Source organism: Rhyacophila brunnea, unplaced genomic scaffold, assembly GCF_057557595.1.
Source record: "Rhyacophila brunnea isolate RB1 unplaced genomic scaffold, BYU_Rbru_1.0 scaffold_44, whole genome shotgun sequence".
Taxonomy (NCBI): domain Eukaryota; kingdom Metazoa; phylum Arthropoda; class Insecta; order Trichoptera; family Rhyacophilidae; genus Rhyacophila; species Rhyacophila brunnea.
The window spans coordinates 1,028,251-1,100,339 of record NW_028233109.1 but is presented as its reverse complement, the minus strand read 5'-3'; positions in this window follow the sequence as shown (position 1 = coordinate 1,100,339).

The window sequence follows — 72,089 nt, the reverse complement described above, 5'->3', positions numbered from 1 at the left end:
AAGGGTACATTTTCCAGTTTATAAGCTCTTGTTTAACGCTTTTAGAGCCGACCAATGGAATCATTACCCTAAATAGGTATTTCAGAAAAATTCCTATTAACCGGGTCGAATGAATTATAGAAAACTTTATTATCACTAATATTTATAGTATTCTATTCGTTTGAAATAGTCTTATCACTAGGATTGGGGTTCTTTGTAGCAATAGAAATAGGTTGGGTCGAATGCTCCTCATTATGATTATCCGAAATGTTATACACGAGAAAATCAAAGCTGATGTCCAAATCTTCTGAATATCGTGATCCAAGAAGAACAAGGTAATTTTTAAAAGCTGAATTAATGATGCCAGAAGTCGAGAATGAAGACCCAAGAAAGGGAACATTATTGAACATATACATACGAACGTTTGTATTCAAACTATTTGTATCAATATAATTGTGTTTATTGTTTTGTAAATTTCTTTCTACTTTGATTTTTGAATTTTTATCTTTTATATCAAAATCTTTACACTATTTATTATCAATAAAGCTTTTTTCATTAAAAGAATTGTAATTAAACTTCATATAATTTTGATTGTCATTTTTACTAGTATAAGATATGGTATCGATATAATTATTGTCATTGGCAAATGAACTATATCATCGTCTATTAATTTCCCGTTCTGATGCATCAGATTATTTCCTGTATTTCCACAACAAAATGTTTGGTATATATAATCTACACTAACGATTGGGATTCCTTATTTCGAAGCTTGTATGTACTTATCAGTAAATACACGTCTAAAGGTGACTAAGTATGATATCGTTGTTAAGAAAATATCTTCGATAGAAATATATGATGAAAGAAGTGATTGTAAGAGTTGACGTTCCGATGATGATATTGCTGTTGTGGTTATTGTGGTTATTGTGAAACGACAAGTCATTTTCTTTTTAGTTGGGGATTAATAAATTATTGCTCTAAAATTTCATGGCTTATATTTGGCTCTTATATTCAAGCTTAAAAATAATCAATTTTCGATCTTTAGTATTTCTAAAAGTTAATAATATAAATAATTGATGACTTTTATGTTGATATTGTGCTAATTTGATATTCAAGCACAATAATTATTAGAGTTTTGAAGTGTTATTTTTCATAGAGTCATTCATTTTTTTAAATTCGATTAAGTTTATGATAATATTAAAGTATTTTTACAAAGAATATAAGTAATCAAATTTTGGAGCTCTTTTTCAACAATATAATCGTTATATAAATATGATGTCACTAATGTATAATTGTTACAATTAATCATGAATTTAAAATAGTGTACTTATTATGTAAAATATAATAGAAACAGCTTTTCCATAATGTACATCGCCTGCACTTTCTATAATCGTGAATATATAATTTGGCACTTAAAAATTAGAAGTCTTCAAGAAATACATTTAATTTTGTTTTTATAACTATTAAGGAGTTTCATTTTAATAAAAATTTTGTGGTTATCCTTTACACTACATTTTCAAAATCAAAAAATACAAATTAAGACCTTTTGAATATTTGAAATAGATTTTATGGCTAGATGAAAGTTTTAAACATAATAGGCTACTTTGATTTCCCAATGCAATAAACATATAAAAAACAAAAGCTTTTATGAATTTCAGTCTTATGTATTTTCGTAAAAATGATTATAGAAGAAAATAATATTCTTCTTATAATTAAGATAAAGTACGAAACTCATGTTTGTTAAATTTTATGTATTAAGCGTGGTGTTTCTTCCTTTCTATATGTTTAAATCCACTGAATAAAACTATACAGGCAATAAAATAACTTACTGACCATTTATATGACGACGCAAGAATTTACTACGCTGTATATTATGACAAATATTGATAAGAGATGTATGAAGTAAAATTTTGTAATTAATATCATAAAAAGTAACATCTTTTTGATGAAGTTTTTTTGTGATATTATTTTTAGAGCATACATTAGTCGCAATATTTGGTGTTATAAAACTTTGTTCATTATATTAAAACAAAGATTATTTAAATCAAAGTTTATAGCTATTGTTAAAAAATTTTAATAAAATTATATGACAGTAATAATGTATCTTTTTATGCATCAATTTGGTAATTTAATTTTTATATTTTTTATTCGAAATATCTTGATTGATTTTATGTGTGCCATTTTATCTATACTTTTGGCTCTTTCCTGATGTTAATAAAATAAATTAGTATAATATCACAAATTATTTATAGGAAAAACAATATTGACACGCTAATTGGGTCATCGATACTAAGAATATCTCTATGATACTAAATACCTGGCTTATTTACTTGCACTTGCATTCTGTAATGAATTCAAGTAGTTATCTACTATAATTAAGTTTAGGTCAAATTCTTAAAGCTCTAATTTTGCTGTGGGTGCCTAACAAGGCTTTTAGCACCCCTTCAGCTAGGCGGCATTAATTACAATATTATAACTTATCAATGCACTTATGTATAGTAGATTCGAAGCTTACATCTTTCTATTGTGGATTCCGAGTCAAATATTTACACCACTTAACTATCGCCTCTCTCTCAAATGTTTTTATAATAGATTCAAAAATTCAAGTTTTCATATGCTACAAAGGAGGCTGTATTTATCTTATAAAAAAATATATGGATGTATGCAGGTCTTATCGGTTTATATTACACATGTTTAATTATAAATTTATATTAATCCGAAATCTATGGGATAACCCATTGAATTATACAGGAGTCGCTTGATGCTTTTTATTAGGATATAAAAAACTGAGATCTCACATTCTGCTTATTTGAACACGATGAAACGATATCATATTTTATAGATATTACTTATATGTGATATTTACGGAAGACACTTGAACTCATCTCATTTGAGAGAAGAAAAACAGTTGATGAAGATAGATCGTAGGGGTCTCAAAAGATGTATCAAAGAGTCGTGCAATATTTTCAATGGGATGCCTCCATCTCAAATGATGTTGTTTAGATAGAAGAGACTTAACCCATAAATAAAAAATTATTTACACATCATATAATATAAGCCAAATACATAGCTGTGATTCATTTTGATCGTCAATATAACATATTATTCGTATAAATAAAAAAAAACACCAAAATCAATAAAAAATATATAAAAATTTAAAAAACAGTTTTGTATATAAAAAATAGTATTTTTTTATCATCGTAAACGAAAATAATTCTGCAACAATGATAAAAATAATATGTTGGTGATATTATACGTAATTAAACCGTGAAAAATTCTTTGGTGTTTTCAAGTATCTTCTAATACTAATTTTTTTTTAATGCTGTATATTTAAAAAAACAAGAATACCTTTTTATAATGCTTTAACTTGTAATATATATAGATAATAACCGTTATCATATCATGGGAGACTATCTGAATAATATCCTTTAAGTACATAAATGGTGAATCGAAAAAGATCAAATGATTAAATAAGTAAACAATTGATAATGAAATCCATAAAAAATTTTGAATAAAAAAACTTTAAATATTCGATTGATAATTTCAAAAGTTTAATGATGAAAAAGTAAAATAGTATAAATGGATGTTTAAGGGGCAAAATAAAGTCTAATAGACACTTAAAATAGTATAAAAAATCACTTTGGTTGTACAAATCTGATATATATAACATATATAGATCTATTAAGTTTCAATATAACAAAACAAGTTCTTTATGTCATAAGAAATTGTGTAGCATTAAGGAATAAATTAATGACATGTTCATGTAATATATGATATTTAAATTTTATTATGAAATATATAATATACTTATATATAAAAAAACTTACTGTTTATTTCACTCGCTATGTTAGTTAGAAAAATAAGAGAAGATGTTGTTCTCTTGCAAACTTAATCACGTTTTCATCTTTATCTTCTTGTTTTTTACGTAATTACTTTATGAAAATAGAGGCAGTGCCCTTTATTGTAATTCTATAACACAAAAGTTAATCGATATAATATATCACATGCAATAATCAATATTTGTTATTAGATATTGCAATTTTAGAGGATTATCTGTTTCAATATTTGAAAGAATCGTGACAGTGTCTATACGCATTCTATGTGATATTATTATATTCAATTCAATTGAATGTTCAAAAAAATATTCTTCACATCACAGCATAAAAATAATAAGAGAATTTTATTTATTTATCATTAATATTACTGAAATTTGTTTTTATTCGTAAATTTTCTAGGTATAGTAGACGTTATTCGCAAATTGGGATTCAAAACAATCCCATTATCAGATTTATGCGAATCTTATTTCTTAATCAAATAAAGGACTAAAAAAATATAAAAATGATTTATTTATAATATTGGGATATGCTAAAATCAAGATATTAAATAAAACAGGTGAATTTTATTGATTTACGAAGGTTTTGCCTACATCTTCAGAATTTGTGCAAATTAGCATTGTAACTATTGTTTAACAAAACGTTTTCTCTGCGAAAAACCTAGATACTTATTATCTTCGCATCAACCGTAGATTTAGCATATTCTCAAAGAAACAGTCAATATATAGAAGGAATGAAATTATTATGACCTATTGACGTAGAAAGTATATGCTACAACCAAACACTATGTTTATGTATATCCTTGCCCAAGAGTGTAGGCTATTTTTCAAATACGAAGGCATTTAAGATAAAATATATAGCATTTTTCTAGTGTCTTAGCATACATATGAGTGTGCATTTTTTCCGTATTTTATTAACTACACCCTCCCGGATGAATTTCTTTTTTGTAAATTCTAATTTTTAAGGGGTGTTGGATGCGCAAATTACAACCAATTATCAAAACGATGCATTTAAAAACTCTTTAACATACCGACTCTGAGATTAGCGATGTATTTCATTTTAATAAATGTGAATATACCATCTGAATATACAAAAATTAACTATTTATGGGACTAAAAGGAATATCGATAAAAAATCGTATGTGTAGGCTTAGAAACAAATAAAATCATATCAAGGAATTTATTATTATAATGTACACAGAAATAAATTCCACAGTATTATCATGTATGTTTTTATATAATATTTACATTATAATTTATGGCGATTTATACATTTGGATTACCTAACATTTCTTATCCCCTCTGTCAATATTTCATACGTAATTTAGTAAAATCCCTAAATTTACCCCGAAATTTTTGTCTTTTTCACCTTATAAATATATATTTTTTTATAAAAATTTATAATATTTGAACTTTTTTTTTAAAGCATCACGCATAAAAATTATACAATGCATTAATAAAGCAGTAATAAAATATAAAATACAATTTATGAATATGCTGACTTATTTAAAGTATAATACGGTAAAAGTATCGAATTACAAATTTTTCGTATTTCTTCATAAGATACAACTTTTAATATGAAAAGATCGAACATGCGTATCTCTACTTTCTAAACCATTAAATTATATTCTCTACATAATTCAAAAATATCTAAATTTGCGTTCGATCATAAGATTTAAAGCGAATATTTTCATTACTTTTAAATTAAGTAATTTGCCTTTTTCTATATTAAATGAAAGGGATACCAAGTTGAATCAACAAGAGCACTCTTATATCTAGCCTTCTCATCTCTGCAGTAAAAATTTTTTACGGGTGTAAATACATAACCTTTTATTCAAGGATTTATTTTCTAGCAATATTATTATATCTTCATGGATATATTTTTATTTCTGTTGTTTATAAGCAGACTATAACGATTCAAGCTATTTTTTGAAGCTAAAAAGAGCAATTCACGGTATAAATTTACAGTTGAAAATATATATGATATATAAGACACAAAAATCAAAGTAAAACAGTTAAAAATATTAAAATATTTGCTGTTTACTTTATTTTTTTGGCTATTTAATCTTATTCAAGTAAAACTTTTCTAAGGTGTTAGAAATCGCGGACGAAGTAGAAGCATACATGCAAGTACTCACACTCCGCAAGACGCTTTAACTCATCTCATTTATGAGAAGAAGAGCAGTTGATATTGATAGATCTGGCAAAGGTGTCAAAAGATGCATCAAGGAGTTGGGCAATATTCCCAATGGGCTGACTTAGTCTAAATAGAAGAAATTGATAAAAAGAAACTTAACCCATAAATAAAAAATCTAAATTCAAGCAAAACTTCAGAATTATCTTTAGAAGGAATTTAGTTGATGATTCTTAATCCTCGTCATCTTAACAATCAGTCCCATGCACCTTCCTTTTTCTTGACTTATTGTTTCAAGTGTCTTCTTCAATACTATTGTTGTGCGTATGCTTCAGTTGGTATTCATAGCACCTAAATATAGGACTTACGGTATTTTTAATCATTACAATCCAAGTTATGACTTATGATAGCGATCAAAAATTAGATAATTTATTAAATGTGTTAATTTTGTAATTTTATACTTTGTTCTTTGTACTACCTTCAAGCATAACAAGATTGATTTACCATGGGCGAAACATATCTATACTCTTGGCTATATTCTTCTCTTACATTTTCTTCGATACCTTTCCTCTTTTAAATACCTATTAGTTCAAGGATTTTATTAAATCCTATGGTTTGAATATATGCTTCCAGATTCATAATTATGTGTTTATTTCATTTTAGATATATAAAGCCTAAAAACTACAAATTAGCCATTGATGTTTTGTTATGGTATTAACCTTGTCGATTTATTCTTTAATATGTTTTTTAAAATCTAACCTTTATATTTAGATCGGTGATTTAAAATAATTTTGCGTTTTCAAGTACATATACCCCGCATGTGGACTTTGATAATTCATATTTTTTATCGGGTGGTAAATGGGATTTTTAATTTCCCTCCTTTTATTAGATATATCATAAATATTTTGACAATTATAAAGCAGAATAACTAAGCTAAACAAATTTAGACCAATAAAAGATCCGAATTCTTTTTAATAATATGAAAAATCAATAAACCCTATTTCATCTAAACTGAGATTAGTACAACAGAAAATAAACATATTTGTTGCGCATACTAAAACAAAAAAGCCAATTGGGGAAAACAATGATTTTCCTTGGAAAAGGTCACTCAGAGGAGATTTGATGTTTTTAAACGCAATGACAGCCAGACCCAATGTTGCTGTAACAATGAACGAAATACATTTGAAAGTTTACCAAGACCACTTGAAAACAGACATAACATTATCCTATCAAGACAGGATAATTATATCATAAGGACCAAGCACGCTGATAATCCATTAGTAAAGTGTTTTACTACTTTGAATATAGCAATATAATATGCACAGGCAAGTAACTATGAAATTGTTATCTTTGGTGGAACAAATGTTTACAAGGAAGCTCTCGAGCTCGACTTCCAAATATTTTGTGCTATTGTTGAAGATAAAGAATTTGATGGTAATACTTTTTATCGTGAATGTGATATTCAGCTTGTCAATATTTCGGATTTGGTGAATGAATTTTTAAAAAACAAAGGAGTAAAATTTTCTTGGGAGCTTCGTGATTTTACTTTTATTGAAAACAATATTAGCTTTCTTTTTTTTTTGGGCGAAAAAGGTAATTAAAGTAACTATAACTGAAATATAAAATATCAGATTATAAACAAAATTAATTATAAGCCTATAATGGGCTTTAAATAATTCACGGCGACTTTGTTTATATATTTACTAACAAAATTACAAAATATAAATTTTATTCAATGTTTAAAACAATTCAGGAACAACTTTTCATTATAAATTATCTATCAAAATTCACAAATTTAAAGTTTAATCAATGTTTAAAATAATTATAAATAAATTATGTCTGTTAATTTATTTTCTGTATAAATATAATTTTTTAATATCATAAACGCGCTAATTCTCACTTCCATTCAATTTTTAAACGTTTACTATGGTTCACATGATAAATACAGCACACTAATTATGAAATTCATAATTATAGTAATTTCTGGATTATTTTCTAATAAGAATTTTTCAGTATTAAATTTCTGCTTAAAAGAATTAAACATTTAATGCCATTGGATTCAGCATTAAAATTCGGATTTAATTATTATTTTTTACATAAATATTGAGATAATTTTCTCGTCATTAAAGTAATGAACTTAATGATTTATTTTTGAATTTTTTTATGCAAGTAATAAGTCTTTACTGTGAGATCATTAGATATGATTATTTAATAAATTAATAAGCATCACCACATTTTGAAAGAAAGTTCTAAATGTAACCACATTCTAGAAAAATGGAATTTAGAGGATAGATATAACAAATATTTCTTTCGTCACAAAACCTAAACTATTTTTATAAAAAACACCGAAAATTCCCATTCAGAAAATGTTTTGAACAATCCGCTTATTCCGAATATGCCTTAAATTTTATGTGTCTAATTTAAAATAAATGAATTTACTTCTATTTTCTTTTGTTATATCTAAACAAAAAATTTGATTTCCGCCTTAAATAATTCTTATACTTTCTAATCATAGAAATATACCGCAAAAATACAGAAAAATCCAAAAATGATAATTTGATGCGATATATATTGATTCTGGTGAAATTTTTGTTTTTATGTAGGTTTTCTAAAATGTACATTAAAAAAAAATATGAAAGTCCGAAAATATTTGAAAAAATGCTTAAACTAAATCATTCTATGTTTTTTTTGCATAGTAACACATATTTTGAATAATGTTTCCTTTCTTGGCATATGTATACATTTTTATGACTAACCGCGAGTGAAATAAAAGACGATAAAGTATGTACGCATAAATATGGTCCTAATATATTCAATCACGAGTTATTACATGTAATTTTATTTATATATTTAAATTAATTAATTTATCATATAAAATTTTTTGTCAATGAAGGATTAGCAAAATTTCTTAAATCCTCAACCTACAAGTATTTCGCTTGTACTCCTAAAAAAGAAACCCGAAATTGTCATGTCAAAAAGAATAAATTATGATTTACTTGTGTTTAAATCCTATAGAATTATTGATAAAACCGTGCTCTGTCGTTTACGTATTTCTAGTAGTGTAAAATTTATATTATTTTGATCATGTTTATCTTACTTTATATGTAAACAAAATGAAAATTTGCGGATATACATTTAAAATCGCATTTTTGGTTTTTAAAATTAATCAATTTCATTGAAAAACAATTTTTTCGTCATCTAAATCGCGTAAAAAAGATCTTCGTAGCTATACATAATTTTTTTGGTATATTTTTTTCTTGTATACTTTTATAAAAAGATACTGGCATATTAATATGTTTCTAGGTGCCTAAAATGGGATACGATCTGGTTTAAAATAGATTCAGCTAAAAAATATATTAAAAAATACATAAATTATATTCCTGAAAACTTTAAAAATAATTTTTTGTGATTTAAATCTAAAATTTCGTTATGTACAGACTTAGTAGCATTTATATATCCCCAAAATATATCGCATATATCTTTAACTATTATGCTTATAACATGGATACTTTAAAATTAACAAAAATTTCAATTTACAGCTCTAGCATTTGAAAGATATTGTTTTACTTTTAATCTTATATTATAAATTCTGTTAATTAATTCTTGTGTAGCTCATTATGTTCTTATACGTTCTCATAGTAAAAAACTGGATTTTTGTAATTTATTTATTTTTAACCTAAATACTTATGTATTCACCTTGAAGATTTTTTTCTTGTGTTAAAGGTGATATAATCTTTTCTAATGATTATCTGATGTCTCTTTATTTAAGTAAAGGAATAAAAGGCATTATTAACTTGTTTTTATCATGATTTTGTCTTCATAAGCTCTGAAATGTTTAATTGGAAAAATCTGAATTTATATGATATAACTATTATTTTAAGTTTTCATTGCTAATATATTTTTGACTTTATATAACTAGTATCTAACTTGTTATTTTACATTGCTTATATGATGAGAATTTTTATATTGTTGATTAAAATAAAATTTCTGAATAAAACCCACCTATTATATACCGCGTTTGTTACTGCTATGGAAAATCCCGACAGAACATTATTAAGATATGTGCTTCTTTATTCTGAATACATGCTTGCAAAGTTTTAAAAAACATTTTTTATTTTATATTTTTAAATTTCTACTGTAAAATTTCTATTATCGAAATAAAAGAAAATACGTGGTTTTAACTAAAAAAAGAATAAAATATTAATTTCAAATAATTTAATAAATATTGCGAGGCAAAACAGATAAAAAATGTATAAACTTTTATAATATAACACACAATTGTTTTCAAAGAATGTGTGTGTTTACATGAAAACATCTTTTCATCGTTTTATTTTACAATATAATATACTTTCCTTGAAAGAAAACATGCTAAAACAAACATTATCCAATAAAAAAACAAATTTGTTGTCTTTTGGAAAACAATGTCGTCAGAAAATAAATATTGTTAAGCCTTTCTATCACAGACGATAAAAATATATTTTATTTTTGAAAAAACCACGGTTATATTTTTAAAAATTTGTTTCCATTCTTATATATGATTTCTAGCTTTTTGCTATCCAATTATGGCAAAAAAAACAATAGATGGAATTTTAAATGAATATAAAAGTAACAAGAAAACATCTTGATTAATTCGGATTTTATAGATTTCGACAATATAATCAAATGATTATGTTTATCAAATAACATAAGAGTCTTTTTATTTACATTTAACATCAAATTTCAATAATGCCTGAGGCTATGTAAAATCTCATGGGGTGTTCTTATAATCAAAAGCTAGTGTTAAGTAATTTTGTATGTCAGTATACACGTGTTACTAAGCGCAAAAAACCTTTCTCTGTTTATTACATATAAATCGATACATAATTATTATGAATGACTTTTCTTATATTGTAAGAATAAATTTTGTATCTATTTATAAATCATGACTAATGGTTACGTGCAATTAAAAGGCACTCTATAAAGGATGTTTAAACATCGATTATTAGTAAATTTATTTAAAAAGAGGAAGCTGGTGCTTTTTTGTTATTATGTAAATGATTTATGAATATGGAGAGTTTTATTATAATGTGCCATTTTCATATCTTTACTCTTAAAATTATGGTTTTTGGTGGTATAATAATGTGTGTCAAATACGATTACATAAAAAACACTGGTTTATTTGAACAAATTATAGTTATAAAAAGATTTAACACGTACACAATAATTTAAAATATTTTACAGGTGAGGAATATCATTTGTTTAATTCATAAAAGCTGGATATAAATGCTGTTATTATGGATTTTATATGTGACAAATTAATCTTATTGTAATCTTTTATATCATTTTCTTATAGTGTTTAAGATTGTGATATAAATTGTAAATTTAGTTAGGATTATAAAAAAGAATAATCTTTGAGTTTCAACCTTCAACCTATAGTATTAAATAATGCATCCGACAAATATGAATAATCACCACAAATATTTTATATTTTTGCTTTGTATATGTGTTACTGCCTAATTTATTTTATTGATTACACTTTGTTTTTAAGAATAATAATTTGTACAGTCAACCCATTACTTTTCGAATTAATATTATTGAAATCGCATATTCAATATGAAACAAGATTAATATGGTTGTTATGATTGCTTTTTTTTGCTAATTTACACGTTTGGAGTAAATTTATGATCCATAGAAATTCCATAAGTAACACATATAAAAAATCCCCTCTCTCCTCTAAAGAAACTAAAAAGTAAAAGAAACAAAAGAATTGATATAAAACACACTAAATGATTCTTTAACAGAATAAAATCGATTTTTATTTTCCAAATTAGTAAATTATTTATGTTTAATCAAATAAATACTGATATATGTTCTTAAATAAGATGAATTTCAAAAAAAGGACAACTATATTTTATAATGACATTTTTGTATAAAAGTTATTTTTTTTTTATAGATTAATTTTCTTCTTATCAATTTAGACGTGGCTAGCCCATTGGGAATATTGCACAGCTCCTTGATGCATCTTTTGAAACCTTCCCTTGATCTATCGACATCAACTGCTCTTCTTCTCTCAAATGTGATGAGTTCAATTGTCTTGTGGAGTGTAAGAGCTTACATGTATGCTTCTACTTCTTCCGGAATTTTTAACGCCTATACATAATTTTTGTGGGATTTTGTAACATAAAATTTTTGTGCAATTGATATTTTAAAATAACCTTTATACAATTTAACTTTATGCATATTTGCATATAGAGGATTAGATGTTATATAAATTTATATATAAAATTTCGTAATGAAAATTCACATATAAATTCAACCATTAATAAAACAAAGTAAAATATAAAATTGTATAAGTTATCGTGTTAGATACATCAAAGAGTAATCAATTCGCACAAAATGGGGAAGCTATAAATGATAAAAAAAATACAACTAGGGTATTTTATGTAATAGAATATATTAAAGTGGGGGTTTTGGCAATTAAATAAATGCAGTATTTTCTAATAACTTCAAAAAATTGCCGGGAATTGAAGCATATATCCAAGCAACCACATTTTAGCCATATAAAGGTGCTAGAATTATCAAAATCTGTGATAATCATAGACAAATACAATCGTAATCAAAATAGAGTGTGTTTCTTTGTGTTTTCATTGTTAGAAATACAAAGAATTGTATATAATAATTTTGTGATTTCGGTTTGGATTTAAATGATTGTCACAACTTTGGTACTTTTAGTAAACCATAAAGAAATATGATTACTAGCATCTGAATTATCATTTATTTAACGTCTAAGATAAAGATTGATCCATTTGATGTAACATTGAATGAAATGGTAACCTAATATCATAAAAAGATCCAAAAGAAGTCGAAATCACAAACCGTGTAGAGGCATATATTCAAATTAAAGGATTGAGAAAACCATAGATATATAGGGTTTAAGAAGAGATTGGGACATGAAAAGATATAAGAGAAGAAAAAAATAGCCAATTATATAAATAAGATTTGTTCATAGGAAATAAGTCAAGTTTATTTGAAGAAAAAATATAAATTTACAATTTCAAAATTAACCTGTAAATAAAATTACTGGTCGGAGCTTTATGCTTAATAATTATCGTACAAGCGTTTAACAGAATAAAAACTGTAAAGCTTGTAGGAAAAGATCTAGAGCTTAGATTGACTGCATCAACCCATGAATGCTTCAGGAAAAATCACATTCATACCAATCAAGGCTTTATTATTTACATTTTCCGCCAAGAATCAATAAAAAACATTTCAGCACCAAAATACAGCGTATTCAAATTTTTAAAATCTTTATTATAACCCTATTGGGCTACTTGGTTTTTGTTGTAATTTGCCTGACTCTAGGCGGCATAATAATACTATTTAGTAATTTAAAATGCTTTTGCGCGATAGAATATACACGTTAAAAGAAAAATTGACTTTTTTAAGACGTGCTATTATACAACTAAACTAAGCTCATTTTTATTTTATTCAATAGTATATTACAGTTTTCTTTATAATTATGGTTCAAATAGTACATTTATCACTTAAAAATTGTGATAAGAAGACAAGGCGATCAAAATTAAAATACAATTATGTCTAAAATCAGATGAAAACGATTTTCTCAATATTAATAATATTTTCCAAGTAAAATTTAAATAAAAAAATCTGCAAGTGTACGGAAAATCTGGATGTATAAAGACCAATAAAATCCTTTTTTAACGACGTTGGAATGTGACTAGGAAGTTGTGTAAAAAACAGAGGACATATTTATTTTCAACAAAAAAATGATGTGTTTTTATAGGGGCTCTAATTCCGTAAAAAAAACGTAATAGCATCAGTATTCAATCGATTTAATCAATTTTTTGTTTCATGAGTTAAGTTTCTTTGGATTATAAATTACATCTACTGTGATGTAAACAAGCCATTAGAAATTTGCAAAACTCCTCAATGCTCTTGTTAAATCGTTCTCTGATCTATTCTAGTCAATTGTTCTTTTTCTGTCAAATGATATGACCTAGAGTTTCTTGCGAAGTTTTAGATCCTGCATGTATGCTTCTACTGTATCTATGATTTTCAACTCCTTAATATATTCTTTGGTAAATTTTGACACCATATCCCAATTCATAACGTATGGTATTATTTATGTTTGCATTTGTATATTAAACTATGAACAATTAAAAATATGGCATACTTCCTATATTTCTCATCATCAACTTCTGATAATTTCAAGGTTAGCTATGCCTATTTAATCAACGCAATAAAATTATTGTTATCGAATATTAAGGTTATCATATATGTTTTATATTTGATTTTTCGATAAATAAAAATATATTACATATATTATATTTGACAATAATCATTCAGAGAAGAAACAAACACTTAAAAATATATTTTATATAAATTCATTAAATTTTATAGAATATTATTTTGAAAATATCACATAAAAATCGGAAAATATAGATAAATATTAATAGTAAGCAGTTTATATTTTAACTAAACTAAAGCTTTATAATAAAAATATTTTTAGCATTTTATAACATTATTTATAATAATTTTGCATTTAAATATATGCAAGAAACTACAAAATATTTATTGTGTTAAATGGCGTTTTTAATGCGATTTCATATCTATGAGTTAGATCGTCTTTATCGCGAAAACGCTAGAATTAATTTCTTGTAATTTAAAAAAAAGTCATAAAAAAATATTCTTCGCTGGTTTAAGATGCTATTATATTTTATATTTAAAATCGTTGAATAAACAGTTTTTTTGCAATTTTATGTGTTTGATCTTGATAAAAACTAGAGCGGTTATATTAAACTTTTTTTTGATTGCTATATCATTAAGCAACCTTTTTTTCATTGACTAATTTTCATGTGCTAGATTTTGTAATTGTATAAAATAAAAATGGATTCATACATCTTTCTATTGTGTTTTTGCTGAATGTTCTTTAACCTTTTCAACTATTTTACTTTCGTTTATACCCGAATGCTTATAATTTTCGTATATTATATGTATGGTTTTTTTATAATTTTTTGAGAAACATGTTGATACCTTGGATATTAAAGTTAAAAAGCACATTCTTTTTGATGTAAGAATATTTTCACGAGCTTTGCCTACAATATTTTGTTTCATTTTTCAAATGGGATCCAATACTCGAAAAGAATCTGTAGTTTTTAATAAATGAACCCTGCTTTTATTCTACGTTTAGTGTTAAACCCACTTGATTTCTATCATTTATATTTATTTTATGACGAATAAATATACTTTACTGAATATTACACGTATTGTTTTATTATTATGAATTACAATCACAACAACCCAATTGAAGGAACAAAATATTTTATGTCACAACCTCTATCATTTTATTTTTATTAGATTTAAAAAAATAAGCGCAATTAATTCATAACTAACCTATCGAATGAGTGATATGATTGAAAGAATAATTTAAGATATTATATGCTTCCATCTTATATACCATATTTGTTATATGCAGAGCAAATATATCGAAGTATATGAAAAGTAAATAATGATTAAAATCAAAATAATACATGATATAATATAATTTTCTTATATTTCAGTGGTGTTAAGCTAACAGGATTAATTTTGGCTATTTTTAATACAGAAAATGTTTATAAAAAAAAGACCAAAAAACAATTGCAAGATTTTATTTGCATAAAATCATGATTATTCAATCATGAAAAAACCAGATTATAAATTCGAATAAAATATGATAATAATTAAATATTATCATCGACGTAATAGGCAGTTGTTTTTAAGAATAAAATATAAAATTATTCTAATATTATATCTAGATATTTATTTGACGAGTGAAGCAAAGGAATGAATTATAAAATACAAAATATATAATTATAGTATATAAATATAAATATTCTACTGCAGTGTGATATTCTAGAACCAGTTATAATAATGGAATGCTTTATTTTTCATTTTTATGCTTTAAAAGACAACATTTAGTAAATATACTTATAAAAATTTTCGTGAAAGGCGTTTTTCATAAATTGATGATATTTTGTACATATGTTCTATTTTTTCTTTTTTTAAGAAAAAAAACACATTCAGTATAGTATGATTAATTTTTTAAGCATTTTATGGATTTGCTAACGATCAAACCCTTTCTATAATTGCATTATATTGATAAAATATAATGATTTTATAATAATGATCATATGTATCAAAAAATATTTTGTTTTGCATTATTTTTTTCAATACTTCCTTAAATTTATCTAAACGGTCAATTGACTTCGATAAGAGTGATTACCTTAAATATAATACATCCCATAGCTTGCTTCGCAACAAAAAAAATAATCATACTTGCTATGTATATCATCAAAATGCGCTAATTTGTCACAAAGACATCTCAAAACTATAAATATTTCAAAAAAGGTATATTAAAGTGATAAGCAATAAAATAATGAGAGGCTTTGTATAAGAAAATGTTTATTTATTTATTTTAAGCATATAGAACATATATGATCATCCAGAATTTTCGTATGTCAAAATTTTTTTTTTTATTTTTCTTATGCCTAAATCAGTTATAGTTTTAATATAAACATAAAGGTTTGTTCGAAAACCTATATATTCTTAAATATAGGGTTATTGATAAAATCAAAAACTTAAATCATTTTATTCGAAAGGTAAAATAAAGCGTTTTAATGCTTTAAATTTTTATTTTTTACTGCTTCAAAATTATTATATTTCACTCAAAACTTTCACAAGTGTTTATAAAGATTATAAATCTAGATTTAATATGCGCAAAATTTTTAAAGCTATTCATATTATAATTATGTTCTAGGATCTAATAGTTATAAAAATTTTGTTTTTGTACATTTAACAATTTCTTTTAAGCAATATATGTGGTTTTTGAACCAATTTTTTCATTTCTATTATAGGTTTATTAGTTTCAATAATATTTAGTTCGATTAAGCAGATTTACTCTAAAAATATTTTATAAACCGAAAAAGATTTTTTCTTGGTTCTACTCTTTATTTATCTAAAAGCAGGATATACTTTAATAATATATTAAGATTTATTTTGTGCGGTATGTTAATGAATTAAATCACCCCAAAATATCTGTTTTCAAATAGCAAGAATATGATTGGAATAATTTAGCTAACTATTTATCTTTTTAGGGCAAGCATTAAATACTAAATTATATGAATTAAAGTATTTTTAAAACAATATACATTTCTATATAAACTTAAAGAGTGAAGATGTTTTTCGGTGTAAATAAACGATATAGAATCTTCAATTTAAATAATTAAAGTTCGATTCCTCTTCACGCGAGACCATTTATAAATTATCAAACAGTAATATATACTGTCTAGCAGCAAAGAATACAGCAAATACAGTTAGACCGATCATTAGTAAAATAAAGATTTAGTTGCGTAATACACTTTAAGCTTGGTGTAAAAAATAACTTGACTCTATTGTAAAGCGCAATAGTAAGCTATAAAGGACATTATTTGTATGATTGAGATGTTTACCCGCAGTGCGTGACAGGATTGACATTTAAAAGCCCAAACCGTCATACTTTTTGAAGTTTTCTATTTTAGTATCTAATATTTTATATATTTTTTCATGCAATAATTTTAAGTATCATATCGCATTTAAATATTGTTTTCATGGTATTTAAAATATTATTATTTTCTTAGTTTGGGCTTTAGTTGATAATAGATTATATATAATAAAGGTCTTGTCTTACATATTTACTGTTTTTTGCTTGAACAACTATAAAAAACTAAAAATCAAATTAATGCATTTATTAATAGTATATTTCAAATAAAAATGCCAACTAAAGCGTAAGCAAGACAATAGGATTTGAAAGTCAATCTAATAATTAGTCTTGAGAGAATAAGATGCATTGAGGAATATTGTAAAGATGATGAAGTGGAAAAAAGTATCATCCAATATGTTCTATAGAGCCATCTACTGTTTTACTTGAAAAATCATTATATGCCTATAACATAATTAACTGATATAATAAAGATCAATGCATATTTTTACTCTTTTTTTTCGAATTGAATGGGTGATTATAAAATTACATAAAAATATGTAAAGATGTCAAAAATCACAGATGAAGTAGAAGTATAAATGCAAGCACCACACTATGCAAGACACTCGAACTCATATCATTTGATATAAGAAGAGCAGTTGACTAAGATAGATCAGAGGAAGGTTCAAAAGAAATATTAAGGAGATTTGTAATATTCCTAATGGGCTGTATACATCACAGAAGATATAAAACAAATATTTGTTAAACTTAACTACAAATAAAAATTCTAAGTTTTCTCTCGGTTCATTTATTTTTGATTATTTTTTATAAAAAAAATATTCTTGCAAGTAGTTATTTCATTTTATAGTTTCGAAGTTGAATTTTTCATTGTAATTTTTATAAAAAAAATATTCCTGGTATAAAATATTTAATTTTATATTTTTTAAGTTAAATTTATATTTGAATTTTTTTTGCAAATATTATGATATAATTGACTTAATTCTTCCATTTTACATGCATTTTTGTCATCTTTAAAATAAAATCATGTTCTATATTTGTTTTTTTTCTGGATCATATTTTAGGCTGGTCTTTTTGGATAATAAAACTCCAATTATTCTTTTAAATATATCACCATATGAAAATGTAGAGAATAAATAGTGTAAAATCTATGAACTAATACTAAACTGAAATTTTTTAGCTTTTGTCATCACATGGTAAAACCTATTCAACCAATTGATTTATATTGGTGTGATATTGAGCTGCTGATATTTTGAAAAAATTTATAATTGATATTCTTTAAAATAATTCCACTGCATTAAGTAACTATAACTAAATTTGATTTTACTTCTTATTTTATCTGTCAAATTTTATATCTTTTAAAGAAAATTTTCTCACCAAAATAATGACAGTTTTGATGTTATGGTATATATGTATAAGTTTCGATTGGATTCATAGAAAAAATAATTGATGCCATTTAATTTCAAACGAGTCTTTAATCAAAAAATTTTGATGGTTAATTCTGTATTATGCGCTTTATTTGACAATTTTGATGAATCTATGTCAGCTAATGCTAGTGAAAATAATTTCATATGTGGAAATAATGAAAGAAGAAATGATCAATGTGAGCCACTTGAATATTCGATTAAAACACTCAGACCAAAGAATAATCAATCAAATTATTTACAAGAAACAACCAAAGATGATCAAAATACTAATTTTATGTCCCGAGATGTCGCAAAAGCTGAATTAAAAAATGTAGGGTCTTTGCGTTTAGACTATGACGATGTTTTGGAATCAATAATTTTATATAAGAAACAAATTTCGCCATGTAGTAGGCAAAAAAAGACAGAATCATAAATAATTTTTGAATCTAATGGAAAAGAAAAAAATGACGATCTCCCAATCGAAAAAAATGTAAAAATAGAAATAATATATCCAGATACTACTATTAAAGAAAAGGAACAGAAATCAGCAGTTTCAAAAAGAAAAGCGTTGTTATATACCAAAAAAAACATTAAGCAGAGTTCCACGGAACTTAACATGGGAAGCATAAAATTGTTGAGTAAAAAAAAGACAGACTATAGTTCAGTCAATGGCTATAATCCAGATGACGTAGCGGCTTCTTGCACAAAAAGCACATATTTTTACCCCAAGTTTCATGAAGAACTTAAAGAAAAAAAAGGGATTGCAAAAAAGGCGTCCATAAACGAAAATATTAAAAAATCCAGAAAAAAACAAGCCAAAAAGAAATATAAGACTGTTCATACGGATAAAAGCTTTGATTTTTTGGCATTGTATCAACTTTATTCAAAAATTTATGCATGCGACAACATTGACGAAAACTTTTATTTTAATGTTTTTTATGCATTCCAGTTAAAAGATTTAAAAAAAAAGACAGAAGAAAAATTTAAAATACCGAAAGGTTGCGATGAATTTTTCTTTTTAAGAGAACATTATCTTTCATTATTTAAAGAACATTATATGGATCAAAAAAAGATAAAAATGTTCGCGAGGGATATGCTTTCAAATTATATGTTTTCCTTAGTTAAAAAAAAAATCAAGAAAGATAATGATTTGTTAGAAGCTACGAAAAAAAGATTATTTGAATCGAATGAATTTTTCTGTTTGCCTTTTGCGACCAAAATTATGCTATATAACGCGGAAAAAATATTAATTAGAAGTCATAAACCAGCTCGTAAAGTGTACTTTCATTCCAAAAAATGTCTTTTTTATCTGTTGATACGAGATTTGATCGATTTATTACACCAAGAACAAAAAGGCGAAATATATTATGCAAATTGTTCATCTATAAAAAATAACACGAAAGAAAAGCACCAGATAATGTTTCTGATATACCAACTCAGTACAAACATTTATAAGACTGTAACTGAATATTACACAACGCATTTTTTGTTACTTAATGATTTTTTATTGATTTGCAATGCCGTTCTAATTGAAAGATTTGAAATGATAGGAGAAAATATATATAATTCAAAAGTCGAGCCCCTCATAGAAGTTATAGGTATTTTATGTACTTCTTCAGCCATTTCAGGTAGGTCTCGGGATATAGAGAGTTTCATGAATACAATGGAATTTCTTTTGGAGTTTGCATTCTCGATAGATATGTTTAATTTTTCTAAAAAAACGGACGAATTATGCACAAAATATCCGAAGTTTATAGAAAATATGAATACAATGTCCTACACTCTAATTAAGATTCATGAGAGAAAACTAGGAATGAATGAAAATGATATTTCAATTTTTAAGAATCAAGCATCTAATTTCGAGGATTTAATTGGGAGATTAGATATAATTATTTCGCTTTTACAGACTGTTCATCACGATCATTTTGTTTAATACAATTTTTAAACAACAATCGTTTTATTTTTAAATTAAAATATGAAATGTGTATGTATTTATCCATTGTAATTATAAATGCTTTTTTTATGGGATCATGTAATAGTTGTAATTTAGGTTTTTCTTGTATGGCTTAGCTTGCTTGATTCTTTTGTCGCACAGCGTATTAATACTTCAGGCTTACTTCTCCTCTTCAATTTCGTCTCAATACCCTATCTTCTTTCGAGACCTATTTTTTGGGGATTTTATCAATAAAACGGTTTGTATATAGGATTCAACCTGATTTGTGAAATCTAGTTTCTTCTGGTACTTTTTATGATATAGTGTCACCATAACGTCCCATGTTATAACAGATGGGATAATTTTGTTTTGCACTTGTCTATTAATGACAGCTTAGGTGCTAGTGGGTCATATTTTTGTAATTTTTCTTTTTCAACTATGTTTATATTGTCAATATTTGTCACGCCAATTTCGATCAGAGTGATGCAGTCTTTCTTTCTGCCATATACAAAAATATCAGGTCTGTAATGTGATAACTTGATGTATTTTTTTTCCTGTGCTTACTTTGATCTCCGCGAATTTGTTTTTCATTATTTCTTGTACAGAGTGCCTGCAGATTTTCTTGGTTTTTATAATTAAAATTTTTTTAAGCCAGCATAAAGTGAAGAAATCTTACAATCATGTTGTATCTTCTTGTTTAATCATGACGAAGCATTATTTTATATCTGCCTGCAAAGTGGTCGAAAGTTTTAAAAGAGTCGTTACAGTGCGGACATCTTGATCTTTCTCCAGAGAATATGTTTCTATCCTGAATAAAACAGAACCTTGATTCTTCTGATGGCCTGATAATTTTATTTTGTAGCCACTTTGAGGATCCTAATATTTCAAACATTGAGTTTTTATGCACATTGAAGATCCATGGTAATTTTAATACATTTGATTTATACTAAATTAAAGAACGCTGGCTGGCATGTACTTTATATATGTAATATGTGTCAATCATATCTAAGTCTCAAAAATGAATAAAATTTTTTGATAAATTATATAGTTAATTTATTGATATATAGAAAAAGCTACGAACATAATTTAGAAAAATATTTATGGTGTTTAAAATAAATTTCATCGTAATGCTACAGAATTATATCGATACTTTGAAAGTCAGATTATATTAATAAGTGAAAAAAAATTCAAAAGCATATGACAGGATATATTTTCCAAAAATTTACTATTTCTGTGTGAATCAGATAAATACCCGAAATGGATTGAAAATATCTAAAAATGGAAATATTAGAAACAAATAATCAATTTTATTTATCGCCTAAAGTGGTATCTCAATAATAGAGCATTATATAAATGTAAAAAAAAATTTATTTGATTTTAACAATATTTTGCTTATTGTCTATAAAAGTAAGTCTTGCGCCGTAAAATACATCTGAATTACAAAATCACAAATTAAACAACATTATAAACACATTTAAGATTTATGGGTAATGGGAGTTTAATCATAGAAAAAATAGTGTGCTAGAAATAATAATAATCTATACTTTTTTTTATTTAATATTATATTTAGAGTATTATTCCTGTATTTGTTAAAACAAAACTTATTTGGAATATTTTAATATTGGACACGTGAAATTAAATAATTTCCGTACAAGATGTTACTTTATATTATCAATAGCAAGTATATATACAGGTCTACTTCTCTAAAATTGATAATTTTAGTTTTTATATATTTATTATTGGACATTTTACACCACAAACGAAAGCGTGTTTTTTAAAATCTGGAACTCTAAATTGTAAAAAAAAACTTGTTGTCAATTCTTGTGGGTATAAAATAGTTATATGATGATGATCTTATATATGTGTTCGCAAATCCATCTTTTTTACTATTTTAAGGTCTGTTTTTAATGAAAAAATTCGTAAAATGGATTCCATAATTTATGAAATAATTTTCTAAAAAGATATGAAGGCTAAATTCCGACGTATATTTTGAATTTATATTATTTATTCTTTTATCTATAAAAATACGCCAGTATTTAAAAATAAGCCTGAAATATAATTTGGAAGTTTATATAGTTCACTATACAATAAATAATGTAAATAAATATATTTCTTATCCACTTAAATCATGTTGTTTGTTCTATATATAAAATCTTTGCTTGCTTTCTATCATTGAAATATTTTATTAATGTGGGAATTTTCTTGTGTTTATCCCTACTTCTAGCCTATTTTGATGTATGATTTTGTGGGTTTTTTTTGAAATATAACCAGGTGAGTGTATTCTAAAGACCGAGCTAGGCAACCTGAGACCTTTGAACCACATATGTGCCTAGAGGCAATTTATGTGGCCTCATGTGCTTATTTATTTTGAATTACTTCATCTAAATTTAAATAAAATAACAGCCATTATACTATTTAATCACAAAAGAAAAAAAATGTTGTTTGGGAATTTTCTATTTATCTCGTTGCAGCGAAATATATGATAATCTGTTTGATTTGTAGTATTATTTTCGCGTCATTGAAGAACCATAATGCAAATATACACTATGTTTCCCACAGAAAACATAAATATCACAAATTGTAAAAAAAGCACGTAAACAGAAGGAGTATGAATACAAGTAGGACAAAAAAAAGTATAACAATCTATTAATGAACTTTGTTTAATATGATAAAAATGCACCAGAGGCAACTTACTGGCTATTATTATTAGAATGAAGGAGTAAACCATATAGGGGATTGAGCTATAAAAGATCTGCATAATAGAAACTGTGAATCGCATATGTCCAAATTCAGTTAAGAATATGTTTCTCTTTCACTATTAAAGGATACCAAAAGACAAAATAAATTGTCTATTAATCTTAAAAAACAATTGGTTCTGATTTTCCAATATACTGATCAGATTTTTTCTATTACTGTCGATGAATCGACTGATAAAAAAGCTTCTGCTCAGGTTCTGTGTTTCCTTCGCTTGATTGCTAAAGGCTTTTCCTTTTATGAATATTTATTGGCCTTAGGAACATTAAAGTGTAGAACACGAGGGATTGATTTATTGATAGACTTCACCGAAACATAAAGATTATCAAATGTATATTTAAATAATATAGTAAGTATATGTAGTGATGGTGCAACTGCAATATTAGTCAAACGAGAAAGATTCATTACATTACTAAAAAGAGAATCCAAATCCAAACAATCTGTTTGAATTCTATTACATTTTACATCAACAAAATCCTTGAGGTAAGATTACTCATTAATTGATACTATTGAAAACGTATTTCAAACGAAATAAAAACAGAATAAGCGCAAAAAGACATCGTTCTTTATTAAATTTGCCGATTTAACATGAAGAACCAGCAAAATCATTCACAGCTAACATTCCGTAGTTTGGGCTCTCAAAATAGCGCATGTTAAGAAAATTCCTTGAGCTTAAAGAACAAATTTTATCTTTTTTTTTATTAAAATGGCTCAGCCCTGTCGATTTGAAGATTAATAATTTTGTCACAACCTTGCTTTTATATGTTTTATTACAAATAAAGAGAATGAGCACAATTTTTCGTTACAAGGAAAGAGTAAAAATGTGTTTTTTATGTAGAAAAAATATAAAGCCTTTAAGGAAAAAAATGATGATTTTTTAGAGATCTTATTTCTGTGTGAAATATTGAAGAAATACATTTTCGACAATTGCATAAGATCCTATTACTTCAGAATATTACTGAAATAGCGGTGATGGAAACATATTCTGAAGTATTAGGATCCCTGATCATTGAATATGATGAAAGATTTCAAAATTTTGAAGAACATGAAATTTATATGCAGCTCGTGTTTAAACTCCATCTTGTGAACACAATGCCGGTACCTAGTGAGCTTCAAATGAATCTATTAGATTTAGCTGAGAATGATATTACTAAATCACTCTTTAACAATAATACAGATCCATTATTAATATGAAAAATGCAATAGAGTTCCTAAATTACGACAGAATGCACGTTATATATTTTCATATTTTATAAGTATGTATTGGTGTGAGTTTATCCTTTCCCACCTTACTTATATTACAAATCAACTAAGAACACAATTTATAGATATTTATTTAGAAGATAAATTAAGATTAAAAGTCAGTGTGTTTGAGCCAGAATATGAACTATTGGTTAAAGAAAAGCAATAACAAAAATCCCCTTAAATTAAACGCTCTCATAAAATGACATATATTTTTTATATGTTAAAACTAATTTATATATGTTTTTTAATTAAGAAATCTTTATGTGGCCTCATGACCATCTTCAAAAGAAGAAAGTGGTCTCACGGGTCAAAAGGGTTACCCACCCCTGCTTCTGACAAAAGCTCAATATATTTTGTACTAACCCATGGCTATAATTGTCAAATATTTTTTATACTTGGATAGGTTCTTTTACGTGAATTTTTAGCACCCACATATACTATAGATAAGATGATTTTTATTTATGTGTTAAGTTTCTTTTTTGTATAAATTCTATTTACTGAAATTAGACAGCCTATATGTAATATTGCACAGATTCTTGATGAATCTTTTGATCTCTTCCCCTGATCTATCTTCGTAAACTGCTCTTCTTCTCTTAAATATGATAAGTTCAAGTTTCTTGCATAGTGTGATACTTGCATTTATGCTTCTGCTTCATCTGAGTTTTTTAACTCCTTTACTTATTATAATATAGATAAAAATACTCTTTTTATAAAAAATTACGAGAAAAATTTGAGACATATTTTCTTTTTATTTATTTATTTACGCGTATATATCTTCTTTTGGGTAATACATTTGTACCTATTAAAAACTTGTGCTTATCTGATGCACACCCGCGTGTGGATTTTCACATTATCTGTTACCAGTTTGATCTCGTGAATTGGACCTGTTGTACCATGTGTTTTTAGATATAGAGGGCTGATGTGATTGTATCTAATTTTCGCTGCTGGTATTTTTCTAGCACCTCTTACACTTAGCCATATCTTTTGATAACGGAGAAGGACTCATTCAATGTACGGGCTATTTACGGGCGTCTTACACAACAACCTCCTTATAGACTCGATTATCAGTATTGATATTGTTTTACTTTCTAATTTCAGCAGAACGCCCTTACATGTTAGTATTTTCGTTTTTAGTACATTCAGATGAACCCAGATGTATGTTGCTTGTCGAACTCATGCTACTTGATTAAGTGTTTCTAAATCATCAGCGCTACAGTAGCCCTCAAAAATCAAAGAATATGTGTATTCAGTAAATACCCATCGAATTCATCAGTTTGATTCCTTGCCTATAGTATTTTTAAATTTTTTATGAATCACTATTTTCATGATGTGAAAGACATATCAGATCAAATAAAATTTTCCTATTGTAGATTTGATTTTCTTCATACATTATTACTATTCTGATATGGATCGACTAATTTTATGTATATATTCCAATTCCGCGCCATCTTTCACTCGAATATTTATAAAAGAATCATGTAAATATTAAGTCTTCTTATAGCTCAATTGGATTTCGGTTTCCCATGGTATGCTGCAAATAAATCATATGTGTTTAATAAACATACAAATAACTTCACGGTCTTATTAATCTTTACAGAATAATAATGTTATTCCGACAATTATCGAGATAATTTTTTATAAAAACTTGTTTTTATTTAACTATATGGTTTCTAAAAGTCGTCATGGACTAAAAAGATGTTCAAATAATAAAAAATATGTAAATTTGGAAATTTTTGTTTGACATACAGGATGCGGATGCCAAGAAAATACAGATATTGCCACTGTTTCACAAATAATCTTTGTGTTTAGATTATCAAATAGGGTTAAATTTGGTTTATTTCGAATTTTTTCGAATTAATAAATTTTTTCTATTAAAGTGAATGATTTTATATTTTACTTTATATATAAATTGCTCATTTATTGAAATATAGCATTCTTTTGATTCATAAAAAAATTGCAAGGATATTATTGCATTTTTTGTTTTAATAGGTCTGCAGCGTTAGTTTACTTCCAAAAATCATGATATGTAATTTATATTTATAATAAATTTGGATATTGCAACCTTGGAAATTTATTGCTTCATTGGTGTTTAATAAAGTTATTTAACTTCCCATACATTTAACAGAGATTTGTGAGGACTTTTTTCAAGAATATAAATATGTATACAGTCAATTTTCAGGATGTAGTGAGGCGTTTTTAATAAGCAATAGAACGTATATAGTTTAAGGTTCCACTAGAAGGGGATAAAAAATCTATTACTTAGAGGTATATGTGTAAATATCATACTATAAAATTTTAATTTGTATTATTAGGTTTGTTGCATTAAAAGCTTACTTCTTTGGCTAATAAGTGTAACGATAAAAATTTGGTTAATCAAAAAATATAATTGTTTTTAATCGCGACAAAAAATAAATGTCTAATTAAATCAATAAAAAAGCTGTTTTTAAATGATTTATTGCATATTTTTATGTGAGAATAAGTAAGAAAAGATATAATTCACACTGTAAAACTTTCCTCTTCGATTTTTTTTAATATGAATTTTCTTGAAACAAATACGTGAGTGTATCTTTTATCCCTTCCCAAATTATTTACAATAATTTTAGCACCATCAGCCCTTAAAACTCTCATAAGATTTTCTCTCTTTGGCTCCTCGCAATATAATTTCACAATCCACCCATAAAATGCAAATATTTTAGTCTCGCTAACATAATTTCTCCAAAAAGAAATAGCTCTAATAACTTTTTTGTGATCTTCATTTATGCCTTTTCTCCTGTTATCACCACTATTTTGTATTAAACTACAACTATCATAATTATTTTCATGATTTTTCCATTCGTACTTTTCAAAAAAAGTGTTTTCATTCGCATTTATTTTTTCGATTATATCAGGAACAAGTATCCAATTTCCTCTAGCAAGAGCACACATGAATTTTTCGGATGTGTTTACTGTACCCATGATGAGATGAGTGGATTCTTCATAATGCTCGTTGTCGCTATACTTTATACCACTTTTTTCATAAACCTCTATTGCTCTTTTCTTGATTGATGTAGCTAGACAGTAAATTGATACACAATTTCATTTTCAGATTTATAATCGATATTAATTTTTTGGTTATTAATATTTTCCTTCGAATTTTGTGTATTTTTACATGAATTTGCTTTCGTTGATGTTTTTTTTGTATTATCTTTGTACATACGATTGAATAGCAAAGTTTTTTTGAAAGATACCTTTCTTCTTTGACCAGTCGATTTCCAAAAATACATGTTTCGATCCAAGCATATTCAACGATTTTGTATGGCAATGAACAATTCAGTTTATTGAGTTGACTGTGATAATTATGTTTGATTTACTTGTGTGTTTCGAATTTACTACGAGATGTGTTATTCCGCTTTCCGGACTATTCCTTACAATACCTCCCATAGCCTTTATTTTATTGGTCAGCCGAGGCATTATTTCTTTGAGGTCTTCGCCTATGCAAAATATATAGCTGCGGTTAAACATAAGATCTCTTTTTTTGATATTTATTTGATAGAAATTAGGTAAAAGTAGAGCTTGGCGCTCGATACGTCAAAAATATATTGGTAATATAAAATTTTGCTTTCTGTGCAGCTATTATGGATATCCTAAGAACTCTGTTTGTTTTTTTTTACTTGGATTAACTAAATTAATTTTTTCAGCTCTATTTCTGTGTAGTATATTTATAATAGGATTATTATTATCTAAGTTTTTAGGGTTCTTTGTATTTTTTATGGAGAGATGAATGGTAGATAAAATGAGTGTGGCAGTTTTTAAACAAGAAACTCTTATGCTACCATTTTTTATGATTAATCTTTTGAGGGTATTAAATAACTTCAAATGAATGGTTGGATCAATGTAAAAGGTTATATCGTTAAATGCTTCTTATTGCGTAATGGATGAATACTTTGTACTTTTTTGTTGTGATACGTTGGTAATAAGGTTTTGTGGTGATTTAAATTCATCGAACTGGTATTCACGTCGAAAAAGAAAAAAGTTAATGTCGAAAATGTCTCTAGGATCGATAATTGGAATATTATTTTTGAGTGCGAATCCAACGTTTTGGATGTTTGTGAATTTAACATGGAAGGGTACATTTTTCAGTTTATAAGCTCTTGTTTAACGCTTTTAGAGCCGACCATGGAATCATTACCCCCAATAGGTATTTCAAAAAAATTCCTATTAACCGGGTCGAATGTTTTATAGACAACTTTATTATCACTAATATTTATAGTATTCTTTTCGTTTGAAATCGTCTTATCACTAGTTTTAGGATCTTTTGTAGCAACAGAAATAGGTTGGGTCGAATGCATCTCATTATGATAGTCCGAAACGTTACAACAAAAAAGTCAACACTGCGATCCAAATCTTCTGAATATCGTGATTCAAGAAGAACAGGTAATTTTTAAAAGCTGATTTACTGATGCCAGAAGTCGAATAAGAAGACCCAATAAAGGGAACATTATTGAACATAAACATACCAAAGTTTGTATTCAAACCATTTGTATCAATTTAATTGTGTTTATTGTTGTGTAAATTTCTTTCTACTTTGATTTTTGTATCATTATTTTCTATATTAAAATCTTTACAATCTTTATTATCAATAAAGCTTGTTTCATTGAAAGAATTGCAATTTGAATTCATATAATTTTGATTGTCATTTTGACTAGGACAAGATATAGTATCGGTATAATTTTTGTCATTGGAAAATTGACCATGCTCATTGTCTATTGATTAGCCGTTCTGATCCATCAAATTATTTCCTGCATTTACACAACAAAATGTGTGGTATATAATCTTCACTAACGATTGGGATTCCTTATTTCAAAGCTTGTATGTACTTATCAGTGAATACACATCTAAAGGTGACACTGTGAGGTATTATTGTTGATAATGTATCTTTTATAGAAATATATGATAGAGGTGATTGTAAGAGTTGACATTCTGATGATGATATTTCTGTTGTGGTTATTGATCTACGAAGTCATTTTCTTTTAAGTTGGGGATTAATAAATTATTACTCCAAAATTTCATGGATTATATTTGGCTCTTATATTCAAGCTTAAAAATAATCAATTTTCGATCTTTAGTTTTTTAAAAAGAGAATAATATAAATAATTGATGACTTTTATGTTGATTTTGTGCTAATTTGATATTCAAGCACAATAATTATTAGAGTTTTGAAGTGCTATTTTTCATAGAGTCATTCATTCTATAAAATCGATAAAGTTTATGATAATATTAAACTATTTTTACAAAAAATATAAATAATCAAATTTTCGTGTTTTTTTTCAACAACATAATCGTTATATAAATTTGATGTCGCCAATGTATAATTGTTACAATTAATCATGAATTTAAAATAGTGTATTTATTATGTAAAATATAATAAAAACTGTTTTTCCATAATGTAGATCGCTTGCAAGTTCTATAATCGTGAATATACAGTTTAGCGCTGAAAAATTAGAAGTCTTTGAGAAATATATTCAAGTTTGTATTTTTTAAACTTTTAAAGTGCTATATTTCAACAAAAAATTAGTGGTTTTCCTTTGCCCTACATTTATAAAATCAAAATATACAAATTAAGATGTTTTGAATATTTGAAATAGCTTTTATGGCTAGATGAAAGTTTTAAACATAATAGGCTACTTTGATTTCCTATTGATTAAACATATAAAAAACTTTAGCTTTTATGAATTTCAGTCTTATGTATTTTCGTAAAAATGATTATAGAAGAAAATAATATCCTTCTTATCATTAAGATACGGTGAAAAACTCGTGTTTGTTAAATTTTATGTATTAAGCGAGGGTTTTCTACCTTTCTATATGTTTAAATTCACTGAATAAAAACTATACAGGCCATAAAATAACTTACTGACTATTTATATGACGACGCAAGAATATACTACGCTGTATATTATGACAAATATTGATAAGAGATGTATGAAGTAACATTTTGTAATTAATATCATAAAAAGTAACATCTTTTTGATAAAGCTTTTTTATGTGATAATTGTTTTCGAGCATACATTAGTCGTAATATCTGGTGTTATAAAACTTTGTCGATTCTATTTAAACAAAAATTATGTAAATCAAAGTTTATAGCTGATGTTAAACAATTTATATAAAATTTTATAACAATAATAATGTATCTTATCTTTGCATCAATTTTGTAATTTTATTTTTATATTTTTTAGTCGAAATATCTTGATTGATTTCATGTGTGCCATTTTATCTATACTTTTGGCTTTTTCCTGATAGTAATAAAATAAATTAGTATAATATCACAAATTTTATATAAAAATGACAATATTGACACGCTGATTGGGTCATCGATACTAAGAAATATCTCTATAATACTAAATACCTGGCTTATTTACTTGCACATGCGTTCTGGAAAAGAGTCGATTAGTTTTTAGCTATAATAAAGTTAAGGTCAAATTTTGGAAGCTCTACTTTAAGCTGTGGGTGCCTAACAAGGCTTTTAGCACCCCTTCAGCTAGGCGGCATTAATTACAATATTATAACTTATCAATGCACTTATTTATAGTAGATTCGAAGCTTACATCTTTCTATTGTGGATTCCGAGTCAAATATTTACACCACTTAACTATCGCCTCTCTCTCAAATGTTTTTATAATAGATTCAAAAATTCAAGTTTTCATATGCTACAAAGGAGACTGTATTTATCTTATAAAAAAATATATAGATGTATGCAGGTCTTATCGGTTTATATTACGCATGTTTAATTATAAATTTATATTAATCTAAAGTCTATGGGATAACCATTGAATTTTACAGGAGTTGCTTGACCCTTTTCCTGTAGATACAAAAGAATGTGATCTCACACTCTGCTTATTTGAACACGCTTAAATGATATTATATTTTAACGACAATAATTATATGTGTAGTTTACTTAAGAAACTTGAACATATCGCATTTAAATTTAAGATAACAGTTGATGGAGATGAATCAGGGGGTCTCAAAAGATGTATCAAAGAGTCGTGAAATATTCCCAATGGGATGCCCCCATCTCAAATGATGTTATTTAGAAAGAAGAAACTTAACACATTAATAAAAAATCATTTACACATCATATAATATAAGCTAAATACGAAGCTGTGATTCATTTTGATCGTCAATATAACATATTATTCGAATAATTTCAAAAAAGAACACCATAATCAATAAAAAGTTATATAAAAATTTAGCAAACAGCATTTTGTATATAAGAAAAAGTATTTTGGTTATTATTGTATACTGCAATAAATTCCGCAACAATGATAAAAATAATATGTCGGTCATATTATACGTAATTAAACCGTAAAATTCTTTGGTGTTTTTAAGTATCGTCTAATACTTTATTTTTTTTAATGCTGTATATTTTTAAAAAAACAAGAATACCTTTTTATAATACTTAAACTTGTTTTTTATATAGATAATAACCGTTATCATATAATGGGCGCCTATCTGAATAATATCCTATAAGCGCGTAAATAATGAATCAAAAAAGATCGAATGATTAAATAAGTAAACAATTGACAATGAAATTCACAAAAAAATTTGAATAAATATAACTTTAAATATTCGATTAAATATTTCAAAAGTTTAATGATGAAAAAGTAAAATAGCATAAATAAATGTTTAAGGCGCAAAATAAAGTCTAATAGACAATCTAAATAGTTTAAAAATTGCTTTAGTCGTACAAATAGAATATATATAATTTATATAGATCTATTAAGTTTCAATATAACAAAACAAGTTCTTTATGTCATAAGAAATTGTGTAGCATTAAAGAGAAAATTAATGACATGTTCATGTAATATATGATATTTAAATTTTATTATGAAATATTAAATATACTTATATATAAAAAACTTACTGTTTATTTCACTCGATATGTTAGTTAGAAAAATAAGAGAAGATTATGTTCTCTTGCAAACTTAATCACGTTTTCATCTTTATCTCCATTTTTAACGAAATTAGTTTATGCAAATAGAGGAAATGCCTTTCACTTATAATTATATAACACAAAAAAGTGAATCGATAAAATTTACCACATGCAATAAATAATACTTGTTATTAGGTATTACAATTTTAGAGAATTATCTGTTTCAATATTTGAAAGAATCGTGACAGTGTCTATACGCATTCTATGTAATAATTATATAATTCATCTCAATTCAATGATTAAAAAATATTTCCACATTACAGAATAAAAATAGTTTGTAATTTTTCTTTAGTATCATAAAATCGAATGAGATTTGTTTTTATTCGTAAATATCTTAGGTAAAGCAGACGTTTTTCGCAAACTGGGATTTAAAAAAATCCCATTATCAGATTTGTGCGAAGCTTGTTTTTTAATTAAATAAAGGACTAAAAAATATAAATGTATTTTTTTATTTTATAATATTGGGATATGTCTAAAATTAGGAATCTGGGATATGTGGTGAATTTTATTGATTGATTGTGATTTCTGTCTACATATTCAGAATTTCGCAAATTAGCATAGGAACTATTGTTTAACAGCTTTATTTCTCAGTGAAAAACTTAGATACTTCTTATTTTTGCATCCACCATAGATTGAGCATATTTTCAAAAGAAGCAGGCACTATATAGAGCGAATAAAATAATCATGACCTATTTGACGATGGATAATATTCTTGTCTCGAGGCCTTGCTTATACATATCCTTGCCCAAGAGTGTAGGCTATTTTTCAAATACGAAGGCATTTAAGATAACATTCATAACATTTTCCTAGTGTCTAGCATACATATGAGTGTGCATTTTTTCCGTATTTTATTAACTACACCCTCCCGGATGAATTTCTTTTTTGTAAATTCTAATTTTTAAGGGGTGTTGGATGCGCAAATTACAACCAATTATCAAAACGATGCATTTAAAAACTCTTTAACATACCGACTCTGAGATTAGCGATGTATTTCATTTTAATAAATGTGAATATACCATCTGAATATACAAAAATTAACTATTTATGGGCCTAAAAGGAATATCGTTCAAAAATCGTATGATTAGGCTTAGAAACAAATAAAATCATACCAAAGAATTTGTTATTATAGTGTACACTGAAATAAATTTCACAGTATTATCATGTATGTTTTTACATAATATTTACATTACAATTTATGGCGATTTATACGTTTGGATTACCTACCAATGCTTATCCCCTCTGTCAATATTTCATACGTAATTTAGTAGAATCCCAGAATTTACCCACAGCCTTTTGTTTTTTTCACCTTCGTAATGATTATTTTTTTATAAAAATTTATAATATTGGAACTTTTTTTTAAAGCATCACGCATAAAAATTATACAATATATTTATAAAGCATTAATTACTAAAAAATTAATAGGTGAATATGCTGACTTATTTAAAGTATAATATAGTATAAGTATTGAATCTTCTAATTTATTATATTTCTTCAAAAGATACAACATATAATATTTAAAGATCGAACATGCGTATCTCTGCTTTCTAAACTATTAAATTATATTCTCTACATAATTCAACAATATCTAAATTTGCGTTCGATCTAAAGATTTTAAGCGAATATTTCCATTGCTTTTAAATTAAGTAATTTGCCCTTTTCTGGATTAAATGAAAATGATACCAAGTTGAATCAAGAAGAGCACTCTTATATCTAGCCTTCTCATCTCTGCAGTAAATTTTTTTTACGGGTGTAAATACATAACCTTTTATCCAAGGATTTAGTTTCAAGCAATATTGTTATATCTTCATGGATATATTTTTATTTCTGTTGTTTGTAAGCAGACTATAACGATTCAAGCTATTTTTTAAAGCTAAAAAGAGCAATTCACGGTATAAATTTACAGTTGAAAATATACATGATATATAAGATACAAAAATCAAAGTAAAAACATCCAAAATTAATCGAAAGATTGATAGTTTACTTTGCTTTTTAGCTATTAAATCTTATTCAAGCAAAACTTTGCTAAGGAGTTAGAAATCCTGGACGAAGTAGAAGGACACACGCAAGCTCGAAAACTTTGCAAGACACTTGAACTTATCTCATTTGAGAGAAGAAGAGCAGTTGATAGAGATAGATCAGGGGAAGGTGCCAAAAGATGCATCAAGGAGTTGGGCAATATTCCCAATAGGCTGACTTAGTCTAAATAGAAGATATTGATAAAAATAAACTTAACCCATAAATAAAAATATAATTCAAGCAAAACTTCAGAATTATCTTTAGAAGATATTTTTCATTGATGCTTCTTAATCCTCGTCATCTTAACAATCAGTCCCATGCACCTTCCTTTTTCTTGACTTATTGTTACAAGTCTCTTCCTTAATACTATTGTTTGTGCGTATGCTTCTGCTTCAGTTGGTATTTCCAACACCTAAATATAGGACTTACGGTATTTTTGCCACAACAATCCAAATTATGACGTATGATAGCGATCAAAAATATGATAATTTATTAAATGTGTTAATTTTGTAATTTTATACTTTGTTCTTTCTTCTTTCTTCAAGCATAACAAGATTGGTTTACCATGGGCGAAACATATATATACTCTTGGTTATATCCTCTTCTCTTACATCTTCTTCGATACCTTTTCTCTTTTAAATACCATTAGTTTAAGGGGTTTCTTAAATCCTATTGTTTGAATAGTGCCTCGCGATTCATAATTATGTGTTTATTTCATTTTAGATATATAAAGCTGAAAAACTACAAATTAGCCATTGATGTTTTGTTGTGGTATTAACCTTGTCAATTTATTCTTTAATATGTTTATTAAAATCTAACCTTTATATTTTGATTGGGTTCTTTCTGAAGTAATGTTGGCTTTTCAAGTACATATACCCAGCATGTGAACTTTGATAATTCATATTTTTTTATCGGGAAGTAAATGGATATTTTTAATTTCCCTCCTTTTATTAGATATATCAAGAATATTTTGATAATTAAGAAGCAGAATAACCAAGCTAAACAAATTTAGACCAATAAAAGATCCGAATTCTTTTTAATAATATGAAAAATCAATAAACCCTATGTCATCTGAACTGAGATTAGTATCACACAAGATAAACATATTTGTTGCGCATACTAAAACAAAAAGGCTAATTGGGGAAAACAATGATTTGCCTTGGAAAAGGTCACTCAGAGGTGATTTGATGTTTTTAAACGCAATGACAGCCAGACCCAATGTTGCTGTAATAATGGGACGAAATACATTTGAAAGTTTACAAAGACCACTTGCAAACAGACATAATATTATCCTATCAAGATAGGATAACTATATTGAAAGAACCAAACACGCTGATAATCCATTAGTAAAGTGTTTTACTACTTTGAATGAAGCAATTAAATATGCACTGTCAAGTAACTATGAAATCGTTATCTTTGGTGGAACAAATGTTTACAAGGAAGCTCTCGAGCTCGACTTCCAAATATTTTGTACTATTGTTGAAGATAAAGAATTTGATGGTGATACTTTTTTTCCTGAATGTGATATTCAGCTTGTCAATATTTCGGATTTGGTGAATGAATTTTTAAAAAACAAAGTAGTAAAATCTTCTTGGGAGCTTCGTGATTCCACTTTTATTGAAAACAATATTAGCTATCAATTCTTTTTGGGCGAAAAAGGTAATTAAAGTAACTATAACTGAAATATAAAATATCAGATTATAAACAAAATTAATTATAAACTTATATTGAGCTTTAAATAATTCAAGGGGGACTTTGTATTATGAATTATCAATGGAAATTACACAAGTTTAAATTTTCTTCAATGTCTAAAATAATTTTAGAAAATTATGTCTGTTAATTAATTTTCAGTGCAAATATAATTTTTTAATTTCATAAACGCGCTAATTCTCGATTTCGTTCAATGTTAAAAGATTGACTGTGGTTCGCATGATAAAAATAGCACACCAATTATGAAGTTCATGTTTTTAGTAGTCTCCGGATTATTTTTAAATGTGAAATTATCACGGTTGAATTTTCGTATTATGCATTAAAATTTTATATGCCCTTAGATTCAGCGTAGAAATTTGGATTTAATTATTATTTTTTATATAAATTCATATTGAGATCATGTTATCGTCATTAATTTAAGGAACTTAAAGATATATTCCCGAATTTTTTATGCAAGTAATAAGTCTTTACTGTGAGACCATTTAATCTTATCAAAGGAATAAATTAATAAGCATCGCGCATTTTAAAAGAACAATATTAAATAAAACCACATTCCAGATGAATGGAATTTAGAGGATGTATATTACAAATATTTATTCAGGCCTAAAACTAAACTATTTATATTAAAAACAACAAAAATTCGATATATAAAAATGTTTTAAACAATTTTTTGTTCAGATTATGCTCGAAATTTCATTCGTGCAGTTTTTATTTATTGAATTTACTTCTATTTAATATTATTTTTAATTAAACAAAAAATTGGAATTCCGTCTTGAATAATTTTTATGCTTTCTAATTATAGAAATATACCGCAAAAATACAGAAAAACCCAAAAATGATAATTTGGGGCGACATTTATTGATTCTGCGAAAGAAACTTTTTTTTGTTGGATTTCTAAAATGTAAGCTTAAACATATTTGAATACGTGCTTAAACTAGATCATACTATTTTGTTGATTTATACTTAATCAGAAAAAATTTTTAATTCAATTGTTAAATACTTTAGAGACCATATATTTCATTAAAAAGATGTTTGCTTAACATAGTAACACGTATTTTGAATATAGTTTTCTTTCTTGGCATATGTGTGCATTATTTTGACAAACTGCGAGTGGAACTAAAGCCGATAAAGTATGTACTCATAAATATGTTTCTATTAATACAATCACGAGTCAATGCATGTAATTTCATTACATATATTTAAATTAATTAATATATCATATAAAATTATTTGATCCATGTAGACTAGCAAAATTTCTTTAATCCTCAACGTACAAGTATTTCGGTTGTACTCCTAAAAAAGAAACCCACAAATGTCATGTCAAAAAGAATAAATAATGATGTTCTTGTGTTATAATCCTGTTAAATTTTTGATAAAACCCGTGCTCTGTTGATTACGTATTTCTCGTAGTGGAAAATTTATATTATTTTGCGTAATAATATATAAATTTGCGGAAATACATTTAAAATCGGATTTGTCGTTAAAATTCATTAATTTATTAGGAAAGTATTTTTTTGTCATCTAAATCGCGTAAAAACATTCTAGATAGCTATTCTAATTTTTTTTGTTATATTTTTCATTGTATACTTTTATAAAAAGATACTAGTGTATTAATATGTTTCTAGGGGCCTAAAATGTAATACGATCTGGTATAAAACTAGTAATCGTTTAAATTTTATTTTGAGAAATTTTATTTAAAATCCATTAACTTTTTTACTGAAAGCTTAAAAAATATTTTTTTGTGATATAAATCTTTTAACTCGTTTTTTAAAGGATCTAGTAGCATTTATCTATCCTGTACTATATTGTGTATCTCATTAACCATGATACTTATGACATTAATACCATAAAGTTTGCAAAAATTTCAATTACAGCCCAAGCAAGTAAAAGATGTTGTTTCTCTTAAAATTTTTTATAGTAAATTCTTTTAAGTTAATTCTAGTGTAATTCTTTTTTTTCTTTTACGTTCTCAGAGTAAAAAATATGGTTTTCGGAATTTATTTATTTTCATATATAATACTTATGTTTTTCACTTTAAAAAAAATTTTCTGTGTTAAAGGTATGCTAAATTCATTTCTTAATGCTTATCTGGTGTTCATTTAAACAATTAAAGGGCTTAAAGGAATTACTGACTCATTTTTATCATGATTTTATCTTTATAAGCTCTTAAAGGTTTAATTAGAAAAACGGAAAATATATAATGACTAATATTTTAAATTTCAATTGCTAATATATATTAAACTATAAATAACCAGAATTTATCTTGTAGTTTTACATTTTGCATTGCTTTCATGATGACAATTTTTAATTTGTTGATTAAAATAAAATTTCTAGATAAAACCCACTTATTCATAACCCGCATTTGTTGATTCTTATGAATTTTACTGCAGAACATTTATTAGATTCAATGTGTTTCTGTAACCAAATATCAGCTTTTAAAAATTTAAAAATCTTTTTTTTCTATTTTCTTATGTTAATTCTGTTTTAATTTCTACTATAAAATCCCATTTATAGAAATAAAAAAATTGCGTGGTTTTAACTAAATAAAAAACATAAAATTCTAATTTTTAAAATAATTTTCTTTTTTAGAAGCGAAACAGCCAAAAAAACAATAAACACCTATAATATAACATACAATTGCTCTATAAAAATGTGTGTATTTTACATGCAAACATCTTTTGATCGTGTTATTTTACAATATAATATACTTTTCTTGAAAAACAACATACATTAACACACATTAACCATAAAAAAACAAATTATTTGTCTTTTGGAAAACATTTCGGGCTGGAAATAAATATTGTTAAGCCGGATTACTTTACGGACGATTAAATTATTTTTTTTCGAAAAAAACACGCTTTATATTTTTAAAAATTTATTTCCATTTTTATATATAAATTCAAATTTTTTGCTATCTGATTATGATAAAAAATGCAATATTATGGAATCTAAAATTAAAATTAAAGTAACAAGAAAACTGCTTGATTTATACGGATTTATAGATTTTGATTTTGATTTTAAAATCCACTAATTATTTCAATAAAATAACAGAAGAATTTTTTTTATTTACATTTAACATCAAATTTGAATAATGCCCGAGGCTATGTAAAATCTCATGGAGTTTTCTTATAAAATAAGCTGTGTTTAGATAATTTTTTATGTCAGCATACACGTGCTACTAAGCGCAAAAAAAAACATTCTCTGTTTATTACATATAAATCGATAAAAAATTTATATGATTGAGTTTTCTTATATTTAAAAATAAATTTTGTATATATTTATGTTTCATGACTAATGGTTACGTGCAATTGTAAGACACTCTATAAAAAAGTTTAAGCATCGAATATTTATATATATTGTAAAAGAGGAAGCAGAAGCTTTTTTGTTCTTTAGTAAATGATCTATGTATATGGAGAGTGTTTTTTAAATATGTCATTTTAAAATCTTTACATTAAAAACTATGATTTTTTTTGCTATAATAATATGTGCCTATGCGATCTTATGAAATAAACTGGTTTATTTTAACAAATTATGGTTATAAAAAGATTCAACAAGTACAAAATAACTCAAAATATTTTACAGCTGAAGAATATCATTTGTTTAATTCATAAAAGCGTAAATAAATGCATCAATTAAGGATAAATTATAAGAGAAATTTATCTTATTTAATTCTTTTATATCATTTTGTTAAAGTATTTACGATTGTGATATAGATTGTTTATTTAGTGAGGATTGAAAAAAATAATAATCTTTGAGTTTCAACCTTCAACCTATAGTATTAAAAGATCTATCCGACAAATATGAATAATCACCACAAATATATTAAAAATTCGCTTTTTATATATGTGTTACTGTCTAATTTATTTTATTAGATTACACTTTGTTTTTAAGATAAAGAATTTGTACAGTCAACCCATTATTTTTCGAATTAATATTATTGAAATCGCATATTCAATATGAAACAAGATTAATATGGTTGTTATGATTGCTTTTTTTGCTAATTTTAACGTTTCGAGTAAATTAAGGAACCATAGAAATTCCATAAGTAACACATATAAAAAATCCCCTCTCTCCTCCAAAGAAACTAAAAAGTTAAAGAAACAAAAAAATTGTTGAAAAACACACTAAATGAATCTTTAACAGCATAAAATCGATTTTTATTTTCCAAATTAGTAAATTATTTATGTTTAATCAAATAAATACTGATATATGTTCTTAAATAAGATGAATTTCATAAAAAATGATCCAGATTTTTTAATTAAATATAGTGTGAAAGTGGTTATTTATTTATGGATTGATTTTTTTTATCAATTTTATTTATTGGAAGTGGTCACCCCATTGGGAATATTGCACAGCCCCTTGATGCATCTTTTGACACCTTCCCTTGATCTATATTCATAGCCTTCCATTCTTCTCTCAAATGAGATGAGTTCAATTGTCTTGCGGAGTGTAAGAGCTTGCATGTATGCTTCTACTTCTTCCGGAATTTTTAACGCCTATACATAATTTTTGTGGGATTTTGTAATATAAAATTTTTGTACAATTGATATTTTAAAATAACCTTTATACAATTTAACTTTATGCATCACGAACCAGGTTGAGGCATATATTCAAACCTTGGGATTGAGAAAAACCCTTGAATTAATAGGTCTCGAAAGAAGGATGGGTATTGAAGAAGACTATGGAGAGGAGAAGATAGCCGAAAGTATAAATATGCGGTGTGTACAGAGAATCAAGCAAGCTGTGCCTGAGAACGAAAACTAAAATTACGACTATAAATATAGCCCTTAAATAAAAAATACTTTAATACAATTTAACTTTATGCATATTTATATATAGAAGATTAGATGTTATATAAATTTATATATAAAATTTCGTAATGGAAATTCACATATAAATTCAACCATTAATAAAACAAAGTAAAATATAAAAATTGTATAAGTTATCGTGTTAGATACATCAAAGAGTAATCAATTCGCACAAAATGTGGAAGCTATTCATGATATAAAAAAAATACACTCTTGGGTATTTTATGGTATAAAATATATTAAAGTGGGGGTTTTGGCAATTCAAGAAATGCTGGATTTTCTAATGACTTCAAGAAATTACCGGGAATTGAAGTATATATCCAAGCAACCACATTTTAGCCAAATAAAGGCACTAGAATTATCAAAAATTGTGACAATCATAGATAAATACAATCGTAATCCAAATAGAGTGTGTTTCTTTGTGTTTTCATTCTTATAACTACAAAGAACTATATTTTCATCAATTTTGTATTTTTGGTTCGCAAATAGATGGTAACTTTGGTACTTTTAGTAAACCATGATAAAATAGGATTACTAGCATCTGAATTTTCATTAATATGACGTCTAAGACAAATATTATACCGTATGTCGTAACATTGAATGAAATGGTAACCCAATATCATAAAAAGACTTAAAAGAAATCGAAATCACAAAAGAAGTAGAAACATATATTCAAATTAAAGGATTGAGAAAACCATAGATATATATGGTTTAAGAAGAGATTGGGTAATGAAAAGATATAAGAGAAGAAAAAAATAGCCAATTATATAAATAAGATTTGTTCATAGGAAATAAATCAAGTTTATTTGAAGAAAAAATATAAATTTACGTTTTCAAAATTAACCTGTAAAATAAATTACTCATTGGAAATTTATGCTAAATAATTATCGTACAAGCGTTGAACAGAATAAAAACTGTAAAGCTTATACGAAAAGATCTATAGTTGAGATTGACTGCATCAACCCATGAATACTTCTGGAAAAATCACAATCATACCGATCAAGGCTTTTTTATTTACATTTTCCGCCAAGAATCAATAAAAAAAATTTCAGCACCAAAATACAGCGTATCCAAATTTTTAAATTTTTTATCACAACGCTATTGGGCTACTTGGTTTTTGTTGCATCCCCTGACTCTAGGCGGCATAATTATGCTATTTAGTAATTTAAAATGCTTTTACGCAATAGAATCTACACCTTAAAAATTAAAATTGAATTTAGTAAGCCAAGCTATTATACAACTAAACCAAGCTCATTTTTATTTTATTCAATATTATATTACAATTTTCTTTGTAATTATGGTCCAAATAGTCCATTTATCAATATAAAATTGTGATAAGAAGACAAGACAAAAAAATAAGATACAATTATATCCAAAATCAGATTTAAAAGATTCTCTCAATATTTAAAGAAGATTACAAGGAAATTCGAATGCAAATAATCTGCAAGTGTACGATAAATCTGGATGTATAAAGACCATAAAAGCCTTTTTTAACGACGTTGGGATGAAACAAGAAGTGGTTTCTAAAAACAGAGTAAATATATATTTTATAACAAAAAAAATGTATTTCTAGAGGCACTTCTAATTCCGTTTAAAAAACCGTAATAGTATCAGAATTTTATCCTTTTAATCTATTTTTTGTTTTATGGGCCAAGTTTCTTTTTTTTTATAAATTACATCTACTGAGTTGTAAACAGGCTATTAAGAATATTGCAAAGCTCCTATATGCTTTTGTTAAATCGGTCTCCATTATATTCTAGTCGATTACTCTTTTTCTGTCAAATAATATGAGTTCGAGTGTCTTGCGAAGTGTTGGAGCCTGCATGTATTTTCTTAATTCATCTATGTTTTTATAGCACCTTAATATATTCTTTGTAGTATTTTGTAACCACCTCATCACAAGTCGTAACATATGGTATTGTTTATGTTTGCATTTGTATATTATACCAAGCTCATTTGAAAAGATGACATACTTCCCATATTTCTCATCATCAACTTCTGTTTATTTCAAGGCTAGCTATGCCTATTTAATTAATGCAATCAAATTATTCTATCAAATATTATAAATATCATATATGATTTATATTTTAAGTTTAAATAAAGAAAAATAAATTACCTATATTTTATCGGACAATTATCATTCGGCGAAAAAAACCAACATCTAAACATCTTTTTTATACATATTCATTAAATTTTATAGAATATTACTGAAAATATCACATAAAAAGCGGGAAATTTCGGTTGATATTAATATTCGTGCAGTTTTTATTTGAACTTGACTAGAACTTGCAAAATAATAATATTTTAAGTATTTTTTAACATTATTTATAATAATTTTGATTTAAATATATGTATAAAACTACGAAATATTTATTGTGTATCATGGCTTTTTTAGTGCGATGTAATATGTTGAGTGAAATCTTTTTTATCGCGAAAACCTTTAGAATTAATTTATTATGTTTGAAAAAAATGATATAAAACAATATTCTTGGCTGATTTATATATTTTATATTTAAAATCGTTAAATATTCTTTTTTTTTGTAATTTTTATTTGTTTGATCTTGATAAAAACTAGAGCACCTATATTAAACTTTTTTTCAATTGCTATATCATTAAGCAACCTTTTTTTCAATGACTAATTTTTATGCGCTGGATTTTTTAAAAGTAAAAATAAAAATAGATTAATACATATTACCATTGTGTTTTTGCAGAATTTTCTTTTACCTTTTCAACTATTTTACTTTCGTTTATAACCGAATGTTTATAATTTATGTATATTATGTGTATAGTTTTTTTATAATTTTTTAAGAAACATGTTAATACTTTGGATATTAAAGTCAAATAGCACGTTCTTTTTGATGTAAGAATATTTTAACGAGCTTTGCCTACAATATTTTGTTTCATTTTTCAAATGGGATCCAATACTCGAAAAGAATCTGTAGTTTATAATAAATGAACCCTGCTTTTATTCTACGTTTAGTGTTAAACCTACTTGATTTCTATCATTTATATTTATTTTATGACGAATAAATATACTTTATTGAATATTACACGTATTATTTTATTACTATGAATTACATTCACAACAACCCAATTGAAGGAACAAAATACTTTGTGTCACAACCTCAATCATTTTATTTTTATTAGATTTAAAAAAATAAGCGAAATTAACTTTTAACTAATCTATCGAACGAGTGTTATGATTGAAAGAATAATTTAAGATATTATATGCACCCATCTTATATACCACATATGCCATATCTGTTATATGCAGAGCAAATATATCGAAGTATGAGAAAAGTAAATAATAATTAAGATCAGAAAATACATGATATAATGAAAATTATTATATTATAGTAGTATTAAACTATTGGGATGAATTTTGGCTATTTTTAAAAAAGAAATTTTTAAGTGAAGAAGGACTAAAATCAATCATAAGATAAATAGCAAAAATAATCTTAATTATTTAATAATGAACAAACCAGATTATAAATTTGAATAAAATATTATGAGAAAAAAATACTATTATCAACGCAATAGGCAGTTGTTTTTAAGAATAAAATATAAAAATTATTCTAATATTATATCTAGATAATTATTTGACGAGTAAAGCATGGAATGAATTATAAAATACAAAAGGTATAATTATAGTATATTAATATATACATTCTACTGAAGTGTGATATTTTAGAACCAGTTATAATGATGTAATGTTTTATTTTTCATTTTTATGCATTAATAGACGTCATTTGGTAAATATACTTATAAAAATTTTCATGAGAGTTATTTTTCATAAATTGATAATATTTTTGTACACAAGTATTATTTTTTGTTTATTGAAGATATAAAAAGTATAAAGTATAGTATGATTAATTTTCAAGCATTTTGTGGATTTGTTAATGATGAACCCTCATTCTATAATTGCATTATATGATCAAATATAATGATTTTATAACTTTGCTTATATACATCAAAAAATAATTTTATTTGCATTATTTTTTTCAAACGTCCTTAAATTGATTTAAACGGTTAATTGACTTCGATTAGAGTGGTTACCTAAAATAGAATACAAACCAAAGCTTGCTTCGCAACAAAAATAATAATTAAATATGCTATAGATATCATCAAACTGCGCTAATTTGCATCAAAGACATCTCAAAACAAAAAATATTAAAAAAAAGGTATATAAAAGTTATATGCAACAAAATAATGAGAGGCTTTGTATAAGAAAATGTTTATTTATTTATTTATTTTAAGCATATAGGAAATAGATGATTATCTCTCGATTTTGTAAAATGAAAACTTGTCTTTTTATTTTTCTTAAAGCACATATCAATTATATTTTTAATATAAACATAAAGGTTTGTTCAAAAACCTATATATTCTTAAATATAGGGTTATTGATGAAATTAACTACTTAAATCATATGTTTCAAAAAGTGAAAGAAAATGTTTGAATGTGATTATGTGTTTATTTTTTACTGATTCAAAATTTATTATTTTTTACAATAAATTTTCTCAAGGGCTCTCAAAGGATATAAATATAGATTTAATATGCGCAAAATTTTTAAAGCTTTTCATATTATAATTATATTCTACGATCGAATATTTATAAAAATCTAGTTTTTGTACATCCAACATATTCTTTTAGGCAATATATGTGGTTTTTGAACCTATTTTTTCATTTCTATTATAGGTTTATTAGTTTCAATAATATTTAGTTCGATTAAGCAGATTTACTCTAAAAAATATTTTATAAACCCAAATTTTTTTTTTGGTTCTACTCTTTATTTATCTAAAAGCAGTATGGATATACTTATATAATATATTAAGATTTATTTTGTGCGGTATTATAATGAATTAAATTACCCTAAAATATCTGTTTTCAAATAGCAAGAATATGATTAGAATAATTTTGCTGACTATTTATCTTTTTAGACCAAACATTAAATACTAAATGTAAAGAATTAAAGTATTTTTAGAAAAATATATCTTTCTATATAAACATAAAGAGTGAAGATGTTTTTCGGTGTAAATTAATGATATAGAATTTATAATTTAAATAAATCAAGTTTGATTCCTCTTCACACGAGACCATTTATAAATTAATAAAGAGTAATTAATACTCCTAGCTGCAAAGAATACAGCAAATACAGAAAGACCGATCATTAGTAAAATAAAGCCTTAGTTGCATTATACACTTTAAGCTTGGTGCAAAAAACAACTTGACTCTATTGTAAAGCGCAATAGTAAGCTATGAAGGACATTATTGGTAGGGTTGAGATGTTTACCCGCAGTGTGTGACTGGATTGACATGAAAAAGCCTAAACCGTCATACTATTTGAAGTTTTCTATTTTAGTAATCTCATATTTTATATATTTTTCATGCAAAAATTTTAAGTATCATATCGCATTTAAATATTGTTTTCATGGTATTTAAAATATTATTATCTTCTTAGTTTGGGCTTTAGTTGATAATAGAACATATATAATAAAGGTTTTACATATTTACTGTTTTTTGCTTGAACAACTATAAAAAACTAAAAATCAAATTAATACATTTATTAATAGTATATCTCAAATAAAAATACCAGCTAATGCGTAAGCTAAACGTTAGGATTGGAAAGACACATTAACCAATCAGTCTTGATAAAATAAGAAGTATTGAGGAATATTGTAAAGATGATGAAGTGGAAAAAAGTATCATCCAATATGTTCTATAGAGCCATCTACTGTTTTACTTGAAAAATCATTATATGCCTATAACATAATAAACTGATTATAAAAATTGTTGCATATTTTTACTCTTTTTTTTCGAATTGAATGGGTGATTATAAAATCACATAAAAATATGTAAAGATGTCAAAAATCACAGATGAAGTAGAAGCATACATACAAGCTCCACATTATGCTAGACACTCGAACTCATATCATTTGATATAAGAAGAGCAGTTGACTAAGATAGATCATAGGAAGGTTCAAAAGAAATATTAAGGAGATTTGTAATATTCCTAATGGGCTGTATACATCACAGAAGATATAAAACAAATATTTTTTAAACTTAACTACAAATAAAAATTCTAAGTTTTCTCTCGGTTCATTTATTTTTGATTATTCTATATAAAAAAAATATTCTTGCAAGTAGTTATTTCATTTTATAGTTTCGAAGTTGAATTTTTCATTGTAATTTTTATAAAAAAAATATTCCTGGTATAAAATATTTAATTTTATATTTTTTAAGTTAAATTTATATTTGAATTTTTTTTGCAAATATTATGATATAATTGACTTAATTCTTCCAATTTACATGCATTTTTGTCATCTTTAAAATAAAATCATGTTCTATATTTGTTTTTTTTCTGGATCATATTTTAGGCTGGTCTTTTTGGATAATAAAACTCCAATTATTCTTTTAAATATATCACCATATGAAAATGTAGAGAATAAATAGTGTAAAATCTATGAACTAATACTAAACTGAAATTTTTTAGCTTTTGTCATCACATGGTAAAACCTATTCAACCAATTGATTTATATTGGTGTGATATTGAGCTGCTGATATTTTGAAAAAATTTATAATTGATATTCTTTAAAATAATTCCACTGCATTAAGTAAATATAACTAAATTTAATTTTACTTCTTATTTTATCTGTCAAATTTTATATCTTTTAAAGAAAATTTTCTCACCAAAATAATGACAGTTTTGATGTTATGGTATATATGTATAAGTTTCGATCGGATTCAAAGAAAAAATATTTGATGTTATTTAATTTTATTCGTGTGTTTATACAAAAATTTTTGATCGTTTATTCTGTATCAGGCGCCTTATTTTACAATTTTAATGAATCTAAGGCAGCTCATGCTAGTGAAAATAATAAAATAATTGATGAACAATGCGAGCCTCTTGATTATTCGATAAATACACTTAGAGCAAAGACTAATGAATCGAGATATATACAACAAACAACCAAAGATGTTCAAAATACAGATTTAATGTCCCGAAATGTCGCAAATGCTGCATTTAAAAATGTTGTATCTTTGAATTTAGACTATTACGATGCTTTTAATAAGAAATATCGATTCGAAAATGATATTTCGCTATGTAGTAGACTACAAATGACAGAATATCAAATCATTATAGGATCTGATGGAAAAGAAAAAAATACCGATCTTGCAATCGAGAATAAGATAAAATCAGAAATAATTGATCAAGATACTAATTTTGAAGAAAAAGAACAATTCAATGCTGATTCAAAAAGAAAAAAGCTATTATGTAATAAAAAAAACATTAAGCAAGATACCATGGAACTTAACATGGGAAGCATGAAATTGTTGAGGAAAAAAAAGACAGATTATAGTTCAGTCCATGGTTATAATTCAAATGACGTAACGGCTTCTTGCTCAAAAAGAAAAAATATTAACTCTAAATTTCATGAAGAACTTCAAGAAAAAAACGGGATCAAAAGGGCGTCCATAAAAGAAGAATTAAAAAAATCAAAAAAAAAAGAAGCTAATGAGAAATATAGGGCTGGACAAACAGAAAAAAGCGTAGATTTTTTTAAATTATATTTATTGTATTCCAAAATTTATGTATGCGATAACATTGACGAAGACTTTTATTATAATGTTTTTTATGGATTCCAGTCCGAAGATTTAAAAAAAAAGACAAAAGAGAAATTAAAAATACCAATAAATTGCGATGAATTTTTCTTTTTAAGAGAACATTATCTTTCATTGATTAAAGAACATTCTATGGATCAAAAAAAGATAAAAACAATCGCAAGAGATATGCTTTCAAATTATATGTTTTCCTTAGTCAAAAATAAAATCAAGGAAGATAACGATTTGCTAGAAATGACGAAAAGAAAATTATTTGAAGCGGAAGGATTTTTCTGTTTGCCTTTTGCGACCAAAATTATGCTTAATAACGCCGAAAAAAAAACAAAAAAAAATTATGACCCAGTTCGTAAAGTGTATTATCAATCTAAAAAGTGTCTTTTTTATCTGTTGATACGATATTTGATCGGATTATTACACCAAGAACAAAAAGAAGAAATAAGTCCCGTACATTGTTCATCTATAAAAAATAACACGAAAGAAAAGCACCAGATAATATTTCTGATATACCAACTCAGCACTAACATATATAAAACTGTCACTGATAACTACATAACGCACTTTTTGATGCTCAATGATTTATTATTGATTTGCAATGCCGTTCTCATTGAGAGATTTGAAATGATAGGAGAAAATATATATAATTCAAAGGTCGAGCCCCTCCTGGAATTTTTATGTATTTTTTTCAATTCTACAGCTATTTTATCAAGGTTTCATGATATAGAGAGTTTCATGAATACAATGGAATTTCTTTTGGAGTTTGCATTCTCGATAGATATGTTTAATTTTTCGAATAAAACAAACGAATTATGCACAAAGTATCCGAAGTTCATAAAACATATGCTTTACATGTCCTCCACTCTCCTTAAGTTTCATGAGAAAAAACTAGGTATGAATGAAAATGCTATTTCAATTTTAAAGAATCAAGCCTCTAATTTTGATGATTTAATTGGGAGATTAGATAAAATTATCGCGCTTTTAAAGGCTGATAATCACGCTTTATAGTTTATTAGACATTAAAAAACAATCGTTTAATTTTTAAATTAAAATATATAATGTGTATTTATTGATCCATTGTAATTTTAAAATGAATATTGTATATTAAATTTAAGAAGGCTGTATTTAGTAAATATAATTGCAAGATGTGTCAATCAAATCTAAGTCTAGGATATGAATAAAATTTATGATATATTTAATTTTAATGATGTATAGAAAATGTTTCGTACATAATTTAGAAAAATATTTATGGTGTTTCAAAAAAAATTCATCTTAATGCTGCTGAAAAATATCAATACTTCGCAAGTCAGATTATATTTATGGAAAAAAAGTCAAAAACATATGACAGGATTTGTTTCCTTAATTTTACGATTTTTGTGGTAAATTGGATAAATACACGAAATTTACTACAAATATATAAAAATGTAAATATTAGAAACAATCAATCAATTTAATTTTACGCCTAAGGTGGTAGCTCAATGATATATAATTATATAAATGCAAAAAAAAGATTTTTTTCCTATGATTCTAACAATGTTTTGCATATTGTCTATAAAATTGAATATTACAACCGTAAAATACATCTAAATTACAAAAACACAAAGTAAAAAATATTATAAACACATTTAAGATTATGTGTAATGAGGGTTTAATTATAGAAAAAATCTTGCTAGATATAATAATAATCTATACTTTTTTATATATTTATTTTTAATTTGGAGTATAATTCCTGTATTTGTTAAAACAACTCTTATTTGGAATATTCGACTATTTGACACGCGAAATTTAATAATTTCCGTACTAGATGGTACATTTAATGATAAATAATGTGTGTATATATATAAATACAATTCTGATTTTTACGACATTAATAATTTCAACTTTACATATCTATTATTGGTCATTTACACAACAAACATAAGTGTGTTTTTATAAATCTATATCTTTAATTATAAAAAAAAATTTTCGTCATAATTTTGCTAGATATAATAGGCTTATGACGATGATCTTATATATTTTTTTTATCTATTTTATTATTCTGTTATTTATGAAAAATTTAGCAAAATGGATTCGATAATTTATGAAATAATTTTCTAAAAAGATATGAAGGCTAAATTCCGACGTATATTTTGTATTTGTAAAATTTATTCTTTTATCTATAAAAATACGCCAATATTTAAAAATAAGCCTGAAATGTAATTTGGAATTTTATATAGTTTACCATACAATAAATAATCTAAACAAATATATTTCTTTAGCCACTTCAATCATGTTGTTGATTTTTTTTCATAAACCTTCTGCTTGCTTTCTATCATTGAAATATTTATTTAATGTGGGAATTTTATTGTGTTTATCCCTACTTCTAGCCTATTTTGATGTATGATTTTGTGGTTTTTTTTTGAAATATACCCTGGTGATTGTATTCTATAGACTGATTTGGTCAACCTGTGACATTAGGCCACAAATGGCCTCAGAGGCAATTTATGTTGCCTCATGTGCATATTTATGTGGCCTCATGTGCATATTTATTTTGAATTGCTTCATTTAAATTAAAAAAAAAGAAATTTCAATGTTGTTTAGGAACTTGCTATTTTCATCGTTACAGCAAAATATTGATGGTCTGTTTAATTTCTGGTAGTATTTTCGCGTCGTTGAAGAACCATAATGCAAATATACATTATGCTTCCCATATAAAACATAAATACTACAAATTAGTAGGAGAAGCACGTAAACAGAAGCTGTTAGAATACGATTAGGACTAAAAAAGTAAACCAATCAATTAATAAACTTTGTTTAATATGATAAAGATGCTCCAGAGGCAACTTACAGGCTAGCTAATTATTAGGATGAAGGAGTAAACCATATAGCGATATTGAGCTAATCAGGGAAAGCATAATAAAAACAGTTAAATGCATAAAGCCCGATATAGTTGCGAAATATGGTTCTCTATCACTATCAAGAGGTACCATCACCAGAAGACTGCATGAATTTTCAGTATATCTTAGAAAACAATTGGTTCTGATTTAGCAAAATGATGATATCGTTTATTCTATTACTGTCGCTTAATCGACTGATAAAACAGATTCTGTTCAGGTCCTCTATTTTATTCGCTTGATTACTAAAGGCCTTTCCTATTTTGAAGATTTATTGGCTTTAGAAACATTAAAGTGTAGAACACGAGAGATTGATTTATTGATAGACTTCACTGAAAAATGTATATTATAAAATGTTAATTTAAATAATATAGTAATTATATTTACCTATGGAGCACCTGCAATGAAAGTCAAACAAGAAAGATAGATTACATTGCTAAAAAAGAGAATCTCAATCTAAATAATCTGTTTAGATTCTATAACATTTGCATCGACAAAATTCTTTGGGTAAGATTACTATTTTAATTATAACTATTAGAAACGGATTTAAATCGAAATACAATCAGAATAAGCGCAATAAGACATGTTTCGTTGCGGAAATTGGCTGATTTCAAACTTAGATGTCTGTAATATTGATCTTATCTATTATTTCTAAGTTCTTTGGCTCTCGAAATGGTGTATGTTAACAAAAGTCCTTGAGCTTAAAGAACCCATTTTATCTTTTTTTATTAAAATGGCGCAGCCCTGTCGATTTGAAGATTAATATTAATAATTTTCGCGCAACCTTGCTTTTTTATGTTTTATTACAAAGAAACAGAATAAGCTCAATTTTTCGTTACAAGGAAAAAAAAGTAGAAATGTGTTTTTCATGTAGAAAAAATATAAAGTCTTTAAGGAAAAAAATGATGATATGTTAGAGATTTATTTCTGTGAGAAAGATTGAAGAAATGAATTTACCACAATTGCATAAGATCCTATTACTTCAAAATATTACAGAAATAGCGGTGATGGAAACATATTCTGAAGTATTAGCATCCCTGATCATTGAATAAGATGAAAGATTTCAAAATTTTAAAGAAAATGAAATTAATATGCAGCTCGTGTTTAAACCCCATCTTGTGAACACAATACCGGTACCTAGTGAGCTTCAAATGAATCTATTAGATTTAGCAGAGGATGATATTACTAAATCACACTTTAACAACAATACAGAATTATTTTTATCATAGAAAAATGCAATAATGTATCCTAAATTACAACAGAATGCACGTCGTATATTGTCATGTTTTATAAGTATTTATTGGTGTGAGTTTACCCTTTCCCACCTTACTTATATTACAAATCAACTAAGAACACAATTTATAGATATTTATTTAGAAGATAAATTAAGATTAAAAGTCATTGTTTTTGGGACAGAATATGAACTATTAGTTAAAGATGAGCAAAAACAAAAATTCCATTAAATTAAACGCTCTCATAAAATGACATATATTTTTTATGTGTTAAAACTAATTTATATATATTTTTTGATAAAAAAAATCTTTAAATGTGGACTCATGACCATCTCAAAACAAGAAATGGGCTTTAACGGTTCAATAAAGTTACCCACTCCTGGTATAGACAATAGCTCTGTATATTTTGAACTAACCCATGGCTATAATTGTCATATATTTTTTATACTTGGATAGGTTCTTTAACGTGTATTTTTAGCACCAACCTATACTATAGATAAGATGATTTTTTTGCATTAGTTAAGTTTTTTTTTGCAAAAACTCTATCTACTGAGATGTAGATGGCCTATGTGTAATATTACACAACTTCTTGATGAATCTTTTGATACCTTCATCTGATCTATCTTCGAAAACTGCTCTTCTTCTCTCAAATATGATGTGCTTAAGTGTCTTGTAAAGTGTGATACCTGCATGTATTCTTCTGATTCATCTGTTTTTTTCAACGCCTTTACTTATTATAATATAGATAAAAATACTTTTTCTGCATAAAATTACAAGAAAAATTTGAAACTGATTTATTTAATTTATTTACGCGTATATATCTTCTTTTAGGCAATACATTTGTACCTATTAAAAACTTGTGCTTATCTGATGCACACCCGCGATTGGATTTTCACATTATCTGTTACTAATTTGATCTCGGGGATTAGACCTGTTGTACCATGTGTTGATATATAATGAGGGATGATGTTATTTTATCTACTTTTCGTGCTGGTATATTATACACCACCACTTACACTTACCCATATCTTTTGATAACGGAGAAGGACTCATTCAATGTACGGGCTATTTACGGGCGTCTTACACAACAACCTCCTTATAGACTCGATTATCAGTATTGATATTGTTTTACTTTCTAATTTCAGCAGAACGCCCTTACATGTTAGTATTTTCGTTTTTAGTACATTCAGATGAACCCAGATGTATGTTGCTTGTCGAACTCATGCTACTTGATTAAGTGTTTCTAAATCATCAGCGCTACAGTAGCCCACAAAAATCAAAGAATATGTGTATTCAGTAAATACCCATCGAATTCATCAGTTTGATTCCTTGCCTATAGTATTTTTAAATTTTTCATGAATCACTATTTTCATGATGCGAAAAACATATCAGATCAAATAAAATTTTCTTATTGTAGAATTGATTTTCTTCATACATTATTACTATTCTGATATGGATCGAAAATTTTTATGTATATATTCCAATTCCGCGCCATCTTTCACTAGAATGTTTATAAAAGAATCATGTAAATATTTAGTCTTCTTATAGCTCAATAGAATTTCGATTTCCCATGGTAAGTTGCAAATAAATCATATGTGTTTAATAAACATACAAATAACTTCACGGTCTTATTGATCTTTTCATAATAATAATGTTATTCCGACAAATATCGAGATAAATTTTTTATAAAAACTTGTTATTAATTTAACTATATGGTTTCTAGAAGTCGTCATGGACTAAAAAGATGTTCAAATCATAAAAAATATGGAAATTTTGTTTGACATCTAGGATGCGGATGCGAATGAAAATACAGATATTGCCAATGTTTCATATACAATCTTTGTGTTTAGATTATCAAAAAGGGTTAAATTTGGTTTATTTCAAATTTTTTCGAATTAATAAATTTTTTCTATTAAAGTGAATGATTTCATAATTTACTTTATATATAAATTGGTCATTTATTGAAATATAGCATTCTTTTATTTCATCAAAAAATTGCAAGGATGTAGTTACATTTTTTGTTTTAATATGTCTGCAGCGTTAGTTTACCATCAAAAATCATAAAATGTAATTTATATTTATAATAAATTTGGATATTGCAACCTTGGAAATATATTGCTTAATTGGTGTTTAATAAAGTTATTTAACTTTCCATACATTTGACAGATGTTTGTAGAGACTTTATTCAAGGATATGCTTCTGTATATAGTCAATTTTCGATCTGTATTGAGTAGTATTATATAAGCAATACAATATATAGTTTAAAGTTCCACTAGAAGGGGATAAAAATCTATTACTTAGAGGTATATGGTAAATTTAATAGTATAAAATTTTAATTTGTATTATTAGGTGTTTTTTTGCATAAAAAGGTTACTTTTTTTGGCATATAAGTGTAAGGATAAAAATTCGGTTGATCTAAAAATATTATTGTTTTTAATCGCGAGAAAAAATAAATGTCTAATTAAATCAATAAAAAAGCCGTTTTTAAATGATTTATTGCATATTTTTATGTGAGAATAAGTAAGAAAAGATATAATTCACACTGTAAAACTTTTCTTCTTCGAGTTTTCCGATGAATTTTCTTGAAACAAATACATGAGTGTAACTTTTACTCATATCCAAATTATTTTCAATTATTTTTGCACCATCAGCCCTTAAAACTCTCATAAGATTTTCTCTCTTTGGCTCCTCGCAATATAATTTCACAACCCACCCATCAAATGCAAATCTTTTAGTCTCGCTAACATAATTTCTCCAAAAAGAAATAGCTCTAATAACTTTTTTGTGATCTTCATTAATGCCTTTTCTCCTGTTATCACCACTATTTTGTGTTAAACTACAACTATCATAATTATTTTCATATTTTTCCATTCGTACTTTTCGAAAAAAGTGTTTTCATTCGCATTTATTTTTTCGATTATATCTGGAACAAGTATTCAATTTCCTTTCGCAAGAGCACACATGAATTTTTCGGATGTGTTTACTGTCTCTATGATGAGATGAGTGAATTCTTCGACATACTCGTTATCACTTACTTTATACCAATTTTTTTAAAACTTCTATTGCTCTTTTCTTGATGATGTACCTATATCTGTAAATTGATACACAATTTCATTTTCACATGCATAATCGATATTACTTTTTTGGTTATTAATATTTTTCTTCAAATTTTGAGTATTTTTATGTGAATTTGCTTTCGTTAATGTTTTTTTTGTATTATCTTTGTACATACAATTGAATAGCAAAGTTTTTTTGAAAGATACCTTTCTTCTTTGACCAGTCGATTTCCAAAAAGACATGTTTCGATCCAAGCATATTCAACAATTTTGTATGGCAATGAACAATTCAGTTTATTGTGTTGACTGTGATACATTATGTTTGATTTACTAGTGTGTTTGATTCTACTGCGAGATGTGTTATTCAGCTTTCCGGACTATTCCTTAGAATGCCTCCCATAGCCTTTATTTTATTGGTGAGCTGGGGCTTTATTTCTTTGAGGTCTTTGTCTATAGAGAATATATAGCTGCGGTTAAACATAAGATCATTTTTTTGGATATTTATTTGATAGAAATTAGGTAAAAGTAGAGCTTGACACTCGATACGTCAAAAATAAATTAGTAATATAAAATTTTGCTTTCTGTGCAGCTATTATGGATATACTGAGAGCTCTGTTCGTTTATTTCTTCACTTCGATTAACTAAATATATTTTTCCTGCTTTATTTTTAGGTAGTATATTTTTTATAGGATTTCTATTATCTAAGTTTTTAGGGTCTTTTGTATTTTTGGTGGAGCGATGAATGGTAGATAAAATGTATGTGGCAGTTTTTAAACAAGAAACTCTTATGCCACCATTTGTTATGATTGATCTTTTGAGGGTATTAAATACCACCAAATGAATGGTTGAATCAATGTAAAAAGTTATATCGATAAATATTTCTTATTGTGAAATAGATGTATCTTTTGTATTTTTTTGTTATGATTCGCTGGTTTTGTGGTGGTTTAAATGCATCGAACTGATATTATCGTCTAAAAAGAAAAAAGTTGTTGACGAAAATGTCTCTAGGATCATATATTGGAATATTATTTTTAAATGCGAATCAAACCTTTTCGGATGTTTGAGGATTAAACATGGAAGGGTTCATTTTTCGGTATATAAGCTCTTGTTTTACGCTTTTAGAGCTGACCATGGAATCATTACCCCAAATAGGTATTTCAGAAAAATTCCTATTAACAGGGTCGAATGAATTATAGACAACTTTATTATCACCAATATTTATAGTATTCTATTCGTTTGAAATAGTTTTATCACTAGGATTGGGGTTCTTTGTAGCAATAGAAAAGGGTTGGGTCGAATGCTCCTCATTATGATTATCCGAAATGTTATACACGAGAAAGTCAAAACTGATGTCCAAATCTTCTGAATATCGTGATCCAAGAAGAACAAGGTGATTTTTAAAAGCTGAATTACTGATGCCAGAAGTCGAAAATGAAGACCCAAGAAAGGGAACATTATTGAACATAAACATACGAACGTTTGTATTCAAACTATTTGTATCAATATAATTGTGTTTATTGTTTTGTAAATTTCTTTCTACTTTGATTTTTGAATTTTTATCTTTTATATCAAAATCTTTACACTATTTATTATCAATAAAGCTTTTTTCATTAAATGAATTGTAATTAAACTTCATATAATTTTGATTGTCATTTTTACTAGTATAAGATATGGTATCGATATAATTATTGTCATTGGCAAATGAACTATATCATCGTCTATTAATTTCCCGTTCTGATGCATCAGATTATTTCCTGTATTTCCACAACAAAATGTTTGGTATATATAATCTACACTAACGATTGGGATTCCTTATTTCGAAGCTTGTATGTACTTATCAGTAAATACACGTCTAAAGGTGACTAAGTATGATATCGTTGTTAAGAAAATATCTTCGATAGAAATATATGATGAAAGAAGTGATTGTAAGAGTTGACGTTCCGATGATGATATTGCTGTTGTGGTTATTGTGGTTATTGTGAAACGACAAGTCATTTTCTTTTTAGTTGGGGATTAATAAATTATTGCTCTAAAATTTCATGGCTTATATTTGGCTCTTATATTCAAGCTTAAAAATAATCAATTTTCGATCTTTAGTATTTCTAAAAGTTAATAATATAAATAATTGATGACTTTAGTGTTGATATTGTGCTAATTTGATATTCAAGCACAATAATTATTAGAGTTTTGAAGTGTTATTTTTCATAGAGTCATTCATTTTTTAAATTCGATCAAGTTTATGATAATATTAAAGTATTTTTACAAAGAATATAAGTAATCAAATTTTGGAGCTCTTTTTCAACAATATAATCTTTATATAAATATGATGTCACTAATGTATAATTGTTACAATTAATCATGAATTTAAAATAGTGTACTTATTATGTAAAATATAATAGAAACAGCTTTTCCATAATGTACATCGCCTGCACTTTCTATAATCGTGAATATATAATTTGGCACTTAAAAATTAGAAGTCTTCAAGAAATACATTTAATTTTGTTTTTATAACTATTAAAGAGTTTCATTTTAATAAAAATTTTGTGGTTATCCTTTACACTACATTTGTAAAATCAAAAAATACAAATTAAGATGTTTTGAATATTTGAAATAGATTTTATGGCTAGATGAAAGTTTTAAACATAATAGGCTACTTTGATTTCCCAATGCAATAAACATATAAAAAACAAAATCTTTTATGAATTTCAGTCTTATGTATTTTCGTAAAAATATTTATAGAAGAAAATAATATCCTTCTTATCATTAAGATAAGGAGAAAAACTCATGTTTGAAAAATTTTATGTATTAAGCGAGGGGTTTCTACCTTTCTATACGTTTAAATCCACTGAATAAAACTATACAGGCTATAAAAAAACTTACTGACTATTTATATGACGACGCAAGAATTTACTACGCTGTGTATTATGACAAATATTGATAAGAGATGTATGAGGTAACATTTGGTAATTAAGATCATAAAAAGTAACATCTTTTTGATAAAGCTTTTTTATGTAATAATTGTTTTAGAGCATAATTTAGTCGTAATATTTGGTGTTATAAAACTTTGTCGATTTTATTAAAACAAAAATTATGTAAATCGAAGTTTATAGCTGATGTTAAACAATTTTAATAAAATTATATGACAGTAATAATGTATCTTTTTATGCATCAATTTGGTAATTTTATTTTTATATTTTTTATTCGAAATATCTTGATTGATTTCATGTGGGCCATTTTATCTATTCTTTTGGCTCTTTCCTAATGGTAATGTATAAATTAGTATAATATCACAAATTTTTTATAGGAATAACAATATTGACACGCTGATCGGGTCATCGCAACTAGAAAATATCTTTATAATACTAAATACCTGGTTTATTTACTTGCACTTGCATTCTGTAATGAAGTCAATTAGTTATTTACTATATAAAGTTTAGTTCAAATTTTGGAAGCTCTACTTATGCTGTGGGTGCCTAACAAGGCTTTTAGCACCCCTTCAGCTAGGCGGCATTAATTACAATATGATAACTTATCAATGTACTTATGTGAGGTGGATAAAAGGCTTTAATCCATATATTGAAGATTCCAAGTCACACATTAACAGCCTTTATCATTGCCACTCTCAAATGTTTTTATAATAGATTCAAAAATTCACGTTTTTATATGTTACAAAAAAGGCAGAATAATCTTACAAAAAAAATATTTGGATGTATGCTGATCTTATCGGTATATATTACACATGTTTAATTACAAATTTAAATAAATCTGAAGTCTATGGGATAACCCATTGAATTATACAGGAGTCGCTTGACCCTTTTCCTTAAGATACAAAAAACTGAGATCTCACATCTTACCCTTTGAAAGCGCTAAAACCATTTCCCTTTATATAGAAATGGATTATATGTGTAGTTCACTTAAGACACTTGAACATATCTCATTTGAATTAAGAAGAACATTTGATGAAGATGGATTAGGGGGTAGTGTCAAAAGATGTATCAAGACATTCTGCATAATTCACAATAGCATTACTAAGTATCAATATATGATATTTGTAGAGAATAAACTTAGCCCATAAAGTAAAATTTATTGCAACATCGTATAATATAAGCTAAATACATAGCTGTGATTCATTTTGATCGTCAATATAACATATTATTCGTATAAATAAAAAAAAACACCAAAATCAATAAAAAATATATAAAAATTTAAAAAACAGTTTTGTATATAAAAAATAGTATTTTTTTATCATCGTAAACGAAAATAATTCTGCAACAATGATAAAAATAATATGTTGGTGATATTATACGTAATTAAACCGTGAAAAATTCTTTGGTGTTTTCAAGTATCTTCTAATACTAATTTTTTTTTAATGCTGTATATTTAAAAAAACAAGAATACCTTTTTATAATGCTTTAACTTGTAATATATATAGATAATAACCGTTATCATATCATGGGAGACTATCTGAATAATATCCTTTAAGTACATAAATGGTGAATCGAAAAAGATCAAATGATTAAATAAGTAAACAATTGATAATGAAATCCATAAAAAATTTTGAATAAAAAAACTTTAAATATTCGATTGATAATTTCAAAAGTTTAATGATGAAAAAGTAAAATAGTATAAATGGATGTTTAAGGGGCAAAATAAAGTCTAATAGACACTTAAAATAGTATAAAAAATCACTTTGGTTGTACAAATCTGATATATATAACATATATAGATCTATTAAGTTTCAATATAACAAAACAAGTTCTTTATGTCATAAGAAATTGTGTAGCATTAAGGAATAAATTAATGACATGTTCATGTAATATATGATATTTAAATTTTATGTTGAAAGATATAATATACTTATATATAAAAAAACTTACTGTTTATTTCACTCGCTATGTTAGTTAGAAAAATAAGAGAAGATGTTGTTCTCTTGCAAACTTAATCACGTTTTCATCTTTATCTTCTTGTTTTTTACGTAATTACTTTATGAAAATAGAGGCAGTGCCCTTTATTGTAATTCTATAACACAAAAAAGTTAATCGATATAATATATCACATGCAATAATCAATATTTGTTATTAGATATTGCAATTTTGAGAGGATTATCGTTTCAATATTTGAGAGAATCGTGACAGTGTCTTTACGCATCCCACGTAATAATATTAATATTGAATTCAATTGAATGATCAAAAAATATTTCCACATTACAGCATAAAAATAGTGTGAAATTTTTATTTAGTATCATTAATATTACTGAAATTTGTTTTTATTCGTAAATTTTCTAGGTATAGTAGACGTTATTCGCAAATTGGGATTCAAAACAATCCCATTATCAGATTTATGCGAATCTTATTTCTTAATCATATAAAGGACTAAAAAAATATAAAAATGATTTATTTATAATATTGGGATATGCTAAAATCAAGATATTAAAAAAAACTGGTGAATTTTATTGATTTATGAAGGTTTCTGCCTACATCTTCAGAATTTGTGCAAATTAGCATTGTAACTATTGTTTAACAAAACGTTTTCTCTGCGAAAAACCTAGATACTTATTATCTTCGCATCAACCGTAGATTTAGCATATTCTCAAAGAAACAGTCAATATATAGAAGGAATGAAATTATTATGACCTATTGACGTAGAAAGTATATGCTACAACCAAACACTATGTTTATGTATATCCTTGCCCAAGAGTGTAGGCTATTTTTCAAATACGAAGGCATTTAAGATAAAATATATAACATTTTTCTAGTGTCTTAGCATACATATGAGTGTGCATTTTTTCCGTATTTTATTAACTACACCCTCCCGGATGAATTTCTTTTTTGTAAATTCTAATTTTTAAGGGGTGTTGGATGCGCAAATTACAACCAATTATCAAAACGATGCATTTAAAAACTCTTTAACATACCGACTCTGAGATTAGCGATGTATTTCATTTTAATAAATGTGAATATACCATCTGAATATACAAAAATTAACTATTTATGGGCCTAAAAGGAATATCGTTCAAAAATCGTATGTGTAGGCTTAGAAACAAATAAAATCATATCAAGGAATTTATTATTATAATGTACACAGAAATAAATTCCACAGTATTATCATGTATGTTTTTATATAATATTTACATTATAATTTATGGCGATTTATACATTTGGATTACCTAACAATTCTTATCCCCTCTGTCAATATTTCATACGTAATTTAGTAAAATCCCTAAATTTACCCCGAAATTTTTGTTTTTTTCACCTTATAAATATATATTTTTTTATAAAAATTTATAATATTTGAACTTTTTTTTTAAAGCATCACGCATAAAAATTATACAATGCATTAATAAAGCAGTAATAAAATATAAAATACAATTTATGAATATGCTGACTTATTTAAAGTATAATACGGTAAAAGTATCGAATTACAAATTTTTCGTATTTCTTCATAAGATACAACTTTTAATATGAAAAGATCGAACATGCGTATCTCTACTTTCTAAACCATTAAATTATATTCTCTACATAATTCAACAATATCTAAATTTGCGTTCGATCATAAGATTTAAAGCGAATATTTTCATTACTTTTAAATTAAGTAATTTGCCTTTTTCTATATTAAATGAAAGGGATACCAAGTTGAATCAACAAGAGCACTCTTATATCTAGCCTTCTCATCTCTGCAGTAAAAATTTTTTACGGGTGTAAATACATAACCTTTTATTCAAGGATTTATTTTCTAGCAATATTATTATATCTTCATGGATATATTTTTATTTCTGTTGTTTATAAGCAGACTATAACGATTCAAGCTATTTTTTGAAGCTAAAAAGAGCAATTCACGGTATAAATTTACAGTTGAAAATATATATGATATATAAGACACAAAAATCAAAGTAAAACAGTTAAAAATATTAAAATATTTGCTGTTTACTTTATTTTTTTGGCTATTTAATCTTATTCAAGTAAAACTTTTCTAAGGTGTTAGAAATCGCGGACGAAGTAGAAGCATACATGCAAGTACTCACACTCCGCAAGACGCTTTAACTCATCTCATTTATGAGAAGAAGAGCAGTTGATATTGATAGATCTGGCAAAGGTGTCAAAAGATGCATCAAGGAGTTGGGCAATATTCCCAATGGGCTGACTTAGTCTAAATAGAAGAAATTGATAAAAAGAAACTTAACCCATAAATAAAAAATCTAAATTCAAGCAAAACTTCAGAATTATCTTTAGAAGGAATTTAGTTGATGATTCTTAATCCTCGTCATCTTAACAATCAGTCCCATGCACCTTCCTTTTTCTTGACTTATTGTTTCAAGTGTCTTCTTCAATACTATTGTTGTGCGTATGCTTCAGTTGGTATTCATAGCACCTAAATATAGGACTTACAGTATTTTTAATCATTACAATCCAAGTTATGACTTATGATAGCGATCAAAAATTAGATAATTAAATTATTGTGTTAATTTCGGAATTATTATACTTTATTCTTTCTTCGAGCATAACAAGATTGATTTACCATGGGTAAAACATATCTATACTCTTGGCTTTATCCTCTTCTCTTACATTTTCTTCGATACTTTCCTCTTTTAAATACCTATATATTCAAGGGTTTTATTAAATCCTATAGTTTGAATATATGCTTCCAGATTCATAATTATGTGTTTATTTCATTTTAGATATATAAAGCTTAAAAACTACAAATTAGCCATTGATGTTTTGTTATGGTATTAACCTTGTCGATTTATTCTTTAATATGTTTATTAAAATCTAACCTCTATATTTAGATGGGTGATTTAAAATAATTTTGCGTTTTCAAGTACATATACCCCCCATGTGGACTTTGATAATTCATATTTTTTATCGGGTGGTAAATGGGATTTTTAATTTCCCTCCTTTTATTAGATATATCATAAATATTTTGATAATTATAAAGCAGAATAACATAGCCAAACAAATTAAGACCAATAAAAGCTCCGAATTCTTTTTAATAATACGGAAAATCAATACACCCTATGTCATCTGAACTGAGATTAGTACAACACAAGATAAACATATTTGTCGCGCATACTAAAACAAAAAAGCCAATTGGGGAAAACAATGATTTTCCTTGGAAAAGGTCACTCAGAGGAGATTTGATGTTTTTAAACGCAATGACAGCCAGACCCAATGTTGCTGTAACAATGAACGAAATACATTTGAAAGTTTACCAAGACCACTTGAAAACAGACATAACATTATCCTATCAAGACAGGATAATTATATCATAAGGACCAAGCACGCTGATAATCCATTAGTAAAGTGTTTTACTACTTTGAATATAGCAATATAATATGCACAGGCAAGTAACTATGAAATTGTTATCTTTGGTGGAACAAATGTTTACAAGGAAGCTCTCGAGCTCGACTTCCAAATATTTTGTGCTATTGTTGAAGATAAAGAATTTGATGGTAATACTTTTTATCGTGAATGTGATATTCAGCTTGTCAATATTTCGGATTTGGTGAATGAATTTTTAAAAAACAAAGGAGTAAAATTTTCTTGGGAGCTTCGTGATTTTACTTTTATTGAAAACAATATTAGCTTTCATTTTTTTTTGGGCGAAAAAGGTAATTAAAGTAACTATAACTGAAATATAAAATATCAGATTATAAACAAAATTAATTATAAGCCTATAATGGGCTTTAAATAATTCACGGCGACTTTGTTTATATATTTACTAACAAAATTACAAAATATAAATTTTATTCAATGTTTAAAACAATTCAGGAACAACTTTTCATTATAAAGTATCTATCAAAATTCACAAATTTAAAGTTTAATCAATGTTTAAAATAATTATAAATAAATTATGTCTGTTAATTTATTTTCTGTATAAATATAATTTTTTAATATCATAAACGCGCTAATTCTCACTTCCATTCAATTTTTAAACGTTTACTATGGTTCACATGATAAATACAGCACACTAATTATGAAATTCATAATTATAGTAATTTCTGGATTATTTTCTAATAAGAATTTTTCAGTATTAAATTTCTGCTTAAAAGAATTAAACATTTAATGCCATTGGATTCAGCATTAAAATTCGGATTTAATTATTATTTTTTACATAAATATTGAGATAATTTTCTCGTCATTAAAGTAATGAACTTAATGATTTATTTTTGAATTTTTTTATGCAAGTAATAAGTCTTTACTGTGAGATCATTAGATATGATTATTTAATAAATTAATAAGCATCACCACATTTTGAAAGAAAGTTCTAAATGTAACCACATTCTAGAAAAATGGAATTTAGAGGATAGATATAACAAATATTTCTTTCGTCACAAAACCTAAACTATTTTTATAAAAAACACCGAAAATTCCCATTCAGAAAATGTTTTGAACAATCCGCTTATTCCGAATATGCCTTAAATTTTATGTGTCTAATTTAAAATAAATGAATTTACTTCTATTTTCTTTTGTTATATCTAAACAAAAAATTTGATTTCCGCCTTAAATAATTCTTATACTTTCTAATCATAGAAATATACCGCAAAAATACAGAAAAATCCAAAAATGATAATTTGATGCGATATATATTGATTCTGGTGAAATTTTTGTTTTTATGTAGGTTTTCTAAAATGTACATTAAAAAAAAATATGAAAGTCCGAAAATATTTGAAAAAATGCTTAAACTAAATCATTCTATGTTTTTTTTGCATAGTAACACATATTTTGAATATTGTTTCCTTTCTTGGCATATGTATACATTTTTATGACTAACCGCGAGTGAAATAAAAGACGATAAAGTATGTACGCATAAATATGGTCCTAATATATTCAATCACGAGTTATTACATGTAATTTTATTTATATATTTAAATTAATTAATTTATCATATAAAATTTTTTGTCCATGAAGGATTAGCAAAATTTCTTAAATCCTCAACCTACAAGTATTTCGCTTGTACTCCTAAAAAAGAAACCCGAAATTGTCATGTCAAAAAGAATAAATTATGATTTACTTGTGTTTAAATCCTATAGAATTATTGATAAAACCGTGCTCTGTCGTTTACGTATTTCTAGTAGTGTAAAATTTATATTATTTTGATCATGTTTATCTTACTTTATATGTAAACAAAATGAAAATTTGCGGATATACATTTAAAATCGCATTTTTGGTTTTTAAAATTAATCAATTTCATTGAAAAACAATTTTTTCGTCATCTAAATCGCGTAAAAAAGATCTTCGTAGCTATACATAATTTTTTTGGTATATTTTTTTCTTGTATACTTTTATAAAAAGATACTGGCATATTAATATGTTTCTAGGTGCCTAAAATGGGATACGATCTGGTTTAAAATAGATTCAGCTAAAAAATATATTAAAAAATACATAAATTATATTCCTGAAAACTTTAAAAATAATTTTTTGTGATTTAAATCTAAAATTTCGTTATGTACAGACTTAGTAGCATTTATATATCCCCAAAATATATCGCATATATCTTTAACTATTATGCTTATAACATGGATACTTTAAAATTAACAAAAATTTCAATTTACAGCTCTAGCATTTGAAAGATATTGTTTTACTTTTAATCTTATATTATAAATTCTGTTAATTAATTCTTGTGTAGCTCATTATGTTCTTATACGTTCTCATAGTAAAAAACTGGATTTTTGTAATTTATTTATTTTTAACCTAAATACTTATGTATTCACCTTGAAGATTTTTTTCTTGTGTTAAAGGTGATATAATCTTTTCTAATGATTATCTGATGTCTCTTTATTTAAGTAAAGGAATAAAAGGCATTATTAACTTGTTTTTATCATGATTTTGTCTTCATAAGCTCTGAAATGTTTAATTGGAAAAATCTGAATTTATATGATATAACTATTATTTTAAGTTTTCATTGCTAATATATTTTTGACTTTATATAACTAGTATCTAACTTGTTATTTTACATTGCTTATATGATGAGAATTTTTATATTGTTGATTAAAATAAAATTTCTGAATAAAACCCACCTATTATATACCGCGTTTGTTACTGCTATTGAAAATCCCGACAGAACATTATTAAGATATGTGCTTCTTTATTCTGAATACATGCTTGCAAAGTTTTAAAAAACATTTTTTATTTTATATTTTTAAATTTCTACTGTAAAATTTCTATTATCGAAATAAAAGAAAATACGTGGTTTTAACTAAAAAAAGAATAAAATATTAATTTCAAATAATTTAATAAATATTGCGAGGCAAAACAGATAAAAAATGTATAAACTTTTATAATATAACACACAATTGTTTTAGAAGAATGTGTGTGTTTTACATGAAAACATCTTTTCATCGTTTTATTTTACAATATAATATACCTTTCTAAAATAAAAACATGCTAAAACAAACATTATCCAATAAAAAAACAAATTTGTTGTCTTTTGGAAAACAATGTCGTCAGAAAATAAATATTGTTAAGCCTTTCTATCACAGACGATAAAAATATATTTTATTTTTGAAAAAACCACGGTTATATTTTTAAAAATTTGTTTCCATTCTTATATATGAATTCTAGCTTTTTGCTATCCAATTATGGCAAAAAAAACAATAGATGGAATTTTAAATGAATATAAAAGTAACAAGAAAACATCTTGATTAATTCGGATTTTATAGATTTCGACAATATAATCAAATGATTATGTTTATCAAATAACATAAGAGTCTTTTTATTTACATTTAACATCAAATTTCAATAATGCCTGAGGCTATGTAAAATCTCACGGGGTGTTCTTATAATCAAAAGCTAGTGTTAAGTAATTTTGTATGTCAGTATACACGTGTTACTAAGCGCAAAAAAACCTTTCTCTGTTTATTACATATAAATCGATACATAATTATTATGAATGACTTTTCTTATATTGTAAGAATAAATTTTGTATCTATTTATAAATCATGACTAATGGTTACGTGCAATTAAAAGGCACTCTATAAAGGATGTTTAAACATCGATTATTAGTAAATTTATTTAAAAAGAGGAAGCTGGTGCTTTTTTGTTATTATGTAAATGATTTATGAATATGGAGAGTTTTATTATAATGAGCCATTTTCATATCTTTACTCTTAAAATTATGGTTTTGGGTGGTATAATAATGTGTGTCAAATACGATCACATAAAAAACACTGGTTTATTTGAACAAATTATAGTTATAAAAAAACTCAACATGTGCATAATAATTCAAAACAATTTACAGCTGAATAATTTATTTCGGTTAATTCATAAAAGCGTCGATATAAATGCTGTTATTAATAATTTAAATTTCGAGAAATTGATATTATTTTACTATTTTATATCATTTTTTTAAAGTATTTACGATTATGATATAAATTGTAAATTTAGTTAGGATTATAAAAAAGAATAATCTTTAGGTTTCAACCTTCAACCTATAGTATTAAATAATGTATCCGACAAATATAAATAATCACCACAAATATTTTAAAAATACGCTTTTTATATATGTGTTGCTGCCTAATTTATTTTATTAGATTACACTTTGTTTTTAAGAATAAGAATTTGTAAAATCAACCGATTATTTTTTGAATTAATATTATTCAAATCGCATATTCAACCCATAAAAAGATTAATATGGTTGATATGATTACTTTTTTTTTGCTAATTTTAACGTTTGGAGTAAATTTAGGAACCATAGGAATTCCATAATTAACACATATAAAAAATCCCCTCTCTCCTCTAAAGAAACTATAAAGTAAAAGAAACAAAAGAATTGATATAAAACACACTAAAGATTCTTTAACAGAATAAACTCGATTTTTATTTTCCAAATTAGTAAATTATTTATGTTTAATCAAATAAATACTGATATATGTTCTTAAATAAGATGAATTTCATAAAAAAGGACAACTATATTTTATAATGACATTTTTGTATAAAAGAAATTATTTATTTTAGGATTATTTTCTTCTTATCAATTTAGACGTGGCTAGCCCATTGGGAATATTGCACAGCTCCTTGATGCATCTTTTGACACCTTCCCTTGATCTATCTTCATCAACTGCTCTTTTTCTCTCAAATGTGATGAGTTCAATTGTCTTGTGGAGTGTAAGAGCTTGCATGTGTGCTTCTACTTCTTCCGGAATTTTTAACGCCTATACATAATTTTTGTGGGATTTTGTAATAATAAATTTTTGTACAATTGATATTTTAAAATAACCTTTATACAATTTAACTTTATGCATATTTATATATAGAAGATTAGATGTTATATAAATTTATTATACAGATTTCGTAATGGAAATTCACATATAAATTCAACCATTAATAAACAAAGTAAAATATAAAAATTGTATAAGTTATCGTGTTAGATACATCAAAGAGTAATCAATTCGCACAAAATGGGGAAGCTATAAATGATAAAAAAAAATACAACTAGGGTATTTTATGTAATAGAATATATTAAAGTGGGGGTTTTGGCAATTAAATAAATGCAGTATTTTCTAATAACTTCAAAAATTGCCGGGAATTGAAGCATATATCCAAGCAACCACATTTTAGCCATATAAAGGCGCTAGAATTATCAAAATCTGTGATAATCATAGACAAATACAATCGTAATCAAAATAGAGTGTGTTTCTTTGTGTTTTCATTGTTAGAACTACAAAGAATTGTATATAATAATTTTGTTATTTCGGTTTGGATTTAAATGATTGTCACAACTTTGGTACTTTTAGTAAACCATAAAGAAATATGATTACTAGCATCTGAATTATCATTTATTTAACGTCTAAGATAAAGATTGATCCATTTGATGTAACATTGAATGAAATGGTAACCTAATATCATAAAAAGATCTAAAAGAAGTCGAAATCACAAACCGTGTAGAGGCATATATTCAAATTAAAGGATTGAGAAAACCATAGATATATAGGGTTTAAGAAGGGATTGGGACATGAAAAGATATAAGAGAAGAAAAAAATAGCCAATTATATAAATAATATATGTTCATAGGAAATATATCAAGTTTATTTGAAGAAAAAATATAAATTTACAATTTCAAAATTAACCTGTAAATAAAATTACTGGTCGGAGCTTTATGCTAAATAATTATCGTACAAGCGTTTAACAGAATAAAAACTGTAAAGCTTGTAGGAAAAGATCTAGAGTTTAGATTGACTGCATCAACCCATGAATGCTTCAGGAAAAATCACATTCATACCAATCAAGGCTTTATTATTTACATTTTCCGCCAAGAATCAATAAAAAACATTTCAGCACCAGGATACAGCGTATTCAAATTTATAAAATCTTTATTATAACCCTATTGGGCTACTTGGTTTTTGTTGTAATTTGCCTGACTCTAGGCGGCATAATAATACTATTTAGTAATTTAAAATGCTTTTGCGCGATAGAATATACACGTTAAAAGAAAAATTGACTTTTTTAAGACGTGCTATTATACAACTAAACACAGCTCATTTTTATTTTATTCAATAGTATATTACAGTTTTCTTTATAATTATGGTTCAAATAGTACATTTATCACTTAAAAATTGTGATAAGAAGACAAGGCGATCAAAATTAAAATACAATTATGTCTAAAATCAGATGGAAACGATTTTCTCAATATTAATAATATTTTCCAAGTAAAATTTAAATAAAAAAATCTGCAAGTGTACGGAAAATCTGGATGTATAAAGACCAATAAAATCCTTTTTTAACGACGTTGGAATGTGACTAGGAAGTTGTGTAAAAAAAAGAGGACATATTTATTTTCAACAATAAAAATGATGTATTTTTATAGGGGCTCTAATTCCATAAAAAAAACGTAATAGCATCAGTATTCAATCGATTTAATCAATTTTTTGTTTCATGAGTTAAGTTTCTTTGGATTATAAATTACATCTACTGTGATGTAAAAAAGCCATTAGAAATTTGCAAAACTCCTCAATGCTTTTGTTAAATCGTTCTCTGATCTATTCTAGTCAATTGTTCTTTTTCTGTCAAATGATATGACTTAGAGTTTCTTGCGAAGTTTTAGATCCTGCATATATGCTTCTACTGTATCTATGATTTTCAACTCCTTAATATATTCTTTGGTAAATTTTGACACCACATCCCAATTCATAACGTATGGTATTATTTATGTTTGCATTTGTATATTAAACTATGAACAATTCAAAATATGGCATACTTCCTATATTTCTCATCATCAACTTCTGATAATTTCAAGGTTAGCTATGCCTATTTAATCAACGCAATAAAATTATTGTTATCGAATATTAAGGTTATCATATATGTTTTATATTTGATTTTTCGATAAATAAAAATATATTACATATATTATATCGGACAATAATCATTCAGAGAAGAAACAAACACTTAAAAATATATTTTATATAAATTCATTAAATTTTATAGAATATTTATTTGAAAATATCACATAAAAATCGGAAAATATAGATAAATATTAATAGTAAGCAGTTTATATTTTAACTAAACTAAAGCTTTATATTAAAAATATTTTTAGCATTTTATAACATTATTTATAATAATTTTGCATTTAAATATATGCAAGAAACTACAAAATATTTATTGTGTTAAATGGCGTTTTTAATGCGATTCCATATCTATGAGTTAGATCGTCTTTATCGCGAAAACGCTAGAATTAATTTCTTGTAATTTAAAAAAAAGTCATAAAAAAATATTCTTCGCTGGTTTAAGATGCTATTATATTTTATATTTAAAATCGTTGAATAAACAGTTTTTTTTGCAATTTTATGTGTTTGATCTTGATAAAAACTAGAGCGGTTATATTAAACTTTTTTTTGATTGCTATATCATTAAGCAACCTTTTTTTCATTGACTAATTTTCATGTGCTAGATTTTGTAATTGTATAAAATAAAAATAGATTCATTCATATTTCTATTGTGTTTTTGCTGAATGTTCTTTAACCTTTTCAACTATTTTACTTTCGTTTATACCCGAATGCTTATAATTTTCGTATATTATATGTATGGTTTTTTTAT